General features: G+C 35.4%; 3 protein-coding genes across 3 annotated transcripts; all 3 read right to left on the minus strand.

Moving 5' to 3' along the window:
* Window positions 1-5,712: 5,712 nt before the first annotated feature.
* LOC134177652 (uncharacterized) lies at window positions 5,713-8,025 on the minus strand. The gene is made up of 9 exons (XM_062644428.1): window positions 7,905-8,025; window positions 7,275-7,843; window positions 6,855-7,118; window positions 6,691-6,789; window positions 6,548-6,637; window positions 6,456-6,492; window positions 6,314-6,401; window positions 5,922-6,152; window positions 5,713-5,859 (listed from the first exon to the last, which is right to left on the minus strand). The coding sequence occupies exons 2-9, from the start codon at window positions 7,615-7,617 to the stop codon at window positions 5,713-5,715; spliced, it is 1,299 nt and encodes a 432-aa protein (XP_062500412.1). The 5' UTR covers window positions 7,618-7,843; window positions 7,905-8,025.
* A 14,898-nt stretch (window positions 8,026-22,923) lies between these two features.
* LOC134177844 (uncharacterized) lies at window positions 22,924-23,868 on the minus strand. The gene is made up of 3 exons (XM_062644620.1): window positions 23,712-23,868; window positions 23,118-23,351; window positions 22,924-23,051 (listed from the first exon to the last, which is right to left on the minus strand). The coding sequence occupies exons 1-3, from the start codon at window positions 23,721-23,723 to the stop codon at window positions 22,956-22,958; spliced, it is 342 nt and encodes a 113-aa protein (XP_062500604.1). The 5' UTR covers window positions 23,724-23,868; the 3' UTR covers window positions 22,924-22,955.
* Window positions 23,869-23,952: 84 nt separating this feature from the next.
* LOC134177653 (uncharacterized) lies at window positions 23,953-38,816 on the minus strand. Its single transcript, XM_062644429.1, has 7 exons — window positions 38,567-38,816; window positions 25,884-26,012; window positions 25,410-25,754; window positions 24,463-24,729; window positions 24,227-24,388; window positions 24,087-24,176; window positions 23,953-24,023 (listed from the first exon to the last, which is right to left on the minus strand). The coding sequence occupies exons 1-7, from the start codon at window positions 38,814-38,816 to the stop codon at window positions 23,953-23,955; spliced, it is 1,314 nt and encodes a 437-aa protein (XP_062500413.1).
* Between the last annotated feature and the right edge of the window lie 23,725 nt (window positions 38,817-62,541).

The raw sequence follows: 62,541 nt of genomic DNA on the forward strand, positions 1-62,541 counted from the left end.
ATGCGTTAGGTAAGTGTCTGTTTTATCAACAATGTAATCTATAGTTAATTATCATGCAAACCATTCTAAATCAAATTTAAAAACTTCGATTCAATTTGCACACATTAGTAGCGGTATTTCCTTATTTTTTTGGTAAATGCGATTTATGAATTAATATCCAATATATTGTATCTGTCCGCTTACAACCACGTTAGTTATGTATGACGGTATCTGCATATTGCTGCATTAATCTAATTTTAGGTTTTATGTCAGCAGCATGCCTTATCCTGCGTGATTGCAAATTCTAGCGCTATTGATATTTGTAACACAAAAGGACAGTCGGCACAGCAAAATACAGACAGAAACGACAATGAGTGGTGTTGTCCAAACTTATATATTTAGGTCAATAATAGCAAAGTTATAAATGATATTTTTGCAAAATTAGTAAATATTGATATAAATAGAATAGTCTAATCTTTGTAGGTGTCACGTTGTTCAAACTCGTTCTTGTGTGATGGTGTAACTAAAAAAGGAATTGTCGATGTGAGACATTTCATGTAAGAATTTGCTTTCTGGTACGATTGTATTTTCAGGCAAGCATTCTGTACATTAATGTGACGTATCAGTGGCAGAGAAATTTGGACTTAGAACTTTCCATTTACCTAACGATTGCAATGACTTCGTTCACTCAACTGTCTGATTACTGTATGCTTGGTGTGACGAGAAATTGACACACACGATTATACATATGACCTAATGACTTGTCAATGTGTTAAAATCGTAGTTCATCATGTCATTAAGTTACATTGCATTGTGTGATTATTGAAATCGTGACTGACACTGGGATCTCTGATAAAACTCAACATTAGTGGGTTTTGTGAGGAAGTAGAATCATCGGTTGCTTAGATATATAAGAGTAATTGATTGCTACTGTTTAAAAGTTCTAGTCAAAATAATTTTAACGTTATAAAATTATATGCGATATTTTATTTGACAAACGGATGATAAATGTCATTTATGCAAGCATCAGACAAGGTTTCACGTCTGTTGTTGTGGCCGGTAGCAACAAGGCATAGACAAGTATACAACAATTAGTTATCCTTCGAGTGCATGAAATGCGTTCATTTAGAATCGTCTTTAACATTGCAACATTAACTAGTCGATTACCAAAGTAACTATTTGAAATCAAACTTTAACAGAGATCTAATTTGAATTTGCATATAAGTGCATTTTGTCGTTCTTTTTCTATTTTTTATGAACAATGTCTAATCTTTAAGAAATATGTGAATTGTTATGTCCCTGCTTCATGTTTATTGTTAATCCCCTAATTATTATGACGCTTTTTATCTTTCTGCTGAAACTGTCTTTTAGATTTTATGTATGTAAATTTCAATTGGTGCAAGCTCCTAATTTGCATTAGATGTAAATTTTCTGTTTTTTAAAACTTGCATAGAATCTTTTTATACTCCACTCCCGATACAGCCTAAGCTGAAACAGGTCTACACTAGCTCCTTTAAAGTTAAGCGGGTGTTTGTCATCCAATGATGTTGAAGTACAAACATCTGTAGCAAAAACATTGTTGCGACAACTTAAGAATTAAACAGTAGCTCCGTAGGCTGGATTTTCTTGAATAGCAAAATCGGATGGTTCAACATAAGATGGCTCCAGTCTCACTTGCCTCACTTGATTTACATTAGGCATGTATCCATAGACATGGCTAGATTCCTCATTTTTTGGATTCGATGACTTCACTGCTCCTCCACTAAACATAATTTTAGTTAATATATATCGTAAATAGTTAATTATTTATTGCAATTAGTTAATTATATATTGTAAAAAGTGTATTGTGTCATTTCAATAATAACGTAATAGCTATTTAATGTAAAATATGCATTTTAACATAAGCAAGAAAGCGTCTATAGAAACAATTTATTGCAATACACCTTATTATAGAGAAGTAATTTATGGATATAAAAAATGACATCAATTGGTTTTGGCTATATCTTGTAACCGACTCTTTGCAAACGTTTGCAGATGGAGATCGCTTTACCACTGGGAGGCTATCAAGACGTTTCCTATACAAACTCGAATTATCTTTGGGATTTAGTATCGAAGTATCAAATTTGCTATCGAATGAAGTCTAAAATTCCGATTTATCTAGACGAAACCATGACTTCAATTTAGATGCAGGTGACGGTGCGCTTAAACACTCTATACGTCTCTGTAAGAAACTTGCACGAAGCCACAAAAATTAACCAGGTCATGTCGAACGCCGCACGCAATTTCAACATATATCTCACGCCTGTTTCGCAAATGCATTATCGAATGCCGCCAATTTCAACGGATCCATGATTGTTTCCTTGAAAGATAACATATCGTCTGGCTGTTAACCAGGTAACCTTGATGCAGCTATAAGTTGGGCTGCGCTACGAAAACGTTGAACGCTCGTTGTACGAGTTAGATACCATGATCGCTCGAGCGATGATGAAAAGACGACTCTCTTCAAATATCTATATATAATTATATGCTGTTTCTTAAAGATAGGTTCTGATTTTATCAATAATAAACTGAAAAACTGTTTTTAAATACAGTAATTATTTGCCAAATATGTGTAAATACTTTGAATGTTGACTTGTTGCTCTTTGTGAGGTGTTTTCTAATCCAACAATGTATGACAACAAGTAAATATAGCGTACATGCCTGCAAAATACCACAACTTACTTCTAACATAAAATATGATAAGACAGAGAAAAAGTGTAACCGCCGCAATACTAAAATAGAAATAATTGCATATGCCCAAATTGGAAATCCTGAAGAAAAAATTTTTGGAAATATTAGTACACCAAAAATTTATTCATAACATAGTTACCTGACACATTTGTATTGCTCTCTTCTTCTGCAGTACTTTGTGTCGTTACACCATTCAAATTTGAAGAAAAAGGATATGATTCTGACTGTGTGAGAGTACCGAGCTTATTCGAAGTAGTAACAGGTGGAGTATTTAATTTAACGATTTGAGGATTTAGAGTGCCTGCGATGTGCAAACGAATATTTCAATTATGGGTTCTTCGTTCATATCAAGCCTTTAGTGTAAAGATAACTAATTTTGAAATTTTGGAACGCTAATGGTAACAGTTGATTGTCCAAAACAGTTTTGTGCCGCCACAGTAACGTTTTCAGCATCTTTGACGTTTTCTGGCACGAAGTAGATGCAGTTCTCGTCTATTTCAACAGATCTGTTAACAACTTTGTTGGCTTGTTGATACATTTTGAGAAAAGGCTTTGGACTTCCGGTAACATTAAAACAAGCTTTCACACGAGAATTTGATTCTCTCAGAATAATGAATTGTTTTGAGATTGTGGGAAGATCTGTATATGTACAAAGATTACTATCTATTATCAATAAATAGTAAAAAATATATATTTAATCAGGGCGTATCTCATACGGTCATCAGAGGGATTCATGATGACAGACAAACAATAGCACCATTAAAGCGACGGAAGTTTGAAATCAAATTATTTGCATAAAATTATCACACAATTTGCATGCCTAATCTAGACCATGATTTCATCTATTAATAATTATAAAGAAATCCTAATTATATTAATTAATTAGACAGTTTATAGTAATAGCCATGTAGATAAAATTAAGGTTTTGTACTTGACAATATAAAGAGCAGAATAATTTTTACTTAAAGTATGTTTGAAGAAAACAGTCTGCAATGTAAGCTTGTATGTGTACAAACAATGTACACAATACATGGTAAAACACAAAACCGTGCACTGAGACGGCTGTTTTCAATTGTTTACTGAGTTGGAATTTTAGTGTCATCGTATGAGTGCCCACTAATACAAAAAGCAATCAAATGATAGTATCCGTAGCAAACGTGTATCAAGAACGTGCATGCTGCATTGCGTGACGTCCGGGTAAAACACTGCCAAAATATCCTTTTTCGTGCTCTCTTGTATCCCTTTAAGAAACGTCTCTGATAACTTAGAAAAATATACATAACAGTGAGAGTAAATTTAGTTATACTATTTTAAACATTAACGTATTTTAATGAATAAATTAATTATTTATTAATTATTTATTGCTTTTAGTTATAATTTAGCTTACCGCCGACACGTAAAGTTACCGTTTTTGAATAAAAGCTTGTAGAATTGGGTAGCGCAACTGTATATCTTAGGCGGACACCATCGCATTTCTCTGTAATACCATATAGTCTGAGCTTGCTGTAAAACATCTTGAAGATTGTCCTATATTTTTTTCCATTTGACATTTTCACTGCTCTTTGCCACTGATAGGTAAAATTTGTTCTAAAAGCGTTGACGGTCCAAATGTATTTTGAAGACGGTAACTTGATTTTATTTCCTTCTATTCGAAATAGATGTGGTACGAATGCGATATCTGATCCAACAAGACTGTACAGCGTAATATTTTTCTCGTACAGCAAGACATCTATACAGAAACCAGCTGATCAATATCAGTTAAGTAACAAGTTAGTAACTTCCTAATTAATGAACGCTGCAGTCTCACTCTCTTAGAAAATTTTACAAATGCAGGCTAAGCATGCGCATGACGATTTACCTTTGCTCTCAGTTTGACAAAGTACTGTTTGCTCACTAACGACTGATTCCAAAATAGCGACAACAATTGATACCCGAAAGACAAATAGATGAAAGGTCAGGAGCTTGTCGAGCATTGCTGAGTCTGAATTAATAACCATAATACTACAATTCACAATACTTTACAAAGGTAGTAATTCTTACTCTAGCAAAGGCACAATAAAATTGTTCAATCTCACTGCCAGTAGTCACATTTATCAGCACAGACTGTAGCTCTTTGTGTCTTTGCGCGAGCCGCACGAATGTGGCGTGACATCTGCAAAGCACACCACCTTTTAAATATCCCGTACGTACATATCAGGTATGTCTTTTGATATTGTTTGTACGATAAATGACATTATTACGTTATAATCAGTTTACTTCTAATCAAGAAAATTATTATCAACGTACAGGCCAGGCCAATGCTTGGCAACTTTACTGCTTGTGTGTTCCTCAGACTACGCCATGCATATGCTCTTCTATCGACTCAAACACAATTGGGTGATACTTGTTTCATAATTATTTGAAAGTTTGAATCAAATTGTATGTCATTAGGTAAACTTAAAATCTATTCTTGACGTCAGGTCATTCGCGGAACGAAAATGTAAGGTCTTAGGAGATCCATCTTAATGCTTTAAAGTTAATTAATTAATTTAACTAGAAAGTCTGTCGCTCAATTGCAAGCAATGCGAATCTTACAGCTATATATACAGTATATATGGGTTTTGTCGCTTATACATTTCTTTGCAAAATATGCTAATATAATTTACTTGGAAAAGATGGAACACTGTTGCTATTGTAACGTATTACTATTGAAATAATAAACGTAGTAAGTGTTCGACTCAGTGTAAAATGAATTAAGTTTTAGGAGTCTTACTCTATAGCCGCTTGCTTGCTTGCTTGCTTGTGTGTGTGTGTGTGTGTGTGTGTGTGTGTGTGTGTGTGTGTGTGTGTGTGTGTGTGTGTGTGTGTGTGTGTGTGTGTGTGTGTGTGTGTGTGTGTGTGTGTGTGTGTGTGTGTGTGTGTGTGTGTGTGTGTGTGTGTCAAATACAGAGCTTCGACGTCCCGCATCAAGAGTGCGCACCTTCAAACTTCTACGATTGCATTTAACATTCCTTCTACAGCTAACTAAACAACGGTGTTAGCGCATAAATTTTGACTAACATTTTTATAGTATTTGTTGACAGTAGCATATGTGAGGGAAGAAGAACGAGGAATTGCTGTAGTCACTGCTCTATTTTCATCATTATGGTCAAGGTGATCATATTCCTCAGTCTTAAAGTATACAAAACAATAATTAATATGTAGACAATAAAAATATTTTACGCTGTAATTACCGGCATGTTATTTGCGTTAGCAGCAACTTGCGACTTAGAAAAATGTCTAGTTGAATCCACACCCAGAAAACATGGTACGTCATAACCTCCTCCAGTTGTCTCGTCAGCTGCAATTTTATTCGCGGTGTCAGACCTCAAAGAAAACTTGACTGCTTGTCTTTCTGGTGTGGTTGCACACGATACTTCTTCAGCCGAAATATTGCATACAACTGGCTCGTCATACTCTCCAAGCTACAAAGATTGATTTAATAAATTTGATATGTATGTTTAACACCAAATATTTGTTTAACAAATTTTGACTTTTTAAAATTATAAATATTTTTAAATTAATCAAGAATTAAAAGCAATTTTCATTAATAATTTTCTAATTTGCCTTTTTTATAATCTGTTACCGTAGTTGCGCATTTGCTAAATGTTGCTGTCGTCATATTCACTTCTGTCTCATACACTGATGGCTGTGATTGTAAGGGTGGATCATAACTGTACATTAAAATCAATTTGAGAAACTTGCTTTTTCTTATAAATCTGAAATACCTTGACTCTTGGCGTTTCTCTCTTAGAAACTTAGCTCCTAGTCACATCACAATGTGCAAAGCAAGAACAAAAATGTTGTATATATTACATACTTCTAATACAAAAGACAAGCAGAGTAACAAATACAGTTAGAGCTGCGATGCTAAAAATAGCAATAACTACATAACTCCAAATTGAAATTTCTAAACAAAAAAGCCAAATTTAATAACATTTCTTGAAATTAAATTTTTCTTACTTGATGAAGTTTTGTCATCTGCTTTATTTCCAGCACTTTGGTTTGTTGCTCCTATTGTCATAGTACTTGTTTCAAATTTTTCAGGAGTAGAGATTTTAGCTGTTCGCAAACCAGATATTTAAATTACACTTTGTTCATTCAGTGTGTTCTTACATGTAACTTACGTTGAGAAACGTAAAGATAAATATTTACGTTTGAATTTCCGTAACAGTTGTTTACATTTACAGTGATGTTTCCCGTATCAGTGACTTTCAGAGGGCCGAAGCGAACGCAGTTCTTCAGTATAGAAGCTATAGAAACGTCTGCTCCGTCTCTTTTGCTGATTGTTAGTGAAGGCTCAGGACTTCCGGTGACATTAAAACAAGCTTCAACAAAAGACTCTGGGAAACCTAGTAAACTGTTTGATTGTCTCGAAATTTGTGGAGGAACTACACAAGTAAACAATAGTAAATAGATTTATTAACAATCAAATAATATATTTTAATTTGATATTAAACTAAATCTAAAAACGTTTAACGCATTCAAGTGCATACATTATTAATTAACTATTAATTAATATTTATTGTCTTGTTACAATTATATACCACCAATATGTAGAGTTGCTGTCGCTGAAAGAAATTTCTTAGACTTTTTTATACGAGCTTCATATTTGACTCGAGCACCATCGTGCGCTTCGCTTATCCATGTTGTGTGAAGTGTTTTGTAACGAACATAAAAGACTCTCTTATCTGGTCTTCCGCCGGCTTTTTGCCACTTGTAAATATAGTCATTTCCATAGATGCTGGCAATCCAAGTGTACTTCTTAGAAGGTGCTTCATTGAGGCTGACATCGGAAAAATTGGGAGTGAAATAAAGAAGTGAACCAGCAAGTTGATACACTGTAATATTTTTCTTGTAGAGAGTGATTTTTCTATCTAAAACACACATTGATTAAATGATTTTATATCTGTTTAGTAATGTATTAGTGCATGAGTAATAATACGCTTAGCTGGTAAGGACAATAATCGTATAAGGTATGTGGGATCATGTACACCTTGCTGGGTGCGACAGGATACCATCTGGTTAGAAAAGACAGACTCCATAGTGGCAATATGGATCACTATACCAATTACCAAATAACCACAGCTCAACTTGTGAGGCATTGCTAGTCCGCCTAGACGAATTGCAACAGACTAAACTTAGAGACCATCAGAATTCATAAAATAAATACTTACAAAGTGTAAGCAACGATTAAAATATGTTGATGCTAATTGATCGCTGCTAGAGACAATTTTCAACACAAACGGCAGCTCTCTGTTGTCTTTGACATGTCGTGAGATTGTGGCGTGACGTTCATCAAACGCAACACAGAAACATCCCGTACATAGTCGTTAATCGTAAATATCAACATTGCTATTATTAGTAATAGTAACTTTTTATGTAACTTGTCTTAGTAGTCTATTTTCATGCACGAAATATAATTTAACAACATTAACCAAGTTCTAGCCGCATTGGTTTCTGCAAAGTGATATCAAATTTTTAATTGATTAAATAATGCATGATGTATTAAAAAAGATGTCAACAAGTCGTAATATTATTGCTTAGCCTCTTGGCTTCTAATATTCGATATTTGTAGTCGTTTGCGTCAAGTTTTAGCCCACTTGTTGCACTTTTGTCAGTACCACCTTACCTCAGCTAGACCATTGGAAACTAAGCTCTGACAGATATTGTTCACAATTCTGTTTGACTGCATGTGATTCTTACTAAAAACGAAAGATTTTTAGGTACAGGTTTGTATCTACAGTTTGAGTACCATTTGGATGGGACTGAACACATTCTTGTTGTAAAAGACAGACTTCATGGCGGCAATTAATAAGCATTGCTAATACAAAGGCCAAGAAAGTGACAGCCCAACTGCTAGTAAAGTATTGTCAATCTTCACGCACATTAATTTTAACATAGCTAAAGCACTCAATTTTATAAACTGAAAAATGTGAGCGCTGCTAGCTACTAGTATACGTTTCTATGCACCAGCCACTGTTGCCTTGCACGTGTCATACGTTTGAGGTGTGACAGTCATGTAACGCAACACCTTGTAAATGTCCCGTACGTATTCATTAATTTTAAATATTTACATTGCCATTATTGGTGATTGTAATTGGTTGCTTCTAATTTTTTATATTTTATGTATAATTTCTGATTATGACTACATTGGTTCTTAATATTTGACTTCGTATTTTGTTCTGAGGAGGTAAATAATTAATTAATAAATGATTGATGCATCATCAAGTCAGAAGTGTTGAGCACGATGTGATAATTACTTGCATGGCTAATTGACGTTTCGCATTCTATTGTTCTATTCGAGCTTTGGCTACGTTCTTTCTACTCTTGCTGTTAGTGTCGTTTTAGGTCGGTCATCAGGTGAACGACAATCAGTATGTGGTAAAAATGAGCCTCGTAGACATAGACGGAAGTAGATTCGTACCTTTTGCTTTGTGATTTGTCAATTAAGGTTTCATGTGTATTATTTATCAATTTGTTTTAAACGAGTTGATTTTCAAATTCTTTTTCTTTTCTTACTAGGAGAAGGTCCTCACGTCCTTGGGTCAACTGCTTTAGATATTTATCTTTTGCTTAGAACATGTGTTAGAATGGTTGGCTAGACCTAGAAACAAAAAACATTTACTTGGCAAGAACGTGAACGGAAAAGAGATTACAATCGGTCCTATGAACGAACAATTGAATCATGTTGATGTATATTACAGTTACAAGTATAGTGAACACGGCCAACGTGTATTTCACAGAAGCGGTGCAGCTACCTTGCATTTGCTCGGTTAGTATATATTTTGTATTCTTAATAATTACATGTACAGGTAGGTACCAGTCAAGTTCGGCGTTACTAACTAAACAATTTATTTTGCAAATTATATTTTGATATTTTATTTAGACGTCATTAACGGAAATTCAATTCGCCAGCAAGTGCTCGTCCATTGAGGACAACAGCCCGTATTTTGCGTCATATCGAATGACAGCGATATTATCACTCCATCATCTCCAATTCATATTTTCTTGTTGAAAGAGATAACTGACGGCAATACTTCAACTTTCTACAAATACATTGCACGTGATCGCTATTACTATTAACATGGCTGCAATTGGATGAAATCACTACAAGAAACAGATAATGGAAACTATATCATGCAAATAAAAACGTGTTTCCAAACTTTCAATTTTAAATTCTTCATAACAATTATTCACAAAAAGTGAATTTTACGCGATCAACACTGCAGATTTGTATTGCAATATAAATATTTGTATTTTCTATTTGATATGTGCAGGTCTGTCAAATTACACACCAATATCTGTTGCTTCATCTTCAACAAGTAAACAGCCAATAGTAACTTCTTAGTATTGTGATTGTAAATATTGTAATTTTGTGTACACCTGTAGGCAAAGCTACAACTGTGGTTCAATCAACATTGAGAGTTAAGACAACGACATTATCTACATCTCAATACATAAATGCTTCATCTTTCTTGGTACAACGAAACCAATCATATGGCTATATCACAACTGTTGGGAGTACTTGTTCAGTACTAAATTTTAACTCAACTACATCATTAAAGAGAGAAAAACTTCAAAGAAAGCGAATGAACTATGATTATGATGTTTCAATTGAAATGCGTTTAATTATAATTTTGCCTAAGAAATATAAATTGCACAAATTTATAAAACTATTTGTATGGATAGCTGTACGTCAACTATAGTATTGATCAAGACTACAAATGCTGTGTCATATCTAATGCAAATGTTCAATTAGTCATAAAAATTAAAAGTTATCTTTAATTATGCTACAAACAATGTACTACCACAAGTGAAACTGTGCGGTAGTATCTATGTACTTGTACTCAGAAACTGAGGTCGTATTGACAAATGTTTTAGAATGACTGGTCTGTAAAGGCACATGCACCACTCGCTAGCTAAAGCAAACGGAAGTAAACACCACACGTCCGCAACGATCATAAAAATGGTCTTTCTACAACAATTCTGCATCTTATCTATACTTACATGTGATATAGCTACATAGCAACGTCTTACTACTGTACTTGACCTATTATTGTAACTGGCAATAGACTTTAGACACCAATTATTCTTAGTAAGATTTGTTGTTCAAGTTTGGTGAGTACCATATTATGTATATACAAATGGATATGTTTATTCAAAAAATAAATTTGAAATAATTTATGTATTTATTTCAAATTTAGATTAGAGAAATTTTAGTTAAATTAAACCTTCTTATTTTGCCTCAGAAGCATTAGGTTCTGCTAGGAAATTAATATATATATATTATTTGAAATGTTTTGCAGGTTACAGACATTATTTTAATTAAGTCAAGATTTAGACTGTTTTAATTGCTTTACTTTGAGTGTACATTAATGCTGTAGTTAATAAATCGGATTGTCCTGATTGATGCCCACATCTGCAGTTGATGACCAAGCATGTCTTTATATCTAAGTTTTTGGCCATTAGTTCTTCTCTTGGCATTTAACAACTGTCCATGTAAAACTTGCTTTTGTAGCATTCTGTCATTTATCCTTGTGACATGACCGACCCTTTGTAGTTGCTGTTTTGTTATCATACATTCAATCCCTGTCATACCAGATCGCTTCAGAATCTCATTATTTGACACTCTTTTACTCCAATGAACTCGCAAGATACAACGCAGACTACGAAGATGGAATTTTTCAAGTTCTTTAATGTTTGTTTTGTAAAGCCTCCATGATTTTGACTCAGAAAAGAGTTGTAAGAATGACTGCCTTGTATACTTTGATTCTAGTTTTTACTTTGATACCTCTTTGACTGCACAGCATCTTTTGAAGTGCACCATATGATCTATTTGCTGTTTGCAAGCGTGTAGCAATGTTATTATTAATGGTGCAATCATCAGAGATGACACTACCAAGATAAGAAAATGTAGATATTTTCTACAATGCTTCTCCAGAAGCAAAGATATCATCAGCTGTTGTTTCTGCACCTGGAACAGGTTGAAACACACACACACACACACACACACACACACACACACACACACACACAAGCCAACTTGTTGTACTTTTGTCAGTACCATCTTACCTTAGCTAGAACAATGGAAACTAAGCTGTAACATCTATTTTTCACGATTCTGTTTGATTAATGTGATTATTCCTAACAACAAAAATATTAGGTACAGATTTGTACCTATAGTTTGAGCAACATTTTGGATGGGACTAAACACAATCTTGCTGTGAAAGACAGACTCCATGGCAGCAATTAATAAGCATTGATAATGCAAAGGCAAAGAAAGTGACATCCCAACTGCTGGTAAATTATTGTCAATCTTCACGCATATTAATTGTTTTCAACATAGTTAAAGCAATCGCTTTATAAACTGGAAAATGTGAGCGCTGCTAGCTACTAGTATACGTTCCTATGCACAAGCCACTGTTGCTTTGCACGTGTCATGCGTTTGTGGTGTGACAGTCGTGTAACGCAACACCTTGTAAATGTCCCGTACTTATTCATTAATTTTAAATATTTATATTGTCATTATTGGTAATTGTAATTGATTGCTTCAAATACTTTATATTTTATGTATAAGTTCTGATTATGATTACATTGGTTCTTAATAATTGACACTGTATTTTGTTTTGAAGAAGTAGTTAATTAATTAATTAATAAATAATTGATGCATCATCAAGTCAGATGTGTTGAGCACGACGTGATAATTATTTGCATGGCTAATTGGAGTTCCGAGTTCGATTGTTCTAGTCGAGCTTCGGCTACGTTCTTTCTACTTCTTGCTTTTGGTGTCGTCTTAGGTTGGTCGCCAAGTGAACAACAATCAGTATGTGGTAAAAATGAGTCTCGTTGACCTAGACGGAAATGGATTCGTACATTTTGCTTTGTAGTTGTCAATTAAGCTTTGATATGTATTGTTTAGGATCTCGTTTTAAACTAGTTGATTTTCTAATTCTTTTTCTTTTCTTACCAGGGAAAGGTCCTCACGTTCTTGGGTCTACTGGTTTAGATATTAATCTTTTGCCTAACACTTACGTCACTCTACAGTCAGTACCATTGAAAAGAAGCAATTTTGTCGTACAATGGGAGACTAGACCTAGAAGCAAACAACATTTACTTGGTCAGAACGTGAAGAGAAAAGACATTACAATCGGTCCCATGAACGAACAGTTGAATCATCTATTTGTATTTTACATTTACAAGTATAGTGAACGCAGCCAACATGCATTTCATACAAGCAGAGGAGCTATGTTGCATTTGTTTGGTTAGTATATATTTGGATTCTTGATAATTACATGTACAGGTAGCTACCAGTCAAATTTGACGTTATGGACTAAACAATATATTTTGCAAAATAGAATTTGATATTTTCTTTAGACGGCATTAACGGAAATGCAAGTCGCCAGCAAGTGCACGTTCCTTCAGGACAACAGCCCGTATTTTGCATCAGACCGAATGACAGCGATATCATCACTTCTTCACCTCCAATTCATATTTTCTTGTTGAAAGAGATAACTGACGACATTACTCCAACTTGCTACAAATACATTGCAAGTGATCGATATAACTATCAACATGGCTGTCTGTGGATGAAATCACTACAAGAAACAGATAACGGAAACTATATCATGCAAATGAAAACATGTTTCCCAAATGTAAATTTTACATTCTCCATGATAGTTATTAACAAATCAACAAGTGAGTTTTTTGTGACATTACAGATTTATATTGCAATATATAAAATTGTATTTTCTATTTTGATATGTGCAGATGTGTCATATTACACACCAATATCTGTTTCTTCATCTTCAACAAGTAAACTGCCAATAGTAACTTTTTAGTATTGCGATTGCAAGTATAGTAATTTAAATTTTGTGAACACCTGTAGACAAAGCTACAACTGTGGTCCAATCAACACTGAGAGTTAGGACAACGACATTATCTACATCTCAGGATACACATGCTTCATCTTTCTTTGTACAACGAAAACAATCGTCTGGCTATTTAACAACCATTAGCAGTATTGGTTCAGTACTTAATATTAACTCAACTAAATCATTAAAGAGATAAACAAAACTTCAAAGTAAGCGAACAAACTCTGCTTATGATGCTCTATTGACATCCAGTTAATTATAATTTTGCCTGAAAATTATAAATCGCACAAATTCATTGAACTATTTGTAAGGCTAGCTATACGTAAACTATAGTATTGACCAAGAGCGTAAATGCCGTCACTGAATATACAACAGGTTTTGTGGGAGACGCTTTTGAAAAGGACAAAACGATTAGTAAAAATTATTTTTATCATAGCTAATGCAAATGTTATTTTAGTAGTACAAATTAAAAGTTAATTTTAATTTTGTTGCAGACAATGTACTACAACAAGTGAAACTTTGCATTAGTATGCATGTACCTGTACTCAGAAACTGAGTTCGCTTTGACAAATGTTTTATAATTAATAGTCTGTAAAGACACATGCACTACTCACCAGCTAAGCAAACAGATGTCAACACTACACTGAAGCAACAATCATAAAAGTGGTCCATCTACAAAAATTCTGCATCTTATCTATACTTAACTGTATTATAGCTACATATCAACGTCTTACTAATGTACTTGACCTGTTAGGCTAACTGGCAATAGACTTTAGATACCAATTATTATTAGTAACATTTGTTCTAAAAAATTTGTGATTACTATATTAAATATGAATATGCTTATTCAAAAAATAAATTTGTAATAATGAGTGTATTTATTCCGATTTCAAATTAGAGTAATTCTATTTACTTTTAAAGCATTATATTTTTCCTAAAAAGCATTTGTTGTGCATAAAAATTGAGATAAATGTTTATTTATTATATTTAATTATTTATTTATATTTATTTATTTATATTATTCTGTAGTTTCTCAGGTTACAGACATTATGTTAATTAAGTCGAGATTAAACTTTTAAAATTGCTCTACGTTAAGTGTACATGCATGCTGTAGTTAATAAAATCTGGGTGTTTAGACAGTGGACAATCAATTGTGATAGCTATTTGCTGCTGCATCGTGCTTGTGACTGCCACATTAACTGTCGGTTTCTCTTACAAGTACCGTCACAGTCTACGAACACTCTGCAGCAAACATTGCTGTGGCATAAATCAAGGTGTATAAATATATAATCATATATTTACATGTTGTATAGAATCTAACATTTTAAAAACAGAATTTGAAGTCGTCTACGAAAATACAGACCGTCAAATTGCATTGAAATCAACTAACAGGTAGTACGTTAGGTTTTATTCTTTATCTAGTTTATACAGCTATACCTGCCGGTCTCTAAATTATTTGTATGTAAATAGAGTTTTTTACACCTCTCAACGTGAAATTCAACCTGTATCCGTTCATCCGGAAGTCGTTTACGCAACTGTTGAAGACACACAGAGGCCAGTGAGTGAAAGTCGTGTAGACGAAGCACCAGCTGTTGCACAATCTCAGCAAATGCAACTGCAAATCAATTTGGCCTACGGTACCCCACAGTTATAGTAAGAGTTTCTAACAATGTGGGAAAGTAAGTGTAGGACGTTGTGTGCACATGAACATCTAAAACGATATCTGCATGCTAGCAAGTAGGTGGACAAGCTAGTAAATGAGTGTAACTGTTTGCTACAAATATTCAATGTATTAAAAGAGTTAATTGGTTTACGAGATAGATGTGATGCTTTTGGACCTACTCTCACGTGGTCCCCACGTCTGCTATGCATACCAGTACCTCTTTTCGTTCGGTATCCGTTCATATATTTCTCGGCTAAAACGTTTCTTGTAGACGGTGCCATAATAACTGCGCATATTCAGAACGTTATTGCTTTCTATTTATTTTGGTTGGTGCAATTTTATGTGAAATATTCGAGCCTATCTGTATTAGTTCATCCGGTCCTAACTTTAATTAATAGCAAATGTATACTGTTATAAATTTATGACGCGCGCTGTCCTAACTGAATCAGACTTGCTGCTGCAGCGTTCGCCCGCATGCAGAGGAAATGCCTGACAGCGCTAATTATAAGTGGGCGAGAACATGACGATTGCACTTCATTAGCAGCACTGATCGTCACACATTGTGTAGTAAGCGATAGATAGACGTTGTTTGCGCGACTCGAGCTTTAATTCAACATATTAGATAATGATGCATGTCTAATCTAATTGAAGACAACGTAAAGTTGCTTCGTGTGTTGTTCGCTTCTTACAATTAGTATAAACACACACACACACACACACACACACACACACACACACACACACACACACACACACACACACACACACACACACACACACACACACACACACACACACACACACGGCACGGTTGTGCTAACGATTAATACATACAAAACAATTAAGACGCAAATACAAAATGTACATAATTGATTTTGTTAATATCATTGATTATATAATACAAATTCGAATAAAATATTGACACATTGTCATGCTATTCTGAGAAATCTAAGATAGAGGCAAACGATCGTTTACTGTTAAAATATTATAAAATTATTATTATTTTCAGTCTCTGCATGTATTTTGGAGCTAGACACATCACGTCTTCACTCTACACATAACAATCAATAAAATACCAGTCGTCATAGATATGACAGAAAAGTAAACATTTTATGACCAAGATCCTTCACTTTGCCAATTTTTGCTTTTTGAAACTTAACACACTCCGCAGGTTCCAAGTAGTCCCTTTCGATTCAATTCTAAAAACAGACCAAAATCAAAGTATGTGGCAACTAAATCGATTACGAAATTTACCCGTTGTCATAGTAACAACATAACTTTTTTATCATATGCGGTAAAAGATCTTTGCAATTATTGTAATTATTCTTCATTGTTTTGTTGTCGGATGTTTGCTTGTAAAAATTGGTTTATATTCTTTAAAAAACCGAATTCTGCTCTACATATGAATTCCAATCAGGTGGAAGTTCTTGGCAGTTTCTGTCTTCTTTACTATTAATTATAAGAAAACTTGTAATTGCTTATTAATTACAATATGTATTAATTGTTCGAAATATTTACTTTACGTTGTACTGTTTCTTTGCCACCGTGGTAGAAAAATCACCAGCGCAACGACGATTATTTAATAACAATAGCAATAATAAAGAGACGGATATACCAACAGCAATTGTTGTTGTTGTTTACTAGTTATCGTATGGGCACGTCGAGGATATCGTTGTTATTACCCGAGGAGAGTGGCAGCGAATTCCGAGACAATTACCGAAGTATTAGCTGCCACTCTCCAGAGGCGTAAAAGCAATAATATCCGAGACTTGCCCATACAATAAGTGATTTGTATAATGCAAGGCCATTGGTTAGTTTGAATTCCCGTTCATTTTGAGCGTTTAAAGTGGAGTTGTGCGTACATTAATCTTACTAATTTGGCGTTCAACGGTGACGGTTGACTCAACTTGCGTGTTCAACTAAATGATTAATCCGAAGGCAGATGATGATGATTTTGAAACAACTAAGCCGAAAAGTCCCGATTTGTTAACGTTACTACTGAGGAAGACTTGGAGAGCTATTGCAACAGTTATCTTCCACACTAACCGTTTACTCTAAGTAGTTAGATGTAGTATAGGTGCATTTCCCGTTTAGTATCTCATTAGACGCTCATCAAATCATCTGCGTGTTACTGAAACCAGCTGTGTTGTGCTGTTGATCATAGCAACGGGAGGGTATACGCGTTTCCCTTCACAGCGGGAGGGTATCAGCGCATTTCAGGGTACAAACGACTTGTACCTGCTGTATCGACCAATCATTGTTGCTAAAAACCACGTGACATGATACAATAACAATGGTACACCTAAAGTGTTAATATCAATGTTTGATAATATTAATTAATTGACAAAAATTACTATTTACCGAGATTAGCAGAAAGTTTTATGAACTGATGGGAAGTGTAGGATGCAGAGACGCTTGACGAGCCAGTGGAATGTTCTAACCTCATAAATGACAATATTTATTACCGCTAATAATTATAATTTGGGTCATATTCAAATTTAAACTAGCAAAACTAAAAAAAATATTTCTCAATTTTTAAAAGCTTTGTGCACAATCTTTGGCATAACAGAAACTACAAAGCTATTGAAACAACTTAAAATCAATGAAAGAACGTCATATCTGTACTCGTACAGAAGATTATGGAGTGGGTGTCAGCACACTTACAATAGTTGTGACGTCATACAGATATGTCCAAACCGGAAAGTGTTTGCTAAGCAATATCGATATCTGGCTGCGTCTTGATCTTGAATTTAAAGCGTTTTTTCTGAGGCAACTTTTCGCTACAACACTTAAGCGTTTGTCACACGACACATCGAAACACACGACACCATCTTGCTTTTTATCCACAGATCCGACTCTTGTGCTATTGCAAGAGACAGACAGAGCAAACGCTGGTCAATTTCGGTGTTTTCGTAAGATTTGGTCTTCTTTCTTCTTGTTCTTCTTTATCTTCTTCTTCCTCTTCTTCTTCTTCTTCTTCTTCTTCTTCTTCTTCTTCTTCTTCTCCTTCTTTGTCTTGGTTTTCTTCTTTTTCGTTACGCGTAACTCTTTGAATACGGCATATCTAAAACTAAAACTTTGGGAAACGACGTAGAATAAGCCCACCTGTATTCTTTTGATGATACAAAAAAGAAACATCTAAGAAAAAAGTTTTCTAGAATAGATTTGAACCTACTACCCTACTTACGTTACACGTAATTGTTGTCAGCAAACAATAACTACGCCGCCAGTCCTAGGCTCCTGCTACCCTGTAATGTACGTTTTCTAACTACAGACAAGGTGACAAGATCTCTTAACACGTGCTGTAGTAAAGCCTACAGTTAGGCAAAGAATCGCGGTTTTGAATAGCACTGGCAAACTGATGTGCGTATTACTGTATACGTAGTGAAGTTGAACGTCATCGCAATCGCAGACGCGATATACCTCTTCTTGCCGTAATTGGAACACTAACGCCTTCAAGCAGAAAGCAAAAGCAAATTCGGCTCGCTTCCATCAGGAAATGTCGACGTTGAATGTGACGTTTGCTACGATCTATAGTTGCATGTAGCCTAGACCATGAAATTTTGGGCACAAAGTGAGTTGACTAGAGCTACCGTATTGTGGCATATAAAGTCAGATCTCTCGAAGCCGCAAATCAAAGACCACGTGCGTACAAGCAGGTCGCGTATAAAGGCTTTTGTTTAAGACGCTCAGCACGCGTACAGTACCTACTCGCGGTCACGCGCCCGTGCGCAAATGTTGGCGTGTGTGCGTTGCGTTCAATGACATCGACAATGATGACGAAGAAGAAGCTGACGCTGTTGAAACTGGCATTCCATTGCTGTCATGTCGTACCCTAACGTGTTCAAATGGTAGAGTACAAGTAAAAGCTAGCCCAGTGCGTCGGCCTGTACTCAACCTATAAATTAGTCTGTCGTAGCCACACCCTTCCCCGCTGACACACACACACACACACACACACACACACACACACACACATAAACACACAATACATGCACATATGCACGTAGCTCTCAAGTGCAGCTTCATTTATTAGTGGTAAGACATAATTTAAATTGCAACTAAATGTAACGTACGCCTGATTCAAACTTATACACAAAAACAGCACAGCTTATTTGCATATGTTGCAAGTTCATAACACTGTATACGTAAGATCCACATGCTCGAGATGTGTGACTATACATGTATACCAAGCTATAGAATCTTTGTTAATTAATGGAGTAGGTTGTGCTTTCGCACTCCTAAAACTTACCAAACTAAAATTTTAAAAACTTTTTCTAGGGAAAGAAATAGATGTAGGAATTGTATAAAATTAACAAAAACACGATTTAGATAATATGAACCAAAGCCAGACATAATTATTGAATCCTTCCAATAATATTCCACATTTTATATTTAGTGGGTTGGAAGGATTCACTAATGATGTCTGGCTTTGGTTTATATTATCTAAATCTTGTTTTTATTAAACTTTATACAATCTCTACATCTATTTTTTTTTGAAAAGTTTTTTAAATTTTAATATTATTACGGTCGAGATGATCATAATCCTCAATCTTAAAGTATCCAATACAATAATTAACTAGGATTTAAAAAATTTTTCCTTGAAAAAAGGAAAGAGATGTAGGAATTGCATAAAAAGTAGTAGAAAAAAGATCTATAGATAATATAAACCAAAGCCAGACATCATTAGTGAATCCTTCCAACCCCAAATAGTAAAATGTAGTGGATGTGGGGTTGAAAGGATCCACTAATGATGTCTGGCTTTGGTTCATATTATCTATAGATCTTGTTTCTATTACTTTTTATACAATCCCTACATCTTTTCCTTTTTTCAAGGAAAAAGTTTTTAAAATTCTAGTTTATAAGTTTTTAGGAGTGCGAAAGCACAGCCTACTCCGTTAATTAAACAATAATTTTATAGCCTAACAAAAATGCACCTTTTCTAAATCATACTTGGTCTAAATGTATAGTCTCGTATTTCGAGCATGTGCATCTTAGGTTTACAGTGTACTTGCAAAATATGTTAAGAGCTATGCAGTGTTTATGTATAGGTGGTTTGAATCAGACGTTACATTTAATTGCAATAATACCACTGGTAAGTATGAAACGGTGTTCTACTTGCTTCAGAGATACGAGCATACGTGCATGTAGTTGTGTGTGTGTTTGTGTGTGTGTGTGTGTGTGTGTGTGTGTGTGTGTGTGTGTGTGTGTGTGTGTGTAGATTGAAGAAGGAATTTATGCAGATGATTATCTATTAGATCTCCTGGTTATCTACAACAATTTCTAGATGCATTCTTGCATAATTTTAAAATTTGTGTCCGGTGGGGTATGAGTATTAGCGTTTAGACAACTAAAGTTCTTGCTGTGGATAACAAAGCAAGCTCGCATTTCCATTAATGGTCATGCATCACGTTACAGAATGTTGATGAGTTTGTTATCTAGACCAATTAATTGAAAACGCAAGATTCGGTTAGATAGGCTTGTCACTACTATGAGAATCGAGACGCTAGTTTCAGCAGCGTCACTTTTTTCTTCGTTATTATTGTTGGCCAGGTGTCATTGAACACTACACGCACACGTCGACATTTGCGCACGTGCACGTGACCGAACGTGTGTGTACGCGCGTGCCGAGTGTCTTGAACAAAAGCTCGACTTCTACACGTGACCGGTTTGTACACAGTACGAGGTCTTCGATTTGCGGGAGTTTGGTCTAAATATAATACGGTAGCACTAGACAACTGCAAAATTATTATCGTAGGCCACACCTTTAGGCTCGTAACAAACGTCACATTCCGAGCGCAGCAAATTTGACATTTTGTGATGGAAGCGAGTCGAATTAATTTGCTTTTGCCATAATTCAAATGCTTGAAGGCGTTGGTGTTCCAACTACGGCAAGAAGAGGTATATCACGTCTGCGATTGCGATGACGTTCAACGTCACTTCTAATTAATTAATTACGCGCACTTCTTTCGTTTGCTCTTGCGATTCAAGAGCGCGATGCTTTGCCTAACTGTAGGCTTTCAGGTTTTTCAACCACAAACGTGTCAAGAATTCTTGGCACCTTGTTGTACACGTGCACCTAAACTGCTTCAAGCAACGTAGCAAGAGCTTGTGATTGGCTGCCTGGCTATTGTTTGTTAACAATGGCTTATAACAATTGCGGTTGAACGTAAGTAGTGTGGCAGATACAAATCCATTCTAGAAATCTTTCTTCATAGATGTTTCTTTTTCTATGATCAAAAGAATACAGGTCGGCTTATTCTACGTCGTTTCCCAAATTTGAGCTTTAGATATGCCGTAGTCAAGGAGTTGTGAGTGACGAAGAAGAAGAAGAAGAAGAAGAAGAAGAAGAAGAAGAAGAAGAAGAAGAAGAAGAAAGAAGACACAATCCAGCGAAAACTCCGAAATTGACGAGCGATTTTCTCCTTCTGAATATGAGCTGAGATGAATTGAGAAGTAGTCAAGCGTAGTTTAACTTGTAAGGTTTCTATCTGTCGTTTTCAAGATATTTAACCTTATTTTAAGGTGATTTCTGAAGGTCTAAAATATCACCACACCTACACAACCTGGTCAATCCCTACATACAGGGTACTACCGTACCCTGTGTGATATATATATATATATATATATATATATATATATATATATATATATATACATATATGTATGTATGTATGTATATATATATATATATATATATATATATATATATATATATATATATATATACACCGCCAATTTTAGTAGTATAAATTGTCGTGCTCAATCAGATCAGTCTGGCTTGTAAATTTTCTTGTAAGCACCATAGCCAAACCATGCGTCAGAGGTGCTTAGACAATCATGGCTGCTTGTCTAAACAGAAGACATGATTTTACGTAGGATGCGACTGGATCCAAGAAGCACTGCTTTCTGTAATTGCCGCAGGTAGTGATGACATGCAATAATGTGCAGCCACCGTGCAATACCTTCGTGCACTGTGCCCAACAATCTCGACACAACTGGAACAACCAGTGTCCGACACTGTCACATGCGGCTTACTTCCATTCGCAAGTCTCTGTATTTCTTCAATTTCTCAGCTTGTTTCTAGGCGAGGTTTGTGTTTGTCTTCTTATTTCTGAAATTGATGTCAGGACGATTGGCACCGATATTCCTAGCAGTAGGGATACAGATTTAGAGGTGGCTGATTCACTAGCAAGTTGGAGTCGGGGCATGAAAGACATCAGAGTACATACATGTAATACGAGGATATTGTTTGCTTACAGAAATGGAGGTTGCGCTCAAAGTTGGTGATTAACGATCCCCGTCATCCTCACAGAGCCGCATATATACGACTCTGTATCCCCCAGCTCCACCGATACTGTAAATTTTAGAACTAACGCCTGCATTGGAATAGGTGACATGCTGATTATAGAAATCCATTACCTAACTTACTCCATGCGCTCTGCAGTATACATTGGCTTAAATCGCGAAGAGAATGTGTTCCAACTCTAAAAACATAGATAAAAAGAATTTTCTTAGAGTCGGAATTTGACAATTCAAGCGAAGACCATGGTAATGCGTAATCTGGAGTTAACCTTTAGCAACAAATTTTACTTGTATTTCAAAATTACGCAAATGTTGCATAATCGTTAAAGAACTGACTCACAGACGTCTTGTTAGCTAAACGTCTTAGCCAAGAGTAAACTTCATAGTTATGTTTTTATGCTAGCATACGTAACAGCAGCAGAAGATGGAACTGTAGGGCCCACCGGGTTGTTTCCGAACTGCAACTCAGCATACTGCAAACTCTGAAATGCACAACAATGATTGCAATATATGTTCATGTCATGACATAGTTTGTGTGTTTGAATTACCGACGAAATTGCCGCGCTGTCATTGTGCCTCGTATTGGGAGAACGGGCAGTTGAATGAGTAATGTGAGGAGCTGCCACGTCGTAGCCTTCTTGGCTCGATTTCTGAGTAACTGTTAATGTATTGTCGTACTCGATTTCGGGTTGTGAATTAGCCGTTGTAGTCTTTACTGGTGTGGCATACATTGCTTGTGCATCTACCTCGCAAAGTAACTCAGACTCGTCAGGATTGATTCTCTAAAATGAAATAGGATCGATAATTTGCTTAAATAGTAACAAACAGTTATATAATGTGGAGGTAGGTGAAAGGTGTAACTCGCGTACAGTAGTTTTAACCTTAACGTTTGTGACGTTATATATATAATATTTTAATTGACGTATATTATTTAATCTTTGTTTACACAACTATTCATTTTAATACGTACGGTAACGCACTCATACTAGCTAAACTGCAGAAGTCTGGTATACATGACTTGCCTATTTTTGTCTACTGTTTATTGGCAAGAGATTCAAATGTTTGTATCTGAAATTTGCTTCAAGAACGATTTTATTGTGACTAGTTGGTATGCATTAGAATTATTTGATTGTTTGAATTACATGAGAGGCCATGTTGGTTTCAGCTTGAGAGAAATTCGAGTAAAGAGGACATTCGGTTGGGTTTGTCGGTGAAGAGTCCAATGCGTGCTTTTTTGCTAGGACTATTGATAGCTGTTCTTCCGCTGTTACAGTTGCAGACTCTTTAATGAAAGGTGATACCACAGCTCGCTTCTTCATTGGCATTGCATATACAGTTGGTTCTGATTCCATCAAGTCAGCGTCCCTAGACAAGTGGTCAAATTTAGAAAGCTATTTTAGCAAATATGTATGAATACTTTGATTCTTGACTTGCTGCTCTTGATGATCGTTTCTCTAATCAAACAATGGAGGACAAAAAGTAAAGACCAATTGGGAATGTAGAATACTAAAACTTACTTTTGACGTAAAATATGATGAGAAAGACAACAAGTATTAGCGCTGCAATACTGAAAATGGCAATAATTGCAGATGCCCAAATTGGAAATCCTGAGAAAGAATGTTTAAAATGTTAGTCAAATTCGATCATACACGACTACCTGATGCATTGTTATTGTCCTTTCCTCCTGCAGTGCTTTGCGTCGTTGCACCGATTAAGTATGAAGAAACAGGAGATGATTCTGACGGTTTGAGGTTACCGAGTGCATTGGAAGTACTGATAGGTGGAGCATTTGATCTAACGTTTTGAAGATTTTGAGTGCCTGCGATTTAGAAACGAATACTTCAATTATGGTTTCTTGGTTCATATCAAGTCTTTAGAGTAAAGTCAACTAACTTTGAAATTTTGGAACACTAATGGTAACACTTGATAGTCCAAAACAGTTTTCTGCTGCCATAGTAATGTTTTTGGCATCTTTGACGTTTTGATGCACGAAGTAGACGCAGTTCTCGACGATTTCAACAGAACTGTTGACGATTTTGTGGGCTTGTTGATCAATTTTCAGAGAAGGCTTTGGAATTCCAGTAACATTAAAACAAGCTTTTACACGAGAATTTGATTCACTCATAATAATTGTTGATTGTTCTGAGATTGTGGGAAGATCTGTATATGTGAAAAATTAAATTTTATTGCTGTGCAAATATCTAGTAAGAGAAAATATATTTAATCAGCGGCGTATCTCATACGGTCATCAGATAGATTTACAACGACTCGCCGAACGTTAGTATCATGCGAGCAGCACAATTTCAAAATCAAATTGTTTGCACGAAACTATCACACAATTTGCATGCCTAATTTGGACCATGATTTAATCTATTAAGAAATGGCAAAGGAAAGATTGCAAAGTCCTATTAATTCATTAATCAGTATATTAATAGAAATGTATATGAAATTGAGTTCTTAGCAATATAATTTAGCTTGTATGTCTAAAAGCATGCTTCTAAACGAATGGTAGAACATAAAACCGTGCACTGAGACGTTCTTATTCAATTGTTTACTGACATAGAATTTTGGTTCGTCGGAGCATTGAGCACGACTATAAAACAATCAAATGATGAATCCGTAGCAAACGTGTATCAAGAACTTGCATGCATGACGTCTGTGTTCTAAAATCATAAATTGTGTGGACTCTGGAAACTATTGAGATACGTCTCTGATGACTTAGGATAATATACATAACAGTGAGAGTTAATTTAGTTATACTATTTTAAACATTAAAGTATTCCAATGTATGAATTATTTATTTATCAATTATTTATTGCTTAAGTTATAGCTTAGCTTACCACCGACACGTAAAGTCGCCGTTTTTGAATCAAAGCTCTTAGATTTAGATAGGACAACTGTATATCTTAGGCGCACACCATCGTATTTCTCTGTAATACCATTTACTTTGAGGTGTCTGTAATGTATTTTGAAGATTGTCCGATGTTTTTTTCCATCTGACGTTATGACAGCTTTTTGCCACTGATAGGTAAAATTGGTTTCAAAGGCGTTGACGGTCCAACTGTATTTATTAGACGATGCAAACGTCTCTGACTTTTTGATTATTGGAAATCGAGGTGATCGGAATACGAAATGTGATCCAAGAAGACTGTACAGCATAATATTTTTCTCGTACAGCAAGACATCTATACAGAAACCAGCGGATTAATACTAGTTAAGTAACACGTCAGTAACTTCCTAATTAATGCACGCTGCAGTCTCACTTTCTTACAAAATTTTACAAATGCAGGCCAAGCATGCGCATGACGATTCACCTTTCTTATCAGTTTGACAAAGTACTGTTTGCTCACTAGCGACTGACTCCAAAATAGCGACAACAATAGATATCCGAAAGACAAGTAGATAAAAGGTCAAGTGCTTGTCGAGCATTGCTGAGTCTAAATCTAATATAAGTACAACATGGCTGCTAACCGTACAACAATTCACCATACTTTACAAAGAGAGAAATTCTTACTTTAATAAGGCACAACAAAATTGTGATAAAATTGTTTTAATCTCACCGCCAATAGTCACATTTATCAGCACAGACTGCAGGTCTTTGTGCCCTTGCGCGAGTGACACGAACGTGGCGTGACATGTGTAAAACACACAACCTTTCAAATATCCCGTACTTACATGTCAATATTGCAATTGATGTTATTTCTACGGTAATTTATTAAGGTAAGATTAGTTTGCTTGTAGTCCAGAAAATAGATACCGGCTAGGCTAATGCTTTCCTGCGGTACTGCTTGTATACGGTAAACTTTAGATGCCAAGCTATTCGAGCCTCGGCCTCCCAGACCCGCGTTGCGCCGATACAAAATCGTCCTCCACGGGTCTGGGATGGTACCGCCTCTTCTCAATATATTGCGGTTGGTCCTAGAACCAGCATTAGTGTTAAGTATCATAATTGCATACCTTTCAATTACGGCTGTAATACAGCAACAGCGAAGACATGCCGCATCGCGCTGCACAAGGTACTTTTGTGTTCACTGTTTCATCGTTTGTGCGTTAGCTCTGCATGTTGTGTCTTTAGCTAACGCGTATGGGATGCTATGAAACACCTTTTTACTTGTGGAGTCGCAGATGCGATCGGCTTGTGCAGACGTAATCATGAATTCGTTGTGAGCATAGAGCTGGTTTGACACTTACGGCGTTGCATTCGTTGTTGAGAAGTTACTTGAAGCACTGTTTAGCATCCGACTTCGACAAAAACCCAACGAAACAGCCACGAATTCGGAAGGTCAGTCTAGATTATAGCTAGAGCGTAGAAATGTTTCCTATATGGCTAGTAATTTCTGCCGTGTCACTGCCTAAACTACTTTCATAACCTTAGGATGAACTTGCACGTGAGAACTTTAGGCCAAACTTTTATATTTAGATCAATAATAGCAAAGTTATAGGTAATATTTTGCTAAATTGTGAATATTAATATATATAAAATAATCTAATATTTGTAGGTGTTACGTAGTTCAAACTCGTTCTTGTGTGATGGTGTAACTAAAGCATTATTGTTGATGTAATACATTTTACGTAAGAGTTTGCTTTCTGATACGATTCTGTTTCCATGCAATCATTCTGTACATTAATGTGACGTATCAGTCACAGATTGATTTAGACTTGGAATTTCCCTATACGTAGCGCTTGCAGTAACTTGGTACACTCAAATGTCTGACTACTGTACGTTTGATATGACGAAAAATTGACGACAATTACACACATGATCTAATGCATTATCAATGTGACAAAGTCGTAATTCATCGTGTTAAGTTACATTGCATAGTATGTTTATTGTACACGTGACTGACACTGTGATCTATGATCAAATTTAACATTAATGTGTTCTGTAAGGCAGTAGAAACATCGGTTGCTTAGATGTATATATTTTTTGTTGAAAGTTATAGATTGCTATTATTTTAGCAATTCTAGTCATAATAATTTAACATTTAAAAATATATACTATATTTTATTTGACAAACGGATGATCTCTGTCAGTCATGTGAGCATCAGACAAGGTTTCACATCTGTTTTTGTGGTCGGCAGCAACAAGTTATAGACCAGTATATATATATATATATATATATATATAATTAAGTGTCCTCACGTTAAATGCGTTCGCTATTAGATCGTCTGTGTAACGTTGCAACCTTAACTAGTCGATTACCAGTTAACTATTTGAAATCAAAAGTTGACAAAGGTGTAACTTGAATTTGCACATGACTGCATTTTCTGGTTTTTGCTAATTTTTTATAAATAATGTCTTATCTTTGAGAAATATGCCAATTGTGATATCCCTGTTCAATGCCTATTTTAATCGCGTAATTATTTTGACGTTCTTTTTATATTTTTGTTTACATCGTCTTTTCTTCTTTCTTTATACGTAAATTTCAACGGAGCAAGCTTCTAATTTGTATTACATGTAATTCTTCTGTTTTTGCAAAATTGCATTTAATCATTTTATACCCCGCTCCCCATACAGCCTTAGCTGAAACAGGTCTACACTAGCTCCTTTAATGTTTAGCGGCTGTTTGTCATCTAATGAAATTGAAGTGCAAGCATCTTTAGCAACAACCTTGTTGCGCCAACTTAAGAATTAGACTGCAGCACCGTAGGCTGGATCTTCTTGAATAGCAAAATCGGATCGTTCAACATAAGATGACTCAAGTCTCACTTGCCTCACCTGATCTTCATATTAGGTATGTATTCATACACATCGCTAGACTCCTCATATGCTGGATTTGATGACTTCACTGCTCCATCACTAAACATAATTTTAGTTAGTATATATTGTAACTAGTTAATTATTTATTGTAACTAGTTAATTGTTCTCTTTCAATAGTAACATAATAATTATTTTATGTAAAATATGAATTTCAACATAAGCAAGAAATCATATATAGAAACAGATTTTGAAAAATATAAATGGATATGTTAATTTAAAAAATATGTTTTAAAATAATTAATGTATTTATTTCAATTCCAAATTAGAGAAATTCTAGTTACATTAAAGCTATTTATTTTGTCTCAGAATCAGAGTGTTCTGCTTAGAAAATTGATATAAATTATTTAATAATTTTCCAGTTTACAGACATTATGTTAATTAAGTCAAGATTTAGACATTTTAAATTTCTCTGCGTGAAGTGTACATGTATGCTGTAGATAATGAAATCTGGTTGTTTAGACAGCGGACAATCAATTGCGATAGCTATTTGCTACTGCATCGTGCTTGTGATTGCAATAGCAACTGTCGGTTTCTCTTACAAGTACCGTCACAGTCTACGAACGCACTGCAGCAGACATTGCTGTGGCACAAAACAAAGTGTCTAAATATATAATAATATATCTATATTTGTATATATTGTTAACATTTTTAAACAGAATCTGCAGTCGTCTACGAAAATACAGACTGTCAAATTGCATTGAAATCAACTAACAGGTAGTACGTTAGGTTTTTTATTTTTATCTAGTTTATACAGCTATACCTGTTTGTCTCTAAACTGTTTGTATCTAAATAGAGTTTTCTGTACCTCTCAACGTGTAATCCCACCCGCATCCGCCCGTCCGGAAGTCGTTTACCAAACTGTTGAAGACACACAGAGGCCAGTAGGTGAAACTCGTAGAGACGAAGTATCAGCTGCTGCACAATCTGAGCAATGCCAAATGCAACTGGAAATCAATTTGGCCTACGGGACCCCCCAGTTACAGTAAGCGTTTCTAACAATGTGGGAAGGTAAGTGCAGGATGATGGGTGCATATCCACTTGTAAAACGATGTATGCTAGCAAGTTTGTGGACAAGTTAGTATTTGAGTGTAACTGTCTGTTACAAATATCACTGTATTAATTGGTTTACGAGATAGATGCAATGTTGACTGCCTCTTGTCAGTTGTCGTTTCGTGCAGAATACAATCCCAAACTTATGGTTGTTTTTCAGAAAGATATAGAGTACATAGACCATAAGACAGACCGTTAAATGTTTGATTCTAGAACTTCCCGGTTAAGGTTTGAGTTTGACTCAATTGCAAACATTTGGTCGGCGCATGCACTATGATACTAGACCTACTCTCACGTGCTCCCCACATCTGCTATGCATACACGTACCTCTTTTCGTTCGTTATCCGTTCATATGTTTTATTACTCGGCTAAAACGTTTCTTGTAGACGGTGCAACAAAAACTGCGCATACTCAGAACATTATTGCTTTCTAATAGTTTTTGGTTTTGTTCGTCCAAGTTTATGTAAAATATTCGAGCCTAGATGTATTAGTTCATCCGGTCTTAACTGTAATTAATAGCAAATGTGTATACTGTTAAAATTTTATGACGTGCAGTGTCCTAACTGAATCAGACTTGCTGCTGCAGCGTTCGCTTTCATGCAGATGAAATGCTTGACAGCGCTAATTAGAAAATTTGCGAGAACGTGACGATTGCACTTCATTAGCAGCAATGATCGTCCCACAATGTGTAGTAAGCGTTAGCTAGACGTTGCTTGCGTGCCTCGAACACCAATTCAACAAATTGGATAACGATGCATGTCTAATCCTAATTGCAAACAACGTAAATTTGTTTGCGTGTGTTGCTCCCTTCTTGCAATTAGTACACACACACACACACACACACACACACACACACACACACACACACACACACACACACACACACACACACACACACACACACACACACACACAGAAGCCAACTTGTTGTACTTTTGTCAGTACCATCTTACCTCAGCTAGACCAATGGAAATTAAGCTGTGACATGCATTGTTCACGATTCTGTTTGATTAGTATGTGATTATTACAAAAACGAAAATATTTAGGTACAGTTTTGTACCTATAGTTTGTGTACCATCTTGGATGGGACAGAACCCAGTCTTGTTGTAAAAGACAGACTCCATGGCAGCCATTAATAAGCATTTCTAATACAAAGGCCAAGAAAGTGACAGTCCAACTGCTGCTAAAGTATTATCAATCTGCACGCATATTAATTTAATTCAACATAGCTAAAGCACTCATTTTATAAACTAGAAAATGTGAGCGCTGCTACCTAATAGTATACGTTTCTAGGCACAAGCGACTGTTGCTTTGCATTTGTCATACTTTGTGGTGTGACAGTTGAGTAACGCAACACCCTGTAAATGTTCCGTCTGTATTCATTAATTTTAAATATTAATATTGTTATTATTGGTAATTGTAATTGCTTGATTCTAATTTTTATATTTTATGTATAAGTTCTGATTAAAACTACATTGGTTTTTAATATTTGACTTCGAATTTTGTTCTGAAAATTTAATTAATTAATTAATAAATTATTGATGCATCAAATCGAATGACATCGATATCACCACTACATCACCTTCAATTCATATTTTGTTGTTGAAAGAGATAACTGTCGGCAATACTTCAACTTTCTACCAATACATTGCACGTGATCGGTATTACTATCACTATGACTGTCTGTGGATGAAACCACTACAAGAAACAGATAACAGAAACTATATCATGCAAATGGAAACTTGTTTCTCAAATCTAAATTTTACATTCTTAATCTTCATAACAGTTATTATCAAACCAACAAGTAAGTCTTAGGTGACATTACAGATTTATATTGCAACATAAAAATTTGTATTTTTTATTTGATATGTGCAGATTTGTCATATTACACACCGGTAGCTGTTCCTTCATCTTCAACAAGTAAACAATCTATAGTAACATTTTAGTATCGTAATTGCAAATATTGTAATTGCAATTTTGTGTACACCTGTAGGCAAAGCTACAACTGTGGTCCAATCAACATTGAATGTTAAGACAACGACATTATCTATATCTCAACACACACATGCTTCATCTTTCTTGGTACAACGAAACCAATCATCTGGCTATATGACAAACGTTGTCAGTACTGGTTCAGTACTTAATATTAACTCAACTACATTATTAAAGAGAGAAACAAAAACTCAAAGTAAGCGAATGAACTCTGCATATAATGTTTTAAATTAACATGAATTTAATTATAATGTTACTTGAAAATTATAGGTTGCACAAAATTTTTAAACTATTTTGTATTGGTAGCTGTACGTCAACTATTATATTTATCAAGATTACAAACGCTGTAACTGAATATACAACAGGTTTTGTAGAGGACGGTTTTGAAAAAGGCAAGACAAGTAGTAATAATTATTTTTATTATATCTAATGCAAATGTTTTAAGTAGTTATACAAATTATAAGTTATCTTTAATTCGGTTACAAACAATGTATTACCACAAGTAAAACTGTGCAGTAATATCCATGTACTTGTTCTCAGAAACTGAGGTCGTTTTGACAAATGTTTTAGAATGACTGGTTTGTAAATACACATGCACCACTCACTAGCTAAAGCAAACGGAAGTAAACACTACACCTAAGCAACGATCTTAAGAGTTATTCATCTACAACAATTCTACATCTTATCTATACTAACCTGTGGTATAGCTACATAGCAACGTCTTACTACTGTACTTAGATACCAATTACTGTCAATAAGATTTTTTCTACAATTTCTGTGAGTACCATATTACGTATATACATATGAATATGTTAATTAAAAAAATTAAATGAATACATTTATTCATTTTAATTTTATATTAGAGAAATTCTAGTTACATTAAATATTTTTATTTTGTGTCAGCATCACAGGTTTCTGCTTAGAAAATTAATATAAATTTGGCAGGTTACAGACATTATGTTAATTAGGGTAAAATTTAGACTGCTTTAATTGCTCTACGTTATGTGTACATGTATGCTGTAGTTAATAAAGTCTAGTTGTTTAGACAGGGACAATCAATTGCGATAGCTATTTGCTGCTGCATCATGCTTGTGACTGCCATAGCAGCTGTCGGTTTCTCTTACAAGTACCGTCACAGTCTACGAACACACTGCAGCAGACATTGCTGCGGCACAAAACAAGGTGCATAAATATATAGTCAAATATTTACATATTGTATAGACGTTAACATTTTTAAACAGAATCTGAAGTCGTCTACGAAAATACAGACAGTCAAATTGCATTGAAATCAACTAACAGGTAGTACGTTACGTTTTATAATTTTATCTAGTTTATACAGCTATACCTGCTCTCTAAACTGTTTCTATCTAATCGAAATTGTTTTGTATCTCTCAACGTGAAATCCAACCTGTATCCGTTTGTCCAGAAGTCGTTTACGAAACTGTTGAAGACACACAGAGGAAAGTAGATGAAACTCGTGGAGACGAAGTATCAGCTGTTGCACAACTTGAGCAATACAAAATGCAACTTCAAGTCAATTTGGCTAACGGGACCCCGCAGTTACAGTAAGCGATTCTAACAATGTGGGAAGGTGCATGACGATGCGTGCATATGCACATCTAGAACGATATATGCTGGCAAGTAGGTGGACAAGTTAGTAGATGACTGTAACTGTTTGTTACAAATAGTGAATGTATTGAATGTATTAAGAATTAATTGACTTATGAGATAAATGCAGTGTTGACTGCCTCTTGTTAGTTGTTGTTTCGTGCAGAACATAATTCCAAAACTAGGGTTGTTTATTTTCAGAAATGATGTAGAGTACATAGGCCTTAAGCCAAAACATTAACCGTTTGAATTTTTAGAACTTCCCGGTTCAGGTTTGAGTTTGACACAAATCAAAAACATGTGATCTGCGCATGCGCAATGATCCCGCAAATACTTTCACGTGGTCACCACATCTGCAATGCATACACGTACCTCTTTCCGCTTGGTATCCGTTCATATGCTTTATTTCTCGGATGAAACGTTTCTTGTAGACGGTGCAACAAAATCTGCGCATTAGAACGCTAGAGCTTTCTATTATTATTTTGGTTTTGGTCGTCCAATTTTATGTGAAAGATTCGAGCCTAGATGTATTAATATATTCGGTCTTAACTTTAATTAATAGCAAATGTGTATACTGTTAAAATTTGATGACGCGCGCTGTCCTAACTGAATTGGGCTTGCTGCTGCAGCGTTCGCCTGCATGCAGAGGAAATGTTTGACAGCGCTGATTAGAAAACGGCGAGAACGTGTCGATTGCACTTTATTAGCAGCACTGATCGTCATACAAAGTGTATTAAGGGTTAGATAGACGTTGTTTGCGTCTAATCCTAATTGCAGACAACGTAAAGTTGTTGCGTGTGTTGCTCGATCATTACAATTAGTACACACACACACACACACACACACACACACACACACACACACACACACACACACACACACACACACACACACACACACACACACTCACACATACACACACACACACACACACACACACACACACACGCACGCACACACGTACAAGCCAACTTGTTGTACTTTTGTCAGTACCATCTTACCTCAGCTAGATCAATGGAAACTAGACTGTAACATGTATTTTTCACGATTCTGTTTGATTATTATGTGATTATTACTAAAAATCAAAATATTTAGGTACAATTTTGTACCTATAGTTTGTGTACCATCTTGGATTGGATTGAACCCAATCTTGTTGTAAAAGACAGAGTCCATGGCAGCCATTAATAAGCATGCTAATACAAAGGCCAAGAAAGTGACAGCCCAAGAGCTGGTAAAGTATTGTCAATATGCATGCATATTAATAGGTTTCAACATAGCTAAAGTACTCAATTTATGAACTGGAAAATGTGAGCACTGTTAGCTATTACTATACGTATCTATGCACAGCCACTATTGCCTTGCACGTGTCATACGTTTGCTGTGTAACAATCGTGTAACGCAACACGTTGTAAATGTCCCGTACGTATTCATTAATTTTAAATATTAACATTGTTATTATTGGTAATTGTAATTGCTTGGTTCTAACTTTTTTATATTTTATGTATAAGTTCTGATTACATTTGACTTTGTATTTTGTTCTGAGGAAGCAATTAATTAATTAATAAATAATCTAAGCATCATAAAGTCAAAAGTGTTGAGCACGATGTGATAATTACTTGCATGGCTAATTGGAGTTCCGTGTTCGAATTTTCTAGTCGAGCATCGGCTGCGTTCTTTCTGCTTCTTGCTGTTAGTGTCGTCTTAGATCGGTCATCAAGTGAACGACAAGCAGTTTGTTGTAAAAATGAGTCTCGTTGACCTAGACGGAAATGGATTCGTACTGCTTGCTTTGTGGTTTGTCAACTAAGCTTTGATGTGTATTGTTTATGATTTCGGTTTAAACGAGTTGATTTTCCAATTCTTTTTCTTTTCTTACTAGGAGAAGGTCCTCACGTTCTTCAGCCTACTGCTTTATATGTTTATCTTTTGCCTAGCACTTACGTCACTTTACAGTCAGTACCATGGAAAAGAAGCAATGTTGTCATAGAATGGTTGACTAGACCTAGAAACAAACATCATGTACTTGGCAAAAACGTGAAGGAAAAAAAGATTACAATCGGTCCTATGAACGAACAATTCAATCATCTTGTTGTATATTACAATTACAAGCTTGAATACAGCATATCTACATTTCACAGAAGCAGTGCAGCTACCTTGCATTTGCTCGGTTAGTATATATTTTGGATTCTTGATAATTACATGTACAGGTAGCTACCAGTCAAGTTTGACGTTATAGACTAAAAAATTATTTTTGCAAAATAGCATTTGATATTTTATTTAGATGTTATTAACGTAAATGCAAGTTGCCAGCAAGTGCACGTCCATTCAGGACAACAACCCGTATATTGCATCAGATCGAATGACAGCGATATTATCACTCCTTCACCTCCAATTCATATTTTCTTGTTGAAAGAGATAACTGACGGCAATACTCCAACTTTCTACAAATACATTGCACGTGATCGATATTACTATGCACGTGATCGATATTACTATCAACATGGCTGTCTGTGAATGAACTCGCTACAAGAAGCAGATAACGATTTTACATTCCCTATGACAGTTATTATCAAATCAACAAGTGAATTTTACGTAACATTACAGATTTATATTGCAATTTAAAAACTTGTATTTTCTATTTTGATATGTGCAAATTTGTCATATTACACACAGTTATCAGTCCCTCTATCTACAACAAATATACAGCCAATAGTAACTTTTTAGTATTGCGATTGCAAGTATTGTAATTGCAATTTTGTTTAAACCTGTAGGCAAAGCTACAACTGTGGTCCAATCAACATTGAGAGTTAAGACAACGACATTATCTATATCTCAATATGTATATGCTTTACCTTTCTTTGTTCAATGAAACCAATCGTCTAGCTATATCACAACCGTTGGCAGTACTGGTTCACTACTTAATATCAATTCAACCACATTATTAATTAAAAAGAGAAACAAAACTCAACGTAAGCGAATGAACTCTGCTTATGATGTTTCTATTGACATGTATTTAATTATAATGTTGCCTAAAAATTATAAATTGTACAAATACATAAAAGTATTTGTATGGATAGCTGTACGTCAACTATAGTATCAAGCAAGACTACAAATGCTGTGACTAAATATACAACAGTTATTGTAGTGTACGGGTTTAAAAAGGCAAAACAAGTAGTAAAATTTATTTTTATTACAACTTATGCAAATTTTAAATTAGTCATACAAAATAAAAGTTATCTTTAATTCTGTTACAAGCATTATACTAACACAAGTTAAACTGTGCAGTAATATCCATGTACTTGTACTCTGAAACTGAGGTCGTTTTGACAAAAGTTTTAGAGTGACTGGTCTGTAAAGACACATGCACCACCCACTAGCTAAAGCAAACGGGAGTAAACGCTATACTTACGCAAAGATCATAAAAATGGTCTATCTACAACAATTATTTCTTTATCATATCTATTCTTACCTGTGGCATAGCTACATAGCAGCGTCTTACTAATGTACTTGACTTATTAGGTTAATAATTATTAGTAATAGACTTTAGATACAATTATTCTTAGCAATACTTGTTCTACAATTTTCGTGAGTACTTTATTATGTATATACATATAAATATGTTAATTTAAAAATAAACTTAAAATAAATTATGTGTTTATTTATTTCTAGATTAGAAAAATTCTATTTACATGAAAGTCTTTTATTTTGTCTCAGAAGCATTGGGTTCTGCTTGTAAAATTAATATTAATTATTTTATAATTTTTGCAGGTTAAAGACATTATGTTAATTAAAACTGTTTAAATTGTTCTACGTTAAGTGTACGTGTATGTCGTAGTTAATAAAGTCAGGTTATTTAGACAGCGGACAATCAATTGCAATAGCTATTTGCTGCTGCATTGTACTTGTGATTGCTATACCAACTGTCGGTTTCTCTTGCAAGTACCGTCACAGTCTACGAAGACACTGCAGCAGACATTGTTGTGGCACAAAACAAGGTGTATAAATATGTAATCATATATTTATATGTTGTATATAGACGTTCCCATTTTTATACAGAATTTGAAGTCGTCTACGAAATACAGACCGTCAAATTGCATTGAAATCAAGTAGCAGGTACTACATTAGGTATATATGGTTTCTAGTTTATACAGTTATACCTGCTGGTCTCGGAACTGTTTGTATGTAAATAGAGTTTTTTGTACCTCTCAACGTGAAATCTAACCGTATCCGTTCGTTCGGAGGTCGTTTACGAAAACTGTTGAAGGCACACATAGATCAGTAGGTGAAACTCGTGGAGACGAAGTAATAGCTGTTGCACAATCTCAGCTATACCAAATGCAACTGCAAATAAATTTGGACTACGGGACCCCGCAGTTATAGTAAGCGTTTCTAACATTGTAGGAGAGTAATCGCAGGACGATGGGTGCACATGCACATTTAAAACGATATATGCATGCTAGCAAGGAAGTGGACAAGCTAGTAGATGAGTGTAATTGTTAGTTGCAAATATTCAATGTATTAAAAGAGTTAATTGGTTTATGAGATAGATGCAGTGTTGACTGTCTGTTGGCAGTAGTCGTTTCGTTCAGAACACGATTCCAAAATTATGTCTACATCTTTCCAAAAGGATAAAGAGTACATAGACATTAAGCCAGACCTATAAATTTTTGACTCTATAACTGCTCGGTTCAGGTTTGAGTTTGACTCAATTGGAAATATTTGGTCTGCGCACGCGCAATGATTGTGGACTTACTCTCATCAAGTCCCCAAATCTGCTAGGCATATACGTACCTCTTTCGTTCGGTATCCATTTATATGTTTTATTTCTCGGCCAAAACGTGGCTTTTAGACTGTGTAACAAAAACTGCCCGTACTCACAAAGTCAATGCTTTCTATTTTTTGGTTTTGTTCGTCCAATTATATGTAAAATATTCAAGCATAGATGTAATAGTTTATCCAGACTTGACTTTAATAAAAAGCAAATGTATACTGTTAGAATTTTATGAAGCGCGCTGTCGTAACTGAATGAGACTTGCTGCTGCAGAGTTCGCCTGCTAGCAGAGGAAATGCTTGATAACGCTGATTAGAAAGGGCGAGAACGTGACGATTGCACTTCATTAGCAGCACTGATCTTCGCACAATGTGTAGTAAGCGCTAGATAGACGTTGTCTGCGTGACTCGATCACCAATTCAACAAATTAGGTAACAATTCATGTCTAATGCTAATTGCAGACAACGTAAAGTTGTTGCGTGTGTTGCTCGCTTCTTGCAATTAGTACACATACACACACACACACACACACACACACACACACACACACACACACACACACACACATTCATTTATTCATTCATTCATTCATTCATTCATTCATTGTCCGCTACTCGTGTACGAGTTCACGACTTTTTCTACTGATTAGAATTCAACCATCGCTTGTGTGCTTGTTCATGTGCATAGAGACCAATACGAGAATGACAATCGCAATGACAGACTGCGCACACATATTGACTTGTAATTACTCCTTGAGCCATTTGCTGGTCTATGTGTCGCCTTTCTTCTAATTTTTTTTATTCTCTCATACTCACACTTCTTTATACCAGATGACACTTTTTTCTGCCAAACCAAGCGATCAGACGCCAGTGACTCCCAATTGTATTGATTGATGCCCACATTCTGCAGTTGATGACCTAGCATGTCTTTATATCTAAGCTTTTGGCCATTAGTTCTTCTCTTGGCATTTAACAACTGTCCATATAACACTTGCTTTTGTAGCGTTCTGTTATTCATCCTTGTGACATGACCGATCCTTTGTAGTTGCTGTTTTGTTTCATACATTCAATCCCTGTCATACCAGATCGCTTCAGAACTTCACTATTTGACACTCTTTCACTCCAATGAATTCGCAAGACACAACGCAGACTATGAAGATGGAATTTTTCAAGTTTTTAAATGTTTCTTCGGTAAAGCCTTCATGATTTTGACCCATAGAAAAGAGTTGTAAGAATGACTGCCTGGTATACTTTGATTCTAGTTTTTACTTTGGTACCTCTTTGACTCCACAGCCTCTTTTAAAGTGCACCATATGAACTACTTGCTTTTTGCAAGCGTGTAGCAATGTCATTATTTATGGTGCAATCATCAGAGATGACACTACCAAGATAGTAAAATGTAGATATTTTCTACAATGCTTCTCCAGAAGCAAAGATATCATCAGCTGTTGTTTCTGCTCCTGGAGCGGGTTGAAACACACACACACACACACACACACACACACACACACACACACACACACACACACACACACACACACACACACACACACACACACACACACACACACACACACACACACACACACACACACACACAAACACACAGACACACACACACACACACACACACACACACACACACACACACACACACACACACACACACAAGCCAACTTGTTGTACTTTTGTCAGTACCATCTTACCTTAGCTAGAACAATGGAAACTAAGCTGTAACATCTATTTTTCACGATTCTGTTTGATTAATATGTGATTATTAATCAACGAAAATATTTAGGTACAGATTAGTACCTATAGTTTGAGTAACATTTTGGATGGGACTAAACACAATCTTGTTGTGAAAGACAGACTTCATCGCAGCAATTAATAAGCATTAACAATGCAAAGGCAAAGAAAGTGACAGCCCCACTGCTGGTAAATTATTGTCAATCTTCACGCATATTAAAGCAATCGCTTTATAAACTGGAAAATTTGAGCGCTGCTAGCTACTAGTATACGTTTCTATGCACAAGCCACTGTTGCTTTGCACGTGTCATGCGTTTGTGGTGTGACAGTCGTGTAACGCAACACCTTGTAAATGTCCCGTACTTATCCATTAATTTTAAATATTTATATTCTCATTATTGGTAATTGTAATTGCTTGTTTCAAATACTTTATATTTTATGTATAAGTTCTGATTATGATAACATTGGTTCTTAATAATTGACACGGTATATTTGTTTTGAAGAAGTAGTTAATTAATTAATTAATTAATAATTGATGCATCATCAAGTCTGATGTGTTGAGCACGACGTGATAATTATTTGCATGGCTAATTGGAGTTCCGAGTTCGATTGTTCTAGTCGAGCTTCGGCTACGTTCTTCCTACTTTTTGCTTTTGGTGTCGTCTTAGGTTGGTCATCAGGTGAACGACAATCAGTATGTGGTAAAAATGAGTCTCGTTGACCTAGACGAAAATGGATTCGCACTTTTTGCTTTGTAGTTGTCAATTAAGCTTTGATATGAAATGTTTAGGATCTCGTTTTATACTAGTTGATTTTCTAATTCTTTTTCTTTTCTTACCAGGGAAAGGTCCTCACGTCCTTGGGTCTACTGCTTTAGATATTTATCTTTTGCCTAACACTTACGTCACTTTACAGTCAGTACCATTGAAAGGAAGGAATGTTGTCATAGAATGGTTGACTATACCTAGAAGCAAACAACATTTACTTGGTCAGAACGTGAAGGGAAAAGACATTACAATCGGTGCTATGAACGAACAGTTGAATCATCTTGTTGTATATTACATTTACAAGCCTGAATACAGCATAAGAACATTTTACAGAAGCTTTGCAGCTACCTTGCATTTGCTCGGTTAGTATATATTTTGGATTCTTGATAATTACATGTAAAGGTAGCTACCAGTCAAGTTTGACGTTATGGATTAAACAATTTATTTTGCAAAATAGACTTGATATTTTCTTTAGACGTCATTAACGAAAATGCAAGTCACCAGCAAGTGCACGTCCATTCAGGACAACAGCCCGTATTTTGCATCAAACCGAATGACAGCGATATCATCACTCCATCACCTCCAATTCATATTTTCTTGTTGAAAGAGATAACTGACGGCATTACTCCAACTTTCTACAAATACATTGCAAGTGATCGATATTACTATCAACATGGCTGTCTGTGGATAAAATTACTACAAGAAACAGATAACGGAAACTATATCATGCAAATAAAAACATGTTTCTCAAAAGTAAATTTTACATTCTCCATGACAGTTATTAAAAAATCAACAAGTGAGTTTTATGTGACATTACAGATTTATATTGCAATATATAAAATTCTATTTTCTATTTTGATATGTGCAGATGTGTCATATTACACACCAATATCTGTTCCTTCATCTTCAACAAGTAAACTGCCAATAGTAACTTTATAGTATTGCGATTGCAGGTATAGTAATTGAAATTTTGTGAACACCTGTAGGCAAAGCTACAACTGTGGTCCAATCAACACTGAGAGTTAAGACAACGACATTATCTACATCTCAGCATACACATGCTTCATCTTTCTTTGTACAACGAAAACAATCGTCTGGCTATTTTGCAACCGTTAGCAGTACTGGTTCAGTACTTAATATTAACTCAACTAAATCATTAAAGAGAGAAACAAAACTTCAAAGTAAGCGAACGAACTCTGCTTATAATGTTCTATTGACATCCAGTTAATTATAATTTTGCCTGAAAATTATAAATCGCACAAATTTATTGAACTATTTGTAAGGCTAGCTATACGTAAACTATAGTATTGACCAAGAGTGTAAATGCCGTCACTGAATATACAACAGGTGTTGTAGGGGTGGTTTTTGAAAAGGACGAAACGATTAGTAAAAATTAATTTTTATTGTAGCTAATGCAAATGTTATTTTAGTCGTACAAATTAAAAGTTATTTTAATTTTGTTGCAAACAATGTACTACAACAAGTGAAACTTTGCATTAGTATGCATGTACGTGTACTCAGAAACTGAGTTTGCTTTGACAAATGTTTTATAATTAATAGTCTGTAAAGACACATGCACTACTCACCAGCTAAGCAAACAGATGTCAACACTACACTGAAGCAACAATCATAAAAGTTGTCCATCTACAAAAATTCTGCATCTTATCTATACTTAACTGTATTATAGCTACATATCAACGTCTTACTAATGTACTTGACCTGTTAGGCTAACTGGCAATAGACTTTAGATACCAATTATTTTTAGTAACATTTGTTCTAAAAAATTTGTGATTATTATATTAAGTATATACATATGAATATGTTTATTTAAAAAATAAATTTGTAATAATGGGTGTATTTATTCCGATTTCAAATTAGAGTAATTCTATTTACAATTAAAGCATTTTATTTTGCCTAAACAGCATTTGTAGTGCTTAAAAATTGAAATAAATTTTAATTTATTATATTTATTTATTTATTTATATTTATTTATTTATATTATTTTATAGTTACGCAGGTTACAGACATTATGTTAACTAAGTCAAGATTAAACTTTTAAAATTGCTCTACGTTAAGTGTACATGCATGCTGTAGTTAATAAAATCTGGTTGTTTAGACAGTGGACAATCAATTGTGATAGCTATTTGCTGCTGCATCGTGCTTGTGACTGCCACATTAACTGTCGGTTTCTCTTACAAGTACCGTCACAGTCTACGAACACTCTGTAGCAGACATTGCTGTGGCACAAATCAAGGTGTATAAATATATAATCATATATTTACATGTTGTATAGAATCTAACATTTTGAAAACAGAATCTGAAGTCGTTTACGAAAATACAGACCGTCAAATTGCATTGAAATCAACTAACAGGTAGTACGTTAGGTTTTTATATTTTATCTAGTTTATACAGCTATACCTGCCGGTCTCTGAATTATTTGTATGTAAATAGAGTTTTTTACACCTCTCAACGTGAAATTCAACCTGTATCCGTTCATCCGGAAGTCGTTTACGCAACTGTTGAAGACACACAAAGGCCAGTAGGTGAAAGTCGTGGAGACGAAGTACCAGCTGTTGCACAATCTCAGCAATACCAAATGCAACTGCAAATCAATTTGGCCTACGGTACCCCACAGTTATAGTAAGCGTTTCTAACAATGTGGGAAAGTAAGTGTAGAACGTTGTGTGCACATGAACATCTAAAACGATTTGTGCATGCTAGCAAGTAGGTGGACAAGCTAGTAAATGAGTGTAACTGTTTGTTACAAATATTCAATGTATTAAAAGAGTTAATTGGTTTATGAGATAGATGCGATGCTATTGGACCTACTCTCACGTGGTCCCCACATCTGCTATGCATACCAGTACCTCTTTTCGTTCGGTATCCGTTCATATATTTCTTGGCTACAACGTTTCTTGTAGACGGTGCCATAATAACTGCGCATATTCAGAACGTTATTGCTTTCCATTTATTTTGGTTGGTGCAATTTTATGTGAAATATTCGAGCCTATCTGTATTAGTTCATCCGGTCCTAACTTTAATTAATAGCAAATGTATACTGTTATAAATTTATGACGCGCGCTGTCGTAACTGAATCAGACTTGCTACTGCAGCGTTCGCCCGCATGCAGAGGAAATGCCTGACAGCGCTAATTAGAAGTGGGCGAGAACATGACGATTGCACTTCATTAGCAGCACTGGTCGTCACACATTGTGTAGTAAGCGATAGATAGACGTTGTTTGCGTGACTCGAGCTATAATTCAACATATTAGATAATGATGCATGTCTAACCTAATTGCAGACAACGTAAAGTTACTTCGTGTGTTGTTCGCTTCTTACAATTAGTATAACACACACACACACACACACACACACACACACACACACACACACACACACACACACACACACACACACACACACACACACACACACACACACACACACACACACACACACACACACACACACGGCTCGGTTGGGCTAACGATTAATACATACAAAACAATTAAGACGCAAATACAAAATGTACATAATTAATTTTGTTAATATCATTGATTATGTAATACAAATTCGAATAAAATATTGACACATTGTCATGCTATTCTGAGAAATCTAAGATAGAGGCAAACGATCGTTTTCTGTTACAATATTATAAATTATTATTATTATTTTCAGGCTCTGCATGTATTTTGGAGCAAGACACATCACGTCTTCACTCTACACATAACAATCAATCAAATACCAGTCGTCATAGATATGACAGAAAAGTAAACATTTTATGACCAAGATCCTTCACTTTGCCAATTTCTGCTTTCTGAAACTAACACACTCCGCAGGTTCCACGTAGCCCCTTTCGGCCAATTCTAAAAATAGACCAAAATCAAAGTATGTGGCAACTAAAACGATTACGAAATTTACCCGTTGTCATGGTAACAACATAACTTTTTTATCATATGCGGTAAAAGATCTTCGCAATTATTGTAATTATTCTTCATTGTTTTGTTGCCGAATGTTTGCTGGTAAAAATTTGTTTAAATTCTTTAAAAAACCGACTTCTGCTCTACATATGAATTCCAATCTGATGGAAGTTCTTGGCAGTTTCTGTCTTCTTTACTATTAATTATACGAAAACTTGTAATTGCTTATTAATTAAAAATTGTATTAATTGTTCGAAATATTTACTTCACGTTGTACTGTTTCTTTGCCACCGTGGTAGAAAAATCACCAGCGCAACGACGATTATTTAATAACAATAGCAATAATAAAGAGACGGATATACCAACAGCAATTGTTGTTGTTGTTTACTAGTTATCGTATGGGCACGTCGAGGATATCGTTGTTATTACCCGAGGATAGTGGCAGCGAATTCCGAGACAATTACCGAAGTATTAGCTGCCACTCTCCAGAGGCGTAAAAGCAATAATATCCGAGACTTGCCCATACGATAAGTGATTTGTATAATGCAAGGCCATTGGTTGGTTTGAATTCCCGTTCATTTTGAGCGTTTAAAGTAGAGTTGTGCGTACATAAATCTTACTATTTTGGCGTTCAAAGGTGACGTTGACTCAACCTGCGTGTTCAACTAAATGATTAATCTGAAGGCAGATGATGATGATTTTGAAACAACTAAGCCGAAAAAGGTTCGATTTGCTAACGTTACTACTGAGGAAGACTTGGAGAGCTATTGCAACAGTTATCTTCCACACTAACCGTTTACTGTAAGTAGTTAGATGTAGTATAGGTGTATTTACCGTTTAGTATGTCATTAGACGCTCATCAAATCATCTGCGTGTTACTGAAACCAGCTGTGTTGTGCTGTTGATCATAGCAACGGGAGGGTATACGCGTTTCCCTTCACAGCGGGAGGGTATTAGCGCATTTCAGGGTACAAACGACTTGTACCTGCTGTATCGACCAATCATTGTTGTTAAAAACCACGTGACATGATACAATGACAATGGTACACCTAAATTGTTAATATCAATGTTTGATAATATTAATTAATTGACAAAAATTACTATTTATCGAGATTAGCAGAACTTTTTATGAACTGATGGGAAGTGTAGGATGCAGAGACGCTTGACGAGCCAGTGGAATGTTCTAACTCATAAATGACAATATTTATTACCGCTCATAATTACAATTTGGGTCATATACAAATTTAAACTAGCAAAACTAAAAGCAAAGTATTTCTCAATTTTAAAAGCTTTGTGCGCAATCTTTGGCATAACAAAAACTATAAAACTATTGATACAAGTTAAAATCAATGAAAGAACGTCATATCTCTACTCGTACAGAAGATTATGGAGTGGGTGTCGGCACACTTACAATAGTTGTGACGTCATATAGATATATCCAAACCGGAAAGTGTTTTCTAAGCAATTTCGATATCTGGCTGCGTCTGGATCTTGAATTTAAAGCGTTTTTTCCGAGGCAATTTTTCGCAACAACACTTAAGCGTTTGTCAGACGACACATCGAACACACATGACACCATCTTGCTTTTTATCCACAGATTCGACTGTTGTGCTATTGCAAGAGACAGACAGAGCAAGCGCTCGTCAATTTCGGAGTTTTCGTAAGATTTTGTCTTCTTTCTTCTTGTACTTCTTTATCTTCTTCTTCCTCTTCTTCTTCTTCTTCTTCGTCTTGGTTTTCTTCTTTTTTCGTTACGAGTAACTCTTTGAATACGGCATATCTAAAACTAAAACTTTGGGAAACGACGTAGAATAGCCCACCTGTATTCTTTTGATGATACAAAAAAGAAACATCTAAGAAAAGAGATTTCTAGAATAGATTTGAACCTACTACCCTACTTACGTTACACGTAATTGTAGTAAGCAAACAATAACTACGCCGCCAGTCCTAGGCTCCTGCTACCCTGTAATGTACGTTTTCTAAGTACAGACAAGGTGACAAGAGTTCTTAACACGTGCTATAGTAAAGCCTACAGTTAGGCAAAGAATCGCGGTTTTGAATAGCACTGGCAAACTGAAGTACGTATTACTGTATACGTAGTGACGTTGAACGTCATCGCAATCGCAGACGCGATATACCTCTTCTTGCCGTAATTGGAACACCAACGCCTTCAAGCAGAAAGCAAAAGCAAATTCGGCTCGCTTCCATCAGGAAATGTCGACGTTGAATGTGACGTTTGCTACGAACTATAGTTGCATGTAGCCTAGACCATGAAATTTTGGGCACAAAGTGAGTTGACTAGAGCTACCGTATTGTCGCGTATAAAGTCAGATCTCTCGAAGCCGCAAATCAAAGACCACGTGCGTACAAGCAGGTCGCGTATAAAGGCTTTTGTTTAGGACGCTCAGCACGCGTACAGTAACAACTCGCGGTCACGCGCAAGTGCGCAAATGTTGGCGTGTGCGTTGCGTTCGATGACATCGACAATGATGACGAAGAAGAAGCTGACGCTCTTGAAACTGGCATTCTATTGCTGTCATGTCGTACCCTAACGTGTTCAAATGGTAGAGTACAAGTAAAAGCTAGCCCAGTGCGTTGGCCTGTACTCAACCTATAAATTAGTCTGTCGTAGCCACACCCTTCCCCGCTGACACACACACACACACACACACACACACACACACACACACACACACACACACACACACACACACAAACACCCCACACACACACACACACACACACACATACACCCACCCACCCACCCACACACACACACACACACACACACACACACACACACACACACACACACACACACACACACACACACACACACACACACACACACACACACACACACAAACACACAATACATGCACATATGCACGTTACTCTCAAGTGCAGCTTCATTTAGTGGTAAGATATAATTTAAATTGCAACTAAATGTAACGTACGCCTGATTCAAACCTATACACAAAAACAGCACAGCTTATTTGCATATGTTGCAAGTTTATAACACTGTATACGTAAGATCCACATGCTCGAGATGTGTGACTATACATGTAAACCAAGCTATAGAATCTTTGTCAATTAATGGAGTAGGTTGTGTTTTCGCACTCCTAAAACTTACCAAACTAAAATTTTAAAACCTTTTTCTAGGAAAAGAAATAGATGTAGAGATTGTATAAAATTAACAAAAACACGATTTAGATAATATGAACCAAAGCCAGACATAATTATGGAATCCTTCCAACAATATTCCACATTTAACATTTAGTGGGTTGGAAGGATTCTCTAATGATGTCTGGCTTTGGTTTATATTATCTAAATCTTGTTTATATTAAACTTTATACAATCCCTACATCTATTTTTTTTCTAAAAAGTTTTTTTAAATTTTAGTATTATAAATTTTAGTAGTATAAATTGTCGTGCTCAATCAGATCAGTCTGGCTTGTAAATTTTCTTGTAAGTACCATAGCCAAACCATGCGTCAGATGTGCTTAACAATCATGGCTGCTTGTCTAAACAGAAGACATGATTTTACGTAGGATCCGACTGGATCCAAGAAGCACTGCTTTCTGTAATTGCCGCAGGTAGTGATGACATGCAATAATGTGCAGTCACCGTGCAATACCTTCGTGCACTGTGCCCAACAATCTCGACACAACTGGAACAACCAGTGTCCGACACTGTCACATGCGGCTTACTTCCATTCGCAAGTCTCTGTATTTCTTCAATTTCTCAGCTTGTTTCTAGGCGAGGTTTGTGTTTGTCTTCTTATTTCTGAAATTGATGTCAGGACGATTGGCACCGATATTCCTAGCAGTAGGGATACAGATTTAGAGGCGGCTGATTCACTAGCAAGTTGGAGTCGGGGCATGAAAGACATCAGAGTACATACATGTAATACGAGGATATTGTTTGCTTACAGAAATGGAGGTTGCGCTCAAAGTTGGTGATTAACGATCCCCGTCATCCTCACCGAGCCGCATATACGACTCTGCATCCCCCAGCTCCACCGATACTGTAAATTTTAGAACTAACGCCTGCATTGGAATAGGTGACATGCTGATTATAGAAATCCATTACCTAACTTACTCCATGCGCTCTGCAGTATACATTGGCTTAAATCGCGAAGAGAATGTGTTCCAACTCTAAAAACATAGATAAAAAGAATTTTCTTAGAGTCGGAATTTGACAATTCAAGCGAAGACCATGGTAGTGCGTACCCTGGAGTTAACTCTTACCAACAAATTTTACTTGTATTTCAAAATTACGCAAATGTTGCATAATCGTTAAAGAACTGACTCACAAGTCTTGTTAGCTAAACGTCTTAGCCAAGATTAAACTTCATAGTTATGTTTTTATGCTAGCATACGTAACAGCAACAGAAGATGAAACTGCAGGGCCCACCGGGTTGTTTCCGAACTGCAACTCAGCATACTGCAAACTCTGAAATGCACAACAATAATTGCGATATATTTTCATGTCATGACATAGTTTGTGTGTTTGAATTACCGACGAAATTGCCGCGCTGTCATTGTGCCTCGTATTCGGAGAACGGGCAGTTGAATGAGTAATGTGAGGAGCTGCCACGTCGTAGCCTTCTTGGCTCGATTTCTGAGTAACTGTTAACGTATTGTCGTGCTCGATTTCGGGTTGTGAATTTGCCGTTGTAGTCTTTACTGGTGTGGCATACATTGCTTGTGCATCTACCTCGCAAAGTAACTCAGACTCGTCAGGATTGATTCTCTAAAATGAAATAGAATCGATAATTCGCTTGAATAGTAACAAACAGTTACATAATGTGGATGTAGGTGAAAGGTGTAACTCGCGTACAGTAGTTTTAACCTTAACGTTTGTGACGTTATATATATAATATTTTAATTGACGTAAATTATTTAATCTTTGGTTACACAACTATTCATTTTAATACGTACGGTAACGCACTCATACTAGCTAAACTGCAGAAGTCTGGTATACATGACTTGCCTATTTTGTCTACTGTTTATTGGCAAGAGATTCGAATGTTTGTATCTGAAATTTGCTTCAAGAACGATTTATTGTGACTAGTTGGTATGCATTAGAATTATTTGATTGTTTGAATTACATGAGAGCCCATGTTGGTTTCAGCTTGAGAGAAATTCGAGTAAAGAAGACATTCGGTTGGGTTAGTCGGTGAAGAGTCCAATGCGTGCTTGTTTGCTAGGACTATTGATAACTGCTCTTCCGCTGTTACAGTTGCAGATTCTTTAATGAAAGGTGATACCACAGCTCGCTTCTTTATTGGCATTGCATATACAGTTGGTTCTGATTCCATCAAGTCAGCGTCCCTAGACAAGTGGTCAAATTTAGAAAGTTATTTTAGCAAATATGTATGAATACTTTGATTCTTGACTTGCTGCTCTTGATGGTCGTTTCTCTAATCAAACAATGGAGAACAAAAAGTAAGAACCAATTGGGAATGTAGAATACTAAAACTTACTTTTGACGTAAAATATGATGAGAAAGACAAGAAGTATTAGCGCTGCAATACTGAAAAAGGCAATAATTGCAGATGCCCAAATTGGAAATCCTGAGAAAGAATGTTTAAAATGTCAGTCAAATTCGATCATACATGACTACCTGATGCATTGTTATTGTCTTTTCCTCCTGCAATGCTTTGCGTCGTTGCACCGATTAAGTATGAAGAAACAGGAGATGATTCTGACTGTTTGAGGGTACCGAGTGCATTGGAAGTACTGATAGGTGGAGCATTTGATCTAAGGTTTTGAGGATTTAGAGTGCCTGCCATGTAAAAACGAATACTTCAATTATGGTTTCTTGGTTCATATCAAGTCTTTAGAGTAAAGTCAAGTAACTTTGAAATTTTGGAACACTAATGGTAAAACTTGATTGTCCAAAACAGTTTTCTGCTGCCATAGTAATGTTTTTGGCATCTTTGACGTTTTGATGCACGAAGTAGACGCAGTTCTCGACGATTTCAAGAGAACTGTTGACGATTTTGTGGGCTTGTTGATCAATTTTCAGAGAAGGTTTTGGAATTCCGGTAACATTAAAACAAGCTTTTACACGAGAATTTGATTCACTCATAATAATTGTTGATTGTTCTGAGATTGTGGGAAGATCTGTATATGTGAAAAATTAAATTTTATTGCTGTGCCAATATCTAGTAAGAGAAAATATATTTAATCAGCGGCGTATCTCATACGGTCATCAGATGGATTTACAACGACTCGCCGAACGTGAGTATCATGCGAGCAGCACAATTTCAAAATCAAATTGTTTGCACGAAACTATCACACAATTTGCATGCCTTATTTGGACCATGATTTAATCTATTAAGAAATGGCAGAGGAAAGATGGCAAAGTTTTATTAATTCATTAATCAGTATATTAATAGAAATGTATATGAAATTGAGTTCTTTGCAATATAATTTAGCTTGTATGTCTAAAAGCATGCTTCTAAACGAATGGTAGACCATAAAACCGTGCACTGAGACGTTCGTATTCAATTGTTTACTGACATAGAATTTTGGTTCGTCGGAGCATTGAGCAGGACTATAAAACAATCAAATGATGAATCCGTAGCAAACGTGTATTAAGAACTTGCATGCATGACGTCTGTGTTCTAAAATCATAAAATTTTGTGGACTCTGGAAACTATTGAGATACGTCTCTGATGACTTAGGATAATATACATAACAGTGAGAGTTAATTTAGTTATACTATTTTAAACATTAAAGTATTCCAATGTAGGAATTATTTATTTATCAATTATTTATTGCTTTTAGTTATAATTTAGCTTACCACCGACACGTAAAGTCGCCGTTTTTGAATGAAAGCTCGTAGAATTAGGTAGCGCAACTGTATATCTTAGGCGCACACCATCGTATTTCTCTGTAATACCATTTAGTCTGAGCTTGCTGTAAAACATCCTGAAGATTGTACGATATCTTTTTCCGTTTGACGTTTTGACAGCTTTTTGCCACTGATAGGTAAAATTGGTATCAAAGGCGTTGACGGTCCAACTGTATTTATCAGTCGGTACAAACTTCCATGACTTTCCCTTTATTGTGAATTTATGTGGTAGGAATGTGATCTTTGATCCAACAAGACTGTAAAGCGTAATATTTTTCTCGTACAGCAAGACATCTATGCAGGCCAAGCATGCGCATGACGATTTACCTTTGCTATCAGTTTGACAAAGTACTGTTTGCTCACTAGCGACTGACTCCAAAATAGCGACAACAATAGCTATCCGAAAGACAAATAGATAAAAGGTCAAGTGCTTGTCGAGCATTGCTGAGTCTAAATCTAATATAAGTACAACATGGCTGCTAACCGTACAACAATTCACCATACTTTACAAAGAGAGAAATTCTTACTTTAATAAGGCACAACAAAATTGTGATAAAACTATTTCAATCTCACCGCCAATAGTCACATTTATCAGCACAGACTGCAGGTCTTTGTGTCTTTGCGCGAGTGACACGAGCGTGGCGTGACATGTGTAAAACACACAACCTTTCAAATATCCCGTACTTACATGTCAATATTGCAATTGATGCTATTTCTACGGTAATTTATTAAGGTAAGATTAGTTTGCTTGTAGTCGAGAAAATAGATACCGGCTAGGCTAATGCATTCCGGCGCTACTGCTTGTATACGGTAAACTTTAGATGCCAAGCTATTGTAGCCTCGGCCTCCCACACCCGCGTTGCGCCGATACAAAATCGTCCTCCACGGGTCTGGGATGGTACCGCCTCTTCTTAATATATTGCGGTTGGTTCTAGGACCAGCATTAGTGTTAAGTATCATAATTGCATACCTTTCAATTACGGCTGTAATACAACAACAGCGAAGACATGCCGCATCGCGCTGCACAAGGTACTTTTGTGTTCACTGTTTTATCGTTTGTGTGTTAGCTCTGCATGTTGTGTCTTTAGCTAACGCGTATGGGATGCTATGAAACACCTCTTTACTTGTGGAGTCGCAGATGCGATCGGCTTGTGCAGACGTAATCATGAATTCGTTGTGAACATAGAGCTGGTTTGACACTTACGGCGTTGCATTCGTTGTTGAGGAGTTACCTGAAGCACTGTTTAGCATCCGACTTCGGCAAAAACCCAACGAAACAGCCACGAATTCGGAAGGTCAGTCTAGATTATAGCTAGAGCGTAGAAATGTTTCCTATATGACTAGTAATTTCTGCCGTGTCACTGCCTAAACTACTTTCATAACCTTAGGATGAACTTGCACGTGAGAGCTTTAGGCCAAACTTTTAAATTTAGATCAATAATAGCAAAGTTATAGGTAATATTTTGCTAAATTGTGAATATTAATATATATAAAATAATCTAATATTTGTAGGTGTTACGTAGTTCAAACTCGTTCTTGTGTGATGGTGTAACTAAAGCATTATTGTTGATGTGATACATTTTACGTAAGAGTTTGCTTTCTGATACGATTCTGTTTCCATGCAAGCATTCTGTACATTAATGTGACGTATCAGTCACAGATTGATTTAGACTTGGAATTTCCATATACGTAGCGCTTGCAGTAACTTGGTACACTCAAATGTCTGACTACTGTACGTTTGATATGACGAAAAATTGACGACAATTGCACACATGACCTAATGCATTATCAATGTGACAAAATCGTAATTCATCGTGTTAAGTTACATTGCATTGTATGTTTATTGTACATGTGACTGACACTGTGATCTATGATCAAACTTAACATTAATGTGTTCTGTAAGGCAGTAGAAACAGCGGTTGCTTAGATGTATATATTTTTTGTTGAAAGTTATAGATTGCTATTATTTTAGCAATTCTAGTCATAATAATTTTAACATTTAAAAATATATACTCTATTTTATTTGACAAACAGATGATCTCTGTCAGTCATGTGAGCATCAGACAAGGTTTCACATCTGTTTTTGTGGTCGGCAGCAACACGTTATAGACCAGTATATGTATATATATATATATATATATATATATATATATATATATATATATATATATATATATATATATATATATATAATTAAGTGTCCTCACGTTAAATGCGTTCGCTATTAGATCGTCTGTGTAACGTTGCAACCTTAACTAGTCGATTATCAGTTAACTATTTGAAATCAAAAGTTGACAAAGGCGTATCTTGAATTTGCACATGACTGCATTTTCTGGTTTTTGCTAATTTTTTTTATAAATAATGTCTTATCTTTGAGAAATATGCCAATTGTGATATCCCTGTTCAATGCCTATTTTAATCGCATAATTATTTTGACGTTCTTTTTATATTTCTGTTTAAATCGTCTTTTCCTTTTTCTTTATACGTAAATTTCAACGGAGCAAGCTCCTAATTTGTATTACATGTAATTTTTCTGTTTTTGCAAAATTGCATTTAATCATTTTATACCTCGCTCCCCATACAGCCTAAGCTGAAACAGGTCTACACTAGCTCCTTTAATGTTTAGCGGCTGTTTGTCATCCAATGAAATTGAAGTGCAAGCATCTTTAGCAACAACCTTGTTGCGCCAACTTAAGAATTAGACTGCAGCACCGTAGGCTGGAGTTTCTTGAATAGCAAAATCGGATCGTTCAACATAAGATGACTCAAGTCTCACTTGCCTCACCTGATCTTCATATTAGGTATGTATTCATTCACATCGCTAGACTTCTCATTTGTTGGATTCGATGATTTTACTGCTCCATCACTAAACATAATTTTAGTTAGTATGTATTGTAACTAGTTAATTATTTATTGTAACTAGTTAATTGTTCTCTTTCAATAGTAACATAATAACTATTTTATGTAAAATATGAATTTCAACATAAGCAAGAAATCATATATAGAAACAGATTTTGAAAAATATAAATGGATATGTTAATTTAAAAAATATGTTTTAAAATAATTAATGTATTTATTTCAATTCCAAATTAGAGAAATTCTAGTTACATTAAAGCTTTTTATTTTGTCTCAGAATCAGAGTGTTCTGCTTAGAAAATTGATATAAATTATTCAATAATTTTCCAGTTTACAGACATTATGTTAATTAAGTCAAGATTAGACATTTTAAATTTCTCTGCGTGAAGTGTACATGTATGCTGTAGATAATGAAATCTGGTTGTTTAGACAGCGGACAATCAATTGCGATAGCTATTTGCTGCTGCATCGTACTTGTGATTGCAATAGCAACTGTCGGTTTCTCTTACAAGTACCGTCACAGTCTACGAACGCACTGCAGCAGACATTGCTGTGGCACAAAACAAGGTGTCTAAATATATAATAATATATCTATATTTGTATATATTGTTAACATTTTTAAACAGAATCTGCAGTCGTCTACGAAAATACAGACTGTCAAATTGCATTGAAATCAACTAACAGGTAGTACGTTAGGTTTTTTATTTTTATCTAGTTTATACAGCTATACCTGTTTGTCTCTAAACTGTTTGTATCTAAATAGAGTTTTCTGTACCTCTCAACGTGTAATCCAACCTGCATTCGCCCGTCCGGAAGTCGTTTACCAAACTGTTGAAGACACACAGAAGCCAGTAGGTGAAACTCGTAGAGACGAAGTATCAGCTGCTGCACAATCTGAGCAATGCCAAATGCAACTGGAAATCAATTTGGCCTACGGGACCCCGCAGTTACAGTAAGCGTTTCTAACAATGTGGAAAGGTAAGTGCAGGATGATGGGTGCATATCCACTTGTAAAACGATGTATGCTAGCAAGTTTGTGGACAAGTTAGTATTTGAGTGGAACTGTCTGTTACAAATATCAATGTATTCAAAGAGTTAATTGGTTTACGAGATAGATGCAATGTTTAACTGCCTCTTGTCAGTTATCGTTTTGTGCAGAATACTATCCCAAACTTATGGTTGTTTTTCAGAAAGATGTAGAGTACATAGACCATAAGACAGACCGTTAAATGTTTGATTCTAGAACTTCCCGGTTAAGGTTTGAGTTTGACCCAATTGCAAACATTTGGTCGGCGCATGCACTATGATACTAGACCTACTCTCACGTGCTCCCCACATCTGCTATGCATACACGTACCTCTTTTCGTTCGTTATCCGTTCATATGTTTTATTTCTCGGCTAAAACGTTTCTTGTAGACGGTGCAACAAATACTGCGCATACTCAGAACATTATTGCTTTCTAATAGTTTTTGGTTTTGTTCGTCTAAGTTTGTGTTAAATATTCGAGCCTAGATGTATTAGTTCATCCGGTCTTAACTTTAATTAATAGCAAATGTGTATACTGTTAAAATTTTATGACGTGCAGTGTCCTAACTGAATCAGACTTGCTGCTGCAGCGTTCGCTTTCATGCAGATAAAATGCTTGACAGCGCTAATTAGAAAATTTGCGAGAACGTGACGATTGCACTTCATTAGCAGCACTGATCGTCCCACAATGTGTAGTAAGCGTTAGCTAGACGTTGTTTGCGTGCCTCGAACACCAATTCAACAAATTGGATAACGATGCATGTTTAATCCTAATTGCAAACAACGTAAATTTGTTTGCGTGTGTTGCTCCCTTCTTGCAATTAATACATACACACACACACACACACACACACACACACACACACACACACACACACACACACACACACACACACAGAAGCCAACTTGTTGTACTTTTGTCAGTACCATCTTACCTCAGCTAGACCAATGGAAATTAAGCTGTGACATGTATTGTTCACGATTCTGTTTGATTAGTATGTGATTATTACTAAAAACGAAAATATTTAGGTACAGTTTTGTACCTGTAGTTTGTGTACCATCTTGGATGGGACAGAACCCAATCTTGTTGTAAAAGACAGACTCCATGGCAGCCATTAATAAGCACGTCTAATACAAAGGCCAAGTAAGTGACAGCCCAACTGCTGCTAAGGTATTATCAATCTGCACGCATATTAATTTAATTCAACATAGCTAAAGCACTCACTTCATAAACTAGAAAATGTGAGCACTGCTACCTAATAGTATACGTTTCTAGGCACAAGCGACTGTTGCCTTGCATTTGTCATACTTTGTGGTGTGACAGTTGTGTAACGCAACACCTTGTAAATGTTCCGTCCGTATTCATTAATTTTAAATATTAATATTGTTATTATTGGTAATTGTAATTGCTTGATTCTAATTTTTATATTTTATGTATAAGTTCTGATTAAAACTACATTGGTTTTTAATATTTGACTTCGAATTTTGTTCTGAAAATTTAATTAATTAATTAATAAATTATTGATGCATCAAATCGAATGACATCGATATCACCACTACATCACCTTCAATTCATATTTTGTTGTTGAAAGAGATAACTGTCGGCAATACTTCAACTTTCTACCAATACATTGCACGTGATCGGTATTACTATCACTATGACTGTCTGTGGATGAAACCACTACAAGAAACAGATAACAGAAACTATATCATGCAAATGGAAACTTGTTTCTCAAATCTAAATTTTACATTCTTAATCTTCATAACAGTTATTATCAAACCAACAAGTAAGTCTTAGGTGACATTACAGATTTATATTGCAACATAAAAATTTGTATTTTTTATTTGATATGTGCAGATTTGTCATATTACACACCGGTAGCTGTTCCTTCATCTTCAACAAGTAAACAATCTATAGTAACATTTTAGTATCGTAATTGCAAATATTGTAATTGCAATTTTGTGTACACCTGTAGGCAAAGCTACAACTGTGGTCCAATCAACATTGAATGTTAAGACAACGACATTATCTATATCTCAACACACACATGCTTCATCTTTCTTGGTACAACGAAACCAATCATCTGGCTATATCACAACCGTTGGCAGTTCTTATTCAGTACTTAATATTAACTCAACTACAATATTAAAAAGAGAAACAAAAACTCAAAGTAAGCGAATGAACTCTGCATATGATGTTTTACATTAACATGAACTTAATTATAATGTTACTTAAAAATTATAGGTTGCACAAATTTTTTAAACTATTTTGTATTGGTAGCTGTACGTCAACTATTACATTTATCAAGATTACAAACGCTGTAACTGAATATACAACAGGTTTTGTAGAGGACGGTTTTGAAAAAAGCAAGACAAGTAGTAATAATTATTTTTATTTTATCTAATGCAAATGTTAAAGTAGTCATACAAATTATAAGTTATCTTTAATTCGGTTACAAACAATGTAATACCACAAGTAAAACTGTGCAGTAATATCCATGTACTTGATCTCAGAAACTGAGGTCGTTTTGACAAATGTTTTAGAATGACTGGTTTGTAAATACACATGCACCACTCACTAGCTAAAGCAAACGGAAGTAAACACTACACCTAAGCAACGATCATAAAAGTGATTCATCTACAACAATTCTGCATCCTATCTATACTAACCTGTGGTATAGCTACATAGCAACGTCTTACTACTGTACTTAGATACCAATTACTGTCAATAAGATTTTTTCTACAATTTCTGTGAGTACCATATTACGTATATACATATGAATATGTTAATTAAAAAAATTAAATGAATACATTTATTTATTTCAATTTTAAATTAGGGAAATTCTATTTACATTAAATATTTTTATTTTGTCTCAGTATCACAGGTTTCTGCTTAGAAAATTAATATAAATTTGGCAGGTTACAGACATTACGTTAATTAGGGTAAAATTTAGACTGCCTTAAATGCTCTACGTTATGTGTACATGTTTGCTGTAGTTAATAAAGTCTAGTTGTTTAGACAGTGGACAATCAATTGCGATAGCTATTTGCTGCTGCATCGTGCTTGTGACTGCCATAGCAACTGTCGGTTTCTCTTACAAGTACCGTTACAGTCTACGAACACACTGCAGCAGACATTGCTGCGGCACAAAACAAGGTGCATAAAATATATAGTCAAATATTTACATATTGTATAGACGTTAACATTTTTAAACAGAATCTGAAGTCGTCTACGTAAATACAGAGAGTCAAATTGTATTGAAATCAACTAACAGGTAGTACGTTACGTTTTATAATTTTATCTAGTTTATACAGCTATACCTACTCTCTAAACTTTTTGTATTTAAATATAAATTTTTTTGTATCTCTCAACGTGAAATCCAACCTGTATCCGTTTGTCCAGAAGTCGTTTACGAAACTGTTGAAGACACACAGAGGAAAGTAGGTGAAACTCGTGGAGACGAAGTATCAGCTGTTGCACAACTTTAGCAATACAAAGTGCAACTTCAAGTCAATTTGGCCTACGGGACCCCGCAGTTACAGTAAGCGATTCTAACAATGTGGGAAGGTGCATGACGATGCGTGCATGTGCACATCTAGAACGATATATGCTGGCAAGTAGGTGGACAAGTTAGTAGATGACTGTAACTGTTTGTTACAAATAGTGAATGTATTGAATGTATTAAGAATTAATTGACTTATGAGATAAATGCAGTGTTGACTGCCTCTTGTTAGTTGTTGTTTCGTGCAGAACATGATCCCAAACTAGGATTGTTTATTTTCAGAAATGATGTAGAGTACATAGACCTTAAGCCAAACCATTAAACGCTTGTATTTTCAGAACTTCCCGGTTCAGGTTTGAGTTTGACACAAATCGGAAACATGTGGTCTGCGCATGCGCAATGATCCTGCAAATACTTTCACGTGGTCACCACTGCATACACGTACCTTTTTCCGCTTGGTATCCGTTCATATGCTTTATTTATCGGCTGAAACGTTTCTTGTAGACAGTGCAACAAAATCTGCGCATCAGGACGCTAGGGCTTTCTATTATTATTTTGGTTTTGGTCATCCAATTTTATGTGAAAGATTCGAGCCTAGATGTATTAATATATTCAGTCTTAACTTTAATTAATAGCAAATGTGTATACTGTTAAAATTTAATGACGCGCGCTGTCCTAACTGAATTGGGCTTGCTGCTGCAGCGTTCGCCTGCATGCAGAAGAAATGTTTGACAGCGCTGATTAGAAAACAGCGAGAACGTGACGATTGCACTTCATTGGAGGCACTGATCGTCATACGAAGTGTATTAAGGGTTAGATAGACGTTGTTTGCGTCTTATCCTAATTGCAGACAACGTAAAGTTGTGGCGTGTGTTGCTCGATCCTTACAGTTAGTACACACACACACACACACACACACACACACACACACACACACACACACACACACACACACACACACACACACACACACACACACACACACACACACACACACACACACACACACACACACGTACAAGCCAACTTGTTGTACTTTTGTCAGTACCATCTTGCCTCAGCTAGACCAATGGAAACTAAGCTGTAACATGTATTTTTCACGATTCTGTTTGATTATTATGTGATTATTACTAAAAACGAAAATATTTAGGTACAATTTTGTACCTATAGTTTGTGTATCATCTTGGATGGGACAGAACCCAATCTTGTTGTAAAAGACAGACTCCATGCAGCCATTAATAAGCATTGCTAATACAAAGGCCAAGAAAGTGACAGCCCAAGTGCTGGTTAGTATTGTCAATATGCATGCATATTAATTGGTTTCAACAAAGCTAAAGTACTCAATTTATGAACTGGAAAATGTGAGCACTGTTAGCTACTAGTAGACGTATCTATGCACAGCCACTGTTGCCTTGCACGTGTCATACGTTTGTGGTGTAACAATAGTGTAACGCAACACGTTGTAAATGTCCCGTACGTATTCATTAATTTTAAATATTAATATTGTCATTATTGGTAATTGTAATTGATTGCTTCTACCTTTTTTATATTTTATGTATAAGTTCTGATTATGACTACACTGGTTCTTAACATTTGACTTTGTATTTTGTTCTGAGGAAGCAATTAATTAATTAATTAATAATTTAAGCATCATCAAGTCAGAAGTGTTGAGCACGATGTGATAATTACTTTCATGGCTAATTGGAGTTCCGTGTTCGATTGTTTCATTCGAGTTTCGGCTGCGTTCTTTCTGCTTCTTGCTGTTAGTGTCGTCTTAGATCGGTCATCAGGTGAACGACAAGCAGTTTGTGGTAAAAATTAGTCTCGTTAACCTAGACGGAAATGGATTCGTACTGCTTGCTTTGTGGTTTGTCAACTAAGCTTTGATGTGTATTGTTTATGATTTCGTTTTAAACGAGTTGATTTTCCAATTCTTTTTCTTTTCTTACTAGGAGAAGGTCCTCACGTTCTTTAATCTACTGCTTTATATGTTTATCTTTTGCCTAACACTTACGTCACTTTACAGTCAGTACCATGGAAAAGAAGCAATGTTGTCATAGAATGGTTGACTAGACCTAGAAACAAACATCATGTACTTGGCAAAAACGTGAAGGAAAAAAAGATTACAATCGGTCCTATGAACGAACAATTCAATTATCTTGTTCTATATTACAATTACAAGCTTGAATACAGCATATCTACATTTCACAGAAGCAGTGCAGCTACCTTGCATTTGCTCGGTTAGTATATATTTTGGATTCTTGATAATTGCATGTACAGGTAGCTACCAGTCAAGTTTGACGTTATAGACTAAACAATTTATTTTTTCAAAATAGCATTTGATATTTTATTTAGATGTTATTAACATAAATGCAAGTCGCCAGCAAGTGTACGTCCCTTCAGGACAACAACCCGTATTTTTGCATCAGATCGAATGACAGGGATATCATCACTCCTTCACCTCCAATTCATATTTTCTTGTTGAAAGAGATAACTGACGGCAATACTCCAACTTTCTAGAAATACATTGCACGTGATCGATATTACTATCAACATGGTTGTCTGTGAATGAAATCGCTACAAGAAACAGATAACGGAAACTATATCATGCCAATGAAAACATGTTTCTCAAATGTAAATTTTACATTTCCTATGAAAGTTATTATCAAATCAACAAGTGAGTTTTACGTAACATTACAGATTTATGTTGCAATTTAACAATTTGTATTTTCTATTTTGATATGTGCAAATTTTTCATATTACACACCAATATCAGTCTCTCCATCTACAACAAATATACAGCCAATAGTAACTTTTAGTATTGTGATTGCAAGTATTGTAATTGCAATTTTGTGTAAACCTGTAGGCAAAGCTACAACTGTGGTCGAATCAACATTGAGGGTTAATACAACGACGTTATCTATATATAAATATGTATATGCTTCACCTTTCTTTTTTCCACGAAACCAATCATCTAGCTATAGCACAACCGTTGGCAGTACTGGTTCAGTACTTAATATCAATTCAACTACATTATTAATTAAAAAGAGAAACAAAACTCAACGTAAGCGAATGAACTCTGTTTATGATGTTTCTATTGACATGTATTTAATTATAATGTTGCCTAAAAATTATAAATTGTACAAATACATAAAAGTATTTGTGTGGATAGCTGTACGTCAACTATAGTATCAAGCAAGACTACAAATGCTGTAACTAAGTATACAACAGTTATTGTAGTGTACGGGTTTAAAAAGGCAAAACAAGTAGTAAAAATAATTTTGTATTATAACTTATGCAAACTGTAAATTAGTCATACAAAATAAACGTTATCTTTAATTCTGTTACAAGCAATATACTAACACAAGTTAAACTGTGCAGTAATATCCATGTACTTGTACTCTGAAACTGAGGTCGTTTTGACAAAAGTTTTAGAGTGACTGGTCTGTAAAGACACATGCACCACCAACTAGCTAAAGCAAACGGAAGTAAACGCTATACTTACGCAAAGATCATAAAAATGGTCCATCTACAACAATTATTTCTTCATCATATCTATACTTACCTGTGGCATAGCTACATAGCAGCGTCTTACTAATGTACTTGACTTATTAGGTTAATAAGTATTAGTAATAGACTTTAGATACAATTATTCTTAGCAATATTTGTTTTACAATTTTCGTGAGTAACGGATTATGTATATATAAATAAATATTTTAATTTAAAAATAAACTTAAAATAAATTATGTGTTTATTATATTTCTAGATTAGAAACTTCTAGTTACATGAAAGCCTTTTATTTTGTCTCAGAATCATTGGGTTCTGCTTATAAAATTAATATTAATTATTTTATAATTTTTGCAGGTTACAGACATTATGTTAATTGAGTCTGTTAAGTATGTTAATTAAAACTGTTTAAATTGCTCTACGTTAAGTGTACGTGTATGTTTTAGTTAATAAAGTCACTTTTTTAGACAGCGAACAATCAATTGCGATAGCTATTTGCTGCTGCATTGTACTTGTGATTGCTATAGCAACTGTCGGTTTCTCTTGCAAGTACCGTCACAGTCTACGAAGACACTGCAGCAGACATTGTTGTGGCACAAAAC

Source organism: Corticium candelabrum, chromosome 3 (genome assembly GCF_963422355.1).
Source record: "Corticium candelabrum chromosome 3, ooCorCand1.1, whole genome shotgun sequence".
NCBI lineage: Eukaryota > Metazoa > Porifera > Homoscleromorpha > Homosclerophorida > Plakinidae > Corticium > Corticium candelabrum.

What these genes read in the sequence shown, in the direction of transcription:
- LOC134177652 (XM_062644428.1), bottom strand. Translation starts at nt 7,617, where the DNA reads ATGTGTGTTTTAGATAGAAAAATCACTCTCTACAAGAAAAATATTACA. An exon ending in AGATGACAAAACTTCATCAA is followed by an intron (nt 6,638 to 6,690) that starts GTAAGAAAAATT and finishes TTTTTTGTTTAG; the next exon opens with AAATTTCAATTTGGAGTTAT. An exon ending in GCTTGTCTTTTGTATTAGAA is followed by an intron (nt 6,493 to 6,547) that starts GTATGTAATATA and finishes TGATGTGACTAG; the next exon opens with GAGCTAAGTTTCTAAGAGAG.
- LOC134177844 (XM_062644620.1), bottom strand. An exon ending in ACAGCGCGGCAATTTCGTCG is followed by an intron (nt 23,052 to 23,117) that starts GTAATTCAAACA and finishes TGTGCATTTCAG; the next exon opens with AGTTTGCAGTATGCTGAGTT.
- LOC134177653 (XM_062644429.1), bottom strand. Translation starts at nt 38,816, where the DNA reads ATGTATGAAACAAAACAGCAACTACAAAGGATCGGTCATGTCACAAGG. An exon ending in GGCGACTTTACGTGTCGGTG is followed by an intron (nt 24,730 to 25,409) that starts GTAAGCTAAGCT and finishes TCACATATACAG; the next exon opens with ATCTTCCCACAATCTCAGAA. An exon ending in TAGTGTTCCAAAATTTCAAA is followed by an intron (nt 24,389 to 24,462) that starts GTTAGTTGACTT and finishes TCTAAATCGCAG; the next exon opens with GCACTCAAAATCTTCAAAAC.